Source organism: Arachis ipaensis, chromosome B1 (assembly GCF_059453495.1).
Source record: "Arachis ipaensis isolate K30076 ecotype BB chromosome B1, ASM5945349v1, whole genome shotgun sequence".
Taxonomy (NCBI): domain Eukaryota; kingdom Viridiplantae; phylum Streptophyta; class Magnoliopsida; order Fabales; family Fabaceae; genus Arachis; species Arachis ipaensis.
Genome location: NC_142436.1, coordinates 11,247,317 through 11,319,405, shown reverse-complemented (window position 1 = coordinate 11,319,405; position 72,089 = coordinate 11,247,317). Strand labels below are relative to the sequence as shown.

Sequence of the window (72,089 nt, the reverse complement as noted above, 5' to 3'; positions counted from 1 at the left end):
TCATGCACTGAGAGTATCTTGGTGTGTGGATCATAAAACACAGGCCTGTTTACAAAAAAAATAATATTAATAAAATTATAATTGATACGAAAAGATAGACTAAATGAAAAATTGTTAACAAAAGGCGATTATAATATGACATAAAAATTGTACAACATGTTAGGTCCATCATCTTCATAGTGGTCTCCACCATCGCATGGATCTCCACCATGAGCGGGTATTTCTCCAGATGGTTTATTACTAAGGTCGATGATTTCAATAACATCCAGTTGATTATGTTGTAAATTACAATCTTTGCAATCCATTTTTAAATCCTTCTCAATTGTAGTGCTGTCATGAATATTTTTTTGTAGAGTCATCATGAAAAATAAAAACTGATTTATAAAATCAACATACATAAAATCAAATGATGGATATTTTCGGTATTTACTAAATAGATTATTGTAAAAACAAATTTGTATATTATTAGAATGTTGTAAACGTGAATGGGGAAAAACAAATTTACCTCCATTTATTCTTTACTCCTGGATAAGCATCCATAGTCAAAACCATGTGCAAAACAGAGTACTGAAATTTAATTTGGATTTCATAATTAGTGAATAATTGGAATTAAGGACATCATAAAATAAATTGGAAATTCAAACCTTTAGTCACATGAGGATTCTTGGTAAAATAAAAAAATGACAATTATGGTATATAAATACATATTATGATCTGGGTTCGTAAAAAGAAATATATAACAACCACCAAACAACACTTTATTCAACCATGAAGTGAACGATTCGCCATTACTAAACCAAAAAGAAATAAATTCGAGGTAATAACGAGGGACACAATACTAAAAACATACTGAATTCTTTCAAATTCAGTATTCAGGGTAATGGGCAAGGATATATGAAATAAGGCAACAAAAGTTTGTATAATTAGGTGAAAAATCAATTAATACAGATACAATCGTACACTACTATGAATACTGATATATAGAAAACAGATTTGACTAATTACAGGGGGAAACCCTAGATGCAAATGGAGGACATAAATAAACCGAAAAAGGAATATGGTTTATATAAAATTTATGAAAGATTCAAAGATGAGAAAAATTAAAGATTAAAAGTTTGAGCAAGTAGAGCTTACCTGCATTGTTTAAGTTAGAAAATCTATGACTGTGTGGAAGAAAACATAATGCGGTTGTTCAAGTTATTTAAAAAATGAAGGTAACATAGTTTTATATTGTGAGGACAACTATAAAAGAAGGCAAATATGGGTTGGGCCTTGTTTGATAGATATGTATATTAACAGTCAAAATAAACATCTAATTTTGTAAAAAAAATGAAAATCTAATTTATTTTTTATAAACATTAATTGGGCAAGATTTGGTGAAATATATAACAATGGTATATACGTCAAATACACAGAGAGAATAAAAATATTTCACATTTAACAAAAGGAAAGGATGAAAATCTATAAATAATAAATTGTAAGAGAACTTATATTTTTACCACAAATAGTTTGAGTGTATTATGCTATAATCATTATTATTTAAAATACTGAATTAATACTACAAGAAAAGCGCTAAGTACTATCGGATTTAGCATCGACCTGTACCAATAGATTTAGCGTTGGATTTTCCAACGGAAAAGAGGAGAAATTCGTTGCCAGAAAAGATTATTGTCGGAACAGCTTTTCCGTTGCTAAAGTCGACGGTAATTATTGGCGTGAAAACATAACTCACCTATGCAAATTTTATCATCGAATTTTCTGTTGATATATTCTGCCGGTATCATAGTTTAGTTAAATGCATCGTTTTGGTAATTTATCGGTGGATTAATCCGCCGGTAAATCCTACGGTAAAATTCAAAGGCGAAACCCTTCTACCTTACTTTTGCGAACACTGTGTCTCTCTTCTCGTCTTCTCTCTCCCTCGCCATCAAAGCTGTCACTATTGCGACTGTCGGGAGCACGTCGCCTCGCCATCGCGTAGAGCATCCGTCGTCGCCGCCGCTACACGTCGTCGTCGATTCTGCTACTCCTGCTGTCCCCACTACATCCTTTGCCGCGGTTGCTATTCACGTCACCGTCACTGCCACCTCTGTCACAACCATGCTAAAGAGATCCTGCAACGACTATCATCAGATTTATTGTTGGTATGGTTGTTTTATTTTTCCAGATTATTTTGTGAGTTTGGCATTTTGTTAGGGTTTTTGTTAAATCAGTGGTTAAATTTGCTTAATGAAGTGTCTGATTAGGAGTTGTTGTGTTAATTTAATATTAGTAAAAAATAAATAATGTGATGGTAGGTTAAGTACGGTGAGATCAAAAGTGCTTGACTTGTTGGAAGATTTTAGTTGAGTTTAATGAATGAGTTTCTTTCAATTGCATTAAACTTATGTCGCTTATTTTTGTGATGCTTGTTGTTAGTTTTGTGTAATTATGATTAGGTTTTAATTAATCAAAATAATAAGTTTTACTTATTCTTTCAAATTATTTTTGAATTAGTTTCATCTTGTGAATTTAATAAGTTGTCATTTTTATTAGGACGGTGCTATTTTCTCTGAGATCAGTTGGAGTTTGCTTTTTTTTTGTCTGTGCAGTAATATTCCATGTTAGTTTTCTATCTCTGAATATAATGAATTGTTTAAATTGTATGTTGGACTTACTTTTCTTAGGATAGAGTTTTAGGACAGAAGTGGGAGAAGGTCGTGTAGTGGCACTTTCTCGAAACCCTTGTTTGCTAAAAAATTGTGGAGTTATAAGGGGTCGCGCACTAGAACGGTTAGAATTTGATGTTTTATTGAATGCATGTATATTATAATTTATGCCTGCAACTGTTTTCTCTATGAAAACTGTTATATTTATTTGATGGATGTCTCTGAATTAAGGAGAAGTTCTGCCGAATTATTATTTAAATTGTTTAAAACATGTTTGCTTTGTCAAAAAATAATAATTGTATTTGGCGGGAGATTCTAATTATAGGGTACACTCTGTCGAATTTTCTAAAGTTTTAATAAGTTTGTTGGTTGAATTATAGGATGTGTATTGTAATATGATTCCAAATCATCGTCTATGGATGTATGATGGGGATAACGGTGGACGGGGCTTTAAAACCTGAATTCTTTGAGGGGGTTGACGCGTTTGTCTTTAGCATGGAAACGTTTATGTCTAAAGTTGTATCTAGGTGTCCGTGTCATAAATGTCGGCTGACTAAGTGGTTAGGACCTTCAGATATAACGTTTCACCTCTACCATAATGGGTTCAAGGATGAGTATTGGATGTGAGCAGAATACGGAGAAGTGGGCGAGCAGGGAACTAACCAGTCTGCCTCGAATTTGAATAGGTCCGATGGTTGATCAACAAGGGTTCGGGTGGTGAGAGAACTAAACATGGAAGAAATGAATTGGGAAGGTAACCAAGAGAGATACAACGATATGCATGGTGTTTGATGTAATAGGTGTTACAGAGTTGGAAGAGGCTGAACAAGAGCCTAACCCGGAGGCAAAGAGATTTTATCATCTGTTAGAATTTGTCGCGAAACCTTTGTTCGAGGGGTGTGTTCATTCGAAGTTGTCTGCATGTGTTAGAATGATAAGTATTAAGTCGGAGTCAAACTATACCCAAGAGTCTTTTGATAAGTGGGTCACCCTTTGCAACGAACTGGTACTTGTCGGGACCACTAGCATCCCCCGGAGCCACTGCGAAGCAAAGAAGTTAGTTTCGAAATTGGGTCTAAATTTGGTAAAAATTGATTTTTGTTTAAATGGTTGTATGCTATATTACAAGAGTGATGCAGACGTAACTGAATGTAGATTTTGTGGATCACAGAGGTTTCAAGTTGAGAGAAAACAGATTGGTAAACGGTGGTTAAAGAGAGTTCTAATGAAAGGGATGCACTACTTGCCCTTAATCCCTAGGCTGAAATGATTGTATGCATCACGTGACCTGGCATAATAACAACAAGAGAGATGATGGAATCATGACGCGTTCGTCACACGGAGAAGCTTGGAAGCATTTTGATCGGGTTCATCCTACATTTGTGAGCGAGCCTAGAAACGTTAGACTAGCTTTATGCTCTGACGGGTTCACACCGAATTCTAATTTCGGTAACATGTACTATTGTTGGCCTGTAGTGATGACACCTTATAACCTGAGTCCGAAAATGTGCATGACGGACTCATACATGTTCCTAACTTACATTATACTTGGTCCCAGCAATCCAAAGGCCAAAATAGATGTCTTCTTGCAACCCTTGGTGGATGAGTTAAAGGATTGTGGATCTATGGTGTAGAAATGTATAATATTTCGACGAAGACAGACTTCTAACTGTATGCTGCATTTATGTGGACCGTTAACGACTTTTCTGCATACGAGATGTTGTCAGGTTGGTCCACTCAGGACAGAATGACATGTCCCATTTGTATCAAGGATACAAAGGCATTCTGATTGATGAATGGCAGTAAGATTTTGTGGTTTGATTTCCATCGAAGATTCTTTGACATGGATCATCCTTTTCGGCACAACAATGACTCGTTCAAAAAGAATAAAATTGAACAACAAGAGGCACCTATGAGGTTGGGTGGTAGGCAATTTTGGTTTCGTGTTAGTAAAATCCCAAGGATCGTCAATAACAGGGCAGGTTTGAGACCTCTAGGATATGGCAGGAAGTATAATTGGACTAAACAAAGTATATTTTGGGAGTTGCCTTATTAGAAAGACAACTTGGTTTGTAATTGTCTTGATATGATGCACATTGAAAAAATGTGTTTGATAATATCATGCACATAGTAATAGACGATGAGCGAACAAAGGATAATGATAGGCTAGGTTAGACTTGATGGACATTTGCAGGCGGCCAGATCTGAACTTAAAAAGACTTGAGAATGGGCAGTGGGCTAAACCAAAGGTGGTGTTCGCTCTAACGAAGGACCAGATACAAAATATTTGTAAGTGGATTAGAGGATTGAGGTTTTCTGATGGTTACACCTCTAACTTGAGCAGGTGTGCAAATGTCTCACAGGGTAGGCTTGCTGGGTTGAAGAGTCATGATTGTTATATCTTCATGGAATCTTTACTTTCTGTCGCGTTCAGAGAACTTCTAACCAACATCTAGAAACCCCTAACAAAAATAAGTGAGTTATTTAGGCAGTTATGTGCTACAAAACTTAGCATTAATGATCTCATAGTCATGGACAAGAATATTTTCATCATACTTTGTAAGCTAGAGAGGATATTCCCTACATCCTTTTTTGACGTTATGAAATACTTAGCAATCAACCTACCGTACGAAGCAATACTATGTGGGCCATTCCAATTTAGGTGGATGTACCCATTTGAGAGGATGATTGGTTCATTCAAGTACAACGTGAAGAACATAATTTAGATTGAAGGTAGCATCTGCAAAGCATTCCTAGCTAAGGGAACATCCGCATTTTGCTCATTCTATTTTCAGCCTCATATTGAGTAATGTAGAACAAGTGTTGGAAAGAATGATGAGAGGGGAGAATCCTCGTCAAGTGAAACAACATATCCAATCTTTGCTTGAGAAGGAGCTGCAATGGGTGCGGGTAATGACTACTGGTTAGAGTAGAAGGAAATTGAAGCCACACATCTGCATGTGTTGCTTAACTGTGACCAGATTTTACCCTACCTCATGTGAATTTTTTAAGTTTTTGTAAATATTGTAATTAGTAAGATACTAACTTCTTACTCTAATTAAAATTTTTTTATCCTATTCTATCATATTAGTTATTCCAAGAGACAAATTCTGATATCTCATTGAATAACTTTTCACATTGGTTTAGAGAATACATCAGTGTGCATCTAACTAACATAACAGATTGGGAACTAGTTACACTTAGTTAGGACCCAATGAATAAGGGCACAAGCTACCAAATATACAACATTAATGGATATCGATTCCATTCTTTACAATGGTCAATTGGAAAGAAAACAGATTACACTAGAGTTTGAGTTCGCGGGGATTCAAGCGATGGTCATTCTAATTGGTTTGATGTGTTGTACAATATAATTTAATTAGAGTATTTTTGTCGTACTATGTACAAGGTGTGCATGTTTAAATGTGATGGTATGATCCAAGTTTGCGACAAGAAATATGTAAGCATAAGGACTATGATATCACTGAAGTTAATGTAACCAGAAAATACAGAGACTACGATCTTTTTATTCTACCTCAAAATGCACGACAAGTATGATATTTGCCTTATCTGGGTTTATGCAAGTCTAGTTGGTTGGTTGTGGTTAAGACTAAGCCAAGAGGCCGCATTAAGTCTGATGGGACAGAAGGTCAAGAACCTTACCTAATTAATGACCAAACTCCTTCGAAAATAGTGGTTAATACCGGTGATATGATCACCCTTAGGTTAGCTGTTATAGATGATGACATCATTGACCTTCGAATAGATGACGATGCACTACCATCAGAGGACGATGATCTTTAAGAAAAAAATGGGGTCGATGGCAACGAAGAAGAGGAAGACGAGTTCGATGATTAGAAAACTACCACGGAAGAAGCGGATGGTGAACCAAAGGAAGAATATGATGAATTTGAATAGAGTTAATGTAAATATAGTTTTATCTTATGTATTTCTTAGAAAAAAATATTTTCGTCGAATTTTACCATCGGATTAATTCGCCGATAAGGTGGCGTGAAGCCGTATGCTTTGGCGCCAATGTTACCGTAAAAAATTTTCCGACGTTAAGTTACAACAGATTTGGTTTTCTTGCTATCCATATTCCGCCACTAAATCCGACGCAAATTATCGTTGAACACATAAATTACTGGCGAGGTTTATTCTGTCGAATAAATTCCGACACAAAATCGATGGTAAACATTGTACCATCGAATTTTATTCATTTTTCCGACAATAAATTTGATGGTGCCCAACGTTTTTCCTATATTATAATTTACATATATCGTAATAATTAACTATACCAAACTGAACACAGTATACTTATACTGGTATTCAGAAGAATGAAGTATAGTAGAGTGAATGTTAGTTATCAATTTTGTTATTAGTTGCTATACTATCTGTTGTGCATTGTTGATTATAAATTTTGTAATGAACTTATATATATTAATCCTATTTAAAACAATTAACATAGGAATAATTTTGTGTCATAATAAATATTATATCAATTTGTAGGACACAAACACAATAATGTAAAAAAACATTAAACTTGTGATAGAACTTTAAATAAAATTATAATAAATAAAATGTTTTAGACCTTAACATTATAAAGATGAGTATGTCATAGATATAATAACTTTTAAAACAACCATTACAACTCAGCAGTATAAGAATGGTACCATTAAAAACAACTCGACCCCGCCATCCACTGTTATATCAACCTTTATCTCAAATGGATATGTTGATATAACCTTGAATGTACAAACATCTCCATGTCACAAGTTGAAAGTAGTAACAAAAGGCCTCCATCCAAAACCAAACTTGAACTCCATTTTCCTACTAGAATTATTATAAAACTTAAAGTAGAATCTATTATTGATTGAAGATTCAGGACCAATTATAGTCCATATAATACCAACACCAAATGGTTTTAGCTCTTGGAAAAAGCAGTTAGAATGTACTACATAATCAAATTAAATTTTACCGTTAGAATTATTTGTATATAACTATAAATATAAAAACTAATATGAGAACATAATCGATAAGAAATGTTATTATAATCACCAATCTATTAGAGCTTAAATGACTACTTCTTATAGTAATATTATCCTCATCATGTACGCTGTCCCTAAAAAATGTAGATAATAAAAACACATTTAGTTGGTACATTTAATGATAAATATGAATCTATACATGTTGGATGATTTTGTGGTGAACAAAAACTAATATGTTAGTTGCTTACCATTGTATGTATTTTGTAGCATGAAAAGTTTTGTTGTCATCACTTGATTCAGTTAAATAACTCCTATGCTTGTTTTCATGGCTGTCATCGTCGGTTGAATTAGATAAAACAATGCTATGTTGTTGGTTATGCTTAAGGTCAAAACGGAGATTAGATCTTGTTTCTATTTCATAAGTATACCTATTGTCTAACACATCTTTTATGTATACATTAAGTTGCAAGGCTCTAGATCAGATTTGATCATATTCTTTAATTTGATAAAAAATAAGATAGAACAAATCTATTTAATCTCAATTTTAATACCCCTGCATAATGGGTAAATTTCCTAATCTTATCAAAGGATTCTTTTGGGAAACACTTATCTCTAGACCTTCCATTAAGACTTATAACTAAATAGTTGTCGACTATGTCTATAAAGTAAATCACAATATTGAACATGTGATTGTATTTATCGAGGAAACCATGAGAAAAAGGTCTTTCACTCTATAAGAAAAAACAAAACCATAATTTAACAAATATGCAATGCAAAATTGTACTTAAAATATATGTAAGAAAAATCATGTATGAAGCAGAACCTGTCCACTATACAGCAAAAAAGAGAATATCCTATCCTCGTCTGTTGGCCACATGTGTATGATGGAAACAAAATGCCTACAAATAATAGCACCCTAATTGGGAATTTACAGTTGGTTAAATAAAAGTTTTTAAATATGAACTGAATTGTTAATACTAGACAATAATAGTGGCTACATACCTATTAGCAATCTCTTAGCAAGAACAGGCTGATGATTCATCTTTGTTAGTGTAATTGAATATAAAGTATAAAATTGTATCGTCGAAATGTATATTTTTTTTGGAATTATTCTGAATAAGGTATTACGAATTTTAGATATGTAAATTCAAAAATCATATCAAAAGTAGTTTCCAAAATATTAACAACAACAACTATATATATAACATCTGAATGCATAATAATGAAATAATTAAAGAAAAGAAGTTAAATGTTTAATTTCTTAAACAATATTAATTAAATGATTAATAAGGGTATTATAACAACTTTACAATCAAAGTAATAAAACATAGTACAATCCATGACTTCCTTTACATATATGCCAATTATATAATGTTTAAAACAAATAAAGCAACAATAATATCCGTAATTGGTGTACTTTGGGAATGTAAATTTAAAAAAATAAAACCATAAATAAGAAAGTATCAAAATCAAGATCCTTACTAGAGATAAATGGGATTATGTGTTTGAGTGGTTGTTCATATCTGAGGATACTATGCAAGGATAGTTAATGCTACTATTAATGCACTACCGTGATTGGAGATGTTCATGAATGGGTGAGGGAGATGTAAAAGAATGCATTACTATAATAGAAGATAATGGGTTTCACAATGGGTGACGATAGGATTGACAAATGGTGTTTTGGAAGATGTTTTTTATTTTTAATTTCTAAACTCAATATGAATATTATGTATCTTTGAAAATTAATGAAAAATTAATGGATATTACAAAGGAAGGTACAGAAGATGTGTGACATCTATCCTTTTCAAATGATTTGATTTTGTTTCAATTATTCTATCTGTCTCTAGCATAGACTCATCTACATCAACAACAACTAAAAGCAACTTTTGATATTGTTGGTAAGTTATATCTCTTACCATCTTTATCTTTGTGCTTAATCAATCTTAAAGTAATATCAATTGAATTAAATACCATGAATCTATCCTTTGCAAAGTTGAATGACTTGGCCAGGTGATTGTTGTTATCTAACATCTCTTTCAATATGTTTACAATTTCAACTTCTATAGCGGATATTGATTGTATAGATCTAAGAAAAATATGTTAATAGTTAGTTCATCATATAAAAGATGATGAAACAACCAACTCATATTTAAAGTATTAATAAAATAGTATTTGATCTACTATAATAAAAAAATTTACCTGACAACACAATCCTGTTATACACTTCATTATATATATATATATATATATATAACAGAGCAAATTTTGGTTTTCTATGTTGATAAGGAATTAAACTACAAAGAGTGATAATTCTAGCCACTTAATATAAGTGCTGGTGGAACAGTGCCATTGTTGATCTGATGAATAATCTTACCAGCCATAGATGTGAAAGAAAACATTGCATTAAAATTCTTATGTGTTTTCGAAAGTACCTTCCTCTTTTGTCATTGCTGAAATTAGGGGGTGGCAAGTGAGCATGTCCGCCCCCACCCCCGCTCCCCCCGCCCCGCCAAAAGCCAACAATTTGGCAGGCTAGTCCACCCGTCTCACCTATTGAGGGGTCCCAAATTTCTACCTTGTCCCGCCTAATGGTGGATTGGCGGGCTAAACCCATCAATTCTCTTTTTTTTTTTTTGAAACAATTATTAAACCATTAAATATTAAAAAAATATGTAATTTAACAAATATTTTAATAAACTTATAATTTCTAAAGACATAAAAAAATATAATTTTTAAATTCATAAACACTAAAGTCTTTATAATTCAAAATATTTAATAAACATAATTATCAACCAAGTTTTTTAAAACAAAAAAATGAAACCAACATTTTCCAAAGCAAAACAAAAATTGTCCAAAATATATAATTAAACATTGTCCAAGTCTCTAATCAATCAAACATAATCCAAATTATAACTTAAAGTAAAACGAACAAACATTCCAAATACAAGTTCAAAAGTAACGTTCTAAATTTAATTATCATCTTAAAGCCAAAAGTCCGCTGGGCAAGCCCACCCCGTCCCATCGAAACCCACCAAAACTCGTGGATTAGACGGACTTTTATTATAACGGTCTCAAATTTCTAGCCCAACCCGCATTTTATGGTGAGTTACGCGAGCCGACTTGACGAGTTTTGGTCTTTTTGCCATCCCTAGCTAGAATGCAAATTATTCTGTGTTTGGAGTGGAGAATTGAGGAGAGGCAGTTGAACTTTACCATCGTTACAACATAAACCAAAGTGCGGAGTGATATTATTGTTAGATTTAGAAATTCTTTCATGATCCCACATTTGAGCGCCACAATATATACAGGAAAATGATGGACTACCTAAATCTAATATGTCTATAAACAAAAGGTTTAATTACTCTGTTGGTCCCTATAGTTTCGCAAAATTTTCAATTAGGTCCCTATACTTTTTTTCCTTATAATTGGGTCCCTATACATTAATTTTTTTTTCAATTAAGTCCCTACCGTGAGTATAACGTTTAAGATAACAGAATATTCTATTTAAAAAACGAATATTCTTATGAATTAGTTAGAATAGCTAATTGACCATACATCTAATTTTTTAAAATACCAAAAGAACCCTTCATATTTTATCCCAAAGAAAAAAAGGCCTATCCAGCCCTAACTTGCTCTCTGAAGGTCGTGTGTACTGCACTTCTTCTCCATCGGTCCGTAGTCTTCATCCATAGTCGTCGTCGTCCGTGGCGGAGGCTTGGTGGTCGTCCGTCTATCGCATCCTTCTCCCTGTGCTGCTCTGTTCTGCGTTGCTCTGTTCTGTGGTCTTCTGCATTGTTTGCCCGTCGAAGCCCTCACCTCGCCTCGCGTCACCTCGCTGCGCCCACTACAGGAAATATGGAAGATAGCGATGGCAAATTACTTGCAATTTCTCCGTTTGCTGCAATTTGTCAAGATAACTGCAATTGACATCCGATCTCTTCAATGTGACACAGAATCAACTTTGATTAGCATCAATTCCATGAAGCCCCGCTGCTAACCCTAACCTAATATAGTGATTTCACCCAAAATCAGTTCAGATTACCCAAAATCTAAAAGAGAGGAACCCGTGAAAGGAGAATGGAAGTGGCAAACCCCTAATCCCTCATTCACAGGGTGCATACCCCACCCCTATTCTCTGCTCCTCGTGCTGGTTACTTCACAACAGGTATGATATTAGTTTTCACTTTTAAGCATCATGATTGTAAAGAAATTTGAGTCTATCTTCAATTGCATATGTTTTACTTCATGATTACTTGAATACTTGTTTATTGTTTGTTTCTATCTAGGGTTTGATGATCAATATTCAGTAACATAATTCATAACTTGATTGTACTACTGATTTGTTTTCAATGCTTGATTCTCTTTCAGGATGACCTTATTGCTTGACCCTCTAGGAAGTGGCAAAACAACAATATTGTTGGCTCTGACAGGAAGACTTGACCATTCTCTCAAGGTTCTGAATCTCTAGCCTTTTTTCTTGTAATTTTTTCTTGACTAATTTTCTCTATAATAATTGGTGTTTGAAAGTGGCATCTGCATGCCATGCCGTATTGAATCTTTCAAGCATTGCTGCATTAATTTGTCATAGCATTTTTTTGTCTGCTAATATATAGTACCACAAAGGAATTAATTATGAATGAGGTGGAATGAAACTCAATAGTTGATAGTTTCTATTTAATTTATTTGACATTTCAAAATGTGATAACTTGTTTAAATTAAAATGGATCTTTTGCATGCTTGTTCCATTTACACATGCATTCTATATCTTTTTTAATAGGTAAAACTGAAAATTTTTTACAATAGACACACACTAGAAGAATTCATTCCTCAAAAATCCTCGGCTTATGTAAGCCAATATGATCTTCATATTCCAGAGATGACAGTTAGGGAAACACTTGATTTAGTTAAACTGGCTTGAGTGATGTTTTGTTCTTCTTGTATGAAAGAGCTTTTGAAGGAAGTAAATAGAAGAGAGAAAGAAGCAAGAATAATGCCAGACCGTGATTTAGATGCATATATGAAGGTACAATACCTCGCATCTTTAAGCTTGCATTTATAGTGACATATTCATATAATGTAAATTTAATTTTTATTTTTCTTGTTATATGCAGCCATCTTCGCTAACTACTCTCCAAGATTGTGTATATGGCATTGATATTCAAAACTTTGATATGATCATATATGGTTGCATATATTTACTTTATGCAATAAATTGTTGGGACACCTGATGAACTGAAGTCTGCTCTCTCAGAATCCTTCTCAGCTCAAAATCGTCCGTTATCAATGTTATTATTGATCTCTATGCTAGTTTAGGGAGTGGGAGGCTGCAACAAAAGAACTGATTTTCAGATTTTAAATTTCAATAACACAAATTACATAGTCTTGTGGTTTTTTATTGTGTACCATGATATAATAAAGACACAAATTATATTCTATGAATTCACACAAATGTAAAATATTACATTATCATAATGAATACGAAGGATGAAAACTGAATTTTATATATGCTTATTACTACTATTTCTATTTCATTTTTTCCATTCTTTTTTTTAGGTTCTTAAGATAAGGTATTTTGAAAGTTAAAAAAAAAAAGAGAAGGTATTTTTGGTACAATTTGTATATAAATAAGCAAAAGAATGATAGTGACAAAATAAAAGGGATTATAGGAATATTTTTCATGTCTTAGAATCATTGAATAGGGATTATAGGAATATCTTTCATTGAATATTTATAGTTTTACCGAATTTTCAATTAAGTCCTTATATTTTTTTTCTTTTCAATTAAGTCCCTAAGGGTATAAAAGTAATTTCACAATTCACTAACGTTTTTTTGACGTTTAACGTTAATAGGGACTAAATTGAAAAAAAAAATTAACGTATAGGGACCCAATTAAAAGAAAAAAAAAGTATAGGACTTAATTGAAAATTTCGCGAAACTATAGGGACCAACAGAGTAATTAAACCTAAACAAAATAACACACCAACAAATAATGTTATAAATTAAAAATTTTATAATGAACAAACAACAAAAATACATATAGTAAATAGAAATACCTTCCTCAAGATAAGCCTGTTGGTATTGATCATCAAAGATAATGTCATCATTTGAAATTAATCAATAAGGATTGTCTATGAATAAAGAGGGATTATTTTAATGGCAACAAAGAATTGTAATCACAAACTGATAATGTATAAAATGTACCATGTTCATATTCTACAAAAATATCTGGTGTGAAATCCATCTCAATATTAATGTAATCAAAAGCATCAACATTTAGTTACTCAAAAAAGTTAGAAAATTAATATTGAACTACCCAAGTTGTAGTATTTTTAAAATAAATTAATATAAAATAGAATTTACCTTCGAACTCATACAATATATTCTCATCCCCTGATTGGTTGCCATGGTCATATTGACTTGAATTATCACCATTAGTTGTTACTAAATTATTAAATAGTGAGAAACTACTCCTAGTCATAGCTAAAATTGTTTGATCTGTTTGCTGAACTAATGACTTGTGATTTTTAGTATTGTTCATGTATGTAACAGTATTTAGTAATTAGGTTGTTTATATAATGAATATGATTATATGACTATTGTCTAAATTATAGGTCGATAACAATAAAATATTGAGAACTAAAAAATAATTATCAACCTCCTCCTACAATGAGAAGCACATTTGGTAGGGTCTTCATCAGTAGTGATTATATTAGAAGTAATAATATTGGAACAAATACTTGATCTCCTGTTGTTGTATGACTTATTGATTAAGGTTGGTGAGGAATTACTTTGTTAAATTGGATGAAATATTGCTGATCTATCTGATAGATTGGGTGTTACCTAAAATTATTGCAAGGGTTCAGTAGTCAATAATAGATTAAATAAAAGTAAAATTGTGTACAATAAGATTATATATGTTTATACATATTTGTAAAAGATTAATCAATATTTACTAACCATTAGATATATTTGCAAGTGGAGTCCTTGTAACATTCTGTTGTGACTTATAATTAGTTAATGTTAATTCATTAGTTGGTGACGAATTATGATTTTTGAAAGTTGATTCAGGTTAGAAACTGTCCTTGTTGATCACTATCTTTCCCTTTAGAAGATAAGAGAATGTACTCTGCTCTCCATCAGTAATACTTTTTAGTTGAACTTTATTAGAATAGCTTAAATCACAGAGTTGATCATTGTGCACTGCATGAAAAATACATACAAGTGTAGTATATATGATGCAATAGTAAGCACTTAAAATATAATCATGTATAACAATTAAATAATAAGCTAAGATGATCGGGAAAAAATGTTATTGTTTATGAGTAATGTAATATTGTACTGACCATTGGCTGATATAGAGTGATATAAATTAGAATAATTTTGCAAACTACTTAATGAAATCTTCTTAGCATTTCTAAGAGATGATTTTAATGGATGAGAATGAGACCCAGTTGACAGTGAATTAATATGGCTGGATATATACTAACTTTGAAGTGGATGTAAAATTGTAAACTAGGGATACATATTTGATTCATTCTTCTTGTGTTGTAGCAAATTGACTGCATAATATAATGAGAAAATACTAAACTAGAATTATATTGCCAAAATGAAACTTCAAGGAACATAAATATAAGAACTAATATTAAATTAAATTTGATATATTGGCCATGGTAAAAGAGAATAATGGTGCGATATATGACCTCTTAACCTCTTTTATCTGATAAGATTAATCATTATTGTTCTTGCGAATTTTTTTTTAACATGATAGTCATCCATTACCATGGGTAATTATTATATAATAGAACATAAAGAAATCCTAACATGTAAGCTAATGTTAAGTATAATGTGCTAAAATAAATATAAAAATAGATATGAAAACATATTGGTTAATGATAGATAGTACCCATAATTGAAAATCACTAAGAAAAAGGAGGAACCTTTTTATGATCATTTTGAAAAAAATGGATTAAACAAATGGAAAAGGACAAAAATAATAACACTGCATAACTAATTACTAACTAATTCTGAACATGAAGACATTGATTGAGTTCAAAATGAAATAGGAAAACCAATGTGTCCTTTGTATTGAAATCATGATAAAGAAACATAAAAAATTATTATCTACAGTAAACCAATAAGACATATTAATATCGGAGAATTTAATATTATGTGGACATAGAATGTAAAAATCATAGTGTATTATGACTAAAATGAAGAAATAACTGAAACTCTTAATAAAAGAAAATATATGAAAAAAAAATCTGCTTATGTGGAGCGAATTTAATAAGTTTCCTAATAAGGAGGTACCAAATCAAATTACTCCTTTATAAGATGTACCATTATGATACAAATATTTCTTACCTATCTAATTGTTACTAATATGAATAATATTATATGAATCATAGTATATTGAATGAATTATTAAAGATGAGAATAATACACACACATATACATATGTGTGTACATCGGTTAGTTAATGATAGAAATTGTTAAAGTTGCACATAGATATGATTACATATCATTATATTATTTTATAATAGGTAGTATTTTAGTGTTAAAAATATTGATGTGATGTATTTTGATATCAGTATATTTGTTTCTTTCTTCTAAACTTATTTTAGAAAAATATCTCTTTTATAATTATATAAAATTAACATTTAATGAATAATTATGCTAATTATTAATCATTATAATTGTCAATCATTCTAATTATTATACTAATTATTAGTCATTATAATATCATTTTTAATCAAACATAATTAGACATAAATATGATCGAAATTGTTAATAGATTTGTTAATATTCACTCTAATACACATGTGTATCATATAATATCAAATTAATATTAATATCAATAATTAATTTTTATATGAATTTTATGCTACTAAAGGTTATATATATTGTTCCTTTCGTAGTTTATGAGTCTAAATTTAAGAGCCAAAATATTTTGTTTAATTTTTTAATTTGTTATTCTTTCTTGACTATTTCGTAGAATAAGAATGTATTTTTCGATTTTCGTCGAAGTTGATCCTTTTAAGGTACAAGTTACCATTTTTTATGATATTTTTTTATGTGGTCATTTTATTATTATTCTTTTGATAATTTGATGATAATTGTTCTTACTCAAACTTATTATTTTCATCTAACATTACAGCACGATTGTCTTTTGCCGCAATCATTTACAATGCGTTACATCCGTTAAATACCATCTCAAATTGTATTCACTGATCCAGATTCTAATTACATATATGTAAAAGTTCAACAAAATGGCAAAGAACTCAATTTTACTAAAAGATAGTTGAATCTACTTATATATTATGACCAACCTAATAAAATGTAGACAGAGGCGGAGGCACAAATCATTGAAGGTCCCCAAATTTTAATTTTGTTGAAAAAAATAAATTTTATGGAGATGCCCCATCCTTTTTATTACCAAGTCTCTCCTTTTACAAAAAAAAAAAAACCTCTTTTTTAAATTATAATATATAAATATAATTCATTAAAAATTTAGAGTAAACCCAAAAAAAAGTCCACATATTCTTGTATAGTGTTAATAAGTTATAGTAGTTCTAGACTTAATCCACTTTATTTAAAAATTAAAATATAAATTTCTATTTTTCTTCAAATATCCTTGTTCATTCAAAAAATCTCCCACTTTTATTTTGCAGTAGTAACAATTTTTTCTATTTTTTCTTTTTTTTTTTATCATTTTAATCTTTTTATCTTCTATTTTTTTTATTTTTTTTGTTAAATTATACAGTTGGTCTCTACATTTTCAGTGAAATTGTAAATTGGTCCTTACATTTAACAGTCTGTAATTGAATCCCTAAAGAGGATATACTGAGAAATAGAGGATATACTGAGAATATTCTGTTAAATCAAACATTTTCTGAACGACAGAGATTAAATTGTAAATTTTAATTATCTTTAGAGACCCAATTACAAATTTTTAAAATGTAAAAAACAATTTATAATTTCACTAAAAGTATAAAGAGCAACCGTATAATTTAACCTTTTTTTTTTGGTTGATTAAAAGAAAAGATTCTAGTTCAACAAATAACCCCCACTTTTCTTTTACAAAAAAAGGTTATATTTTTACTCACTTTTTTTTATTTCAAGAGAATTATTGAACTAATAATTAAGACACGTAGTCATATAAAAATATAGTATGTTTAATGTTCTCTTTTACTATTTTTCGTGGGCTACTGAGTGCAGCCGGTAGAATGTCAAAATGGAATAATGGATTGGATAATTAAGGATGTGTGCATATATAGTGCATTCAAAAAAAAAAAAAAAAAAGAAAATACGAGTTCAAAAATATGTTCACCCATCTTAATTTTTTTCTTTAACTATACAGTATACACCTCATTATCGCTGTTCAGAAATAAATATCTTATCCCTTTATGCGTTCTGCCACCTTATTTGCTTTGTATTTATCTAAAAAAAATCTTTACATATTTATTATTTTTAAAAATTATATGTAGTTAAATAATAGAAAAAGTAAATCATGTTTTATTTTTTTCCTTGGTTCAAATAAATTAATTTTATTTTTTTGTTAGTCTTGTTTAATTTTTTTAATATTTTATATATTTGATTATTTATTTAATTTATTATTATTTGTTAAGTTTGTATGTTATTATACATTGGTTTGTATATTTAGTTTTTTTCATTAATGAACTATTTAATTATAATTTTGTATTATTTATACTATAATGCTAATATTATTGTTCTGAATTTTGATATCTTATTTTGAATTAAAATATGATTTTTATATTTTATAAAGATTATAGATTGTAATTTATACTTTTTGCTAAATATATTTTTAATTATAAGAACTTATTTGACGATTTAAATTATGGGTAAGTTCAAAATCATTGATACATTTTTTAAAAGAAAAGATCAAGGGAATAAAAATACTTCTAATATTACTACTCCAACATTTGATAGGTCATCAAATTTTATTACTTCAAGTTCTCCATTGAATAGTTCAAAGCGTCCACGACTTCTTCCTAATCAATGGGATATTTTTCATTTGGAAAGAGATCTTAGAATGCAACCAATAATTTGGAAGTTTCCTCCAAATCAAAGAGATAAATTTTGTCGGGCTTATATTAAAGTTGGGTGAAATCAACCAATTCTTGATAACTATCCATTTTTTAGTGATAAAAATCATCGTCGCTTTCAAGTTTCATGGTTCAAATTGTTCCTATCTTAGTTAAAATATTCTATAGATGATGCCATATATTGTTTTCCATGCTTTTTTTTTTTTGGCTAAGAAACCTTGAATCAACATGGGTTAAAATGCTTTTATTGAGAATTGTTTCAGGAATTAGAAAAAAGTAAATAGTGAAAAAGAATGTACTCTTCTGAATTATATTGGCAAAGATCCCAACTCATTCCATCTATCATAAGGCGCTAAAATCGTGTGACGATTTGATGAAACAATCCCAACATATCGATAGAATTCTTCATAAGCAAACATCAGAAGAGATTGAAAATAATCGAATTCGACTAAGAGCATTTATATATTATTGTCTTACTTTATTCATGATATGCATTCTTATTTACTTATAAATTATTTTGTTATTTTCTAGGAAAAAATTTGTGTAATAATTGAATATTACATATACATGTCAACAAAGACAAAGTTAGTAGTATGTCTTTTATTTAATTGGATATTAAATACATATATGTATATTTTTGTATAAATATTTGGTTGAGATTATATATTTAGTTTTTTTAATTTTATCATTAGAAATAGTAATATAAAATATTTTTAGTAAATCATTAAACACAGTCCTCCTAAATAATTAGTCTAGTTCTGCCTCTGAATATGGGTAAAGTTAGTTTTCTTAGGAGGAGCTCGATTTTTTATTGAGCAATTGCATTCAAAGAGTTTTATAGGCTAAGTTCAAATTCCATCCCCTCCATACTTTCTATGTTGGCCAGAAAATTTTTGAGGTGGAGTATATAATGAGATTGAGTTTTCTCAATTTAAGTTCATTTTTGCTAGAATGTGTCGGGTTTGGAGATGTAATTTCAAAGATTGGTACTGCATTTAAATTTTAAGCCTTTTGTAATAAAAATAATTTGATAACATATTGTATTTTTTTTTCAGAAACTACTAGCATTCTGGTGCGTCAATGCAACGACACTAATAGGAATAAAGGTCAATTTAGTTTCTAGGTGGCTATTATATACCTTACTACATTATATGAATAGCAAATGATGAAACTTATTTAACAAGATGATGGTCTGAATTTGTACGGATTCTAAATGTTCAAACTGATGACATTATTTCAATTAGTTATTACGAGAATCACTCTAATTTATATGTATCTAAGGTCTAGAATAGTTTAATATTATTTAAATAATTTGGTTCTAATATTAGCATTTGATTAAATTAGTTTTAGAGAAATTTAAATTATTACCTCAATTTATATATTACGATAACTTTTTTATATATTATTTTTAATTTTTTAATACGAAATTTCTTTTGTTTTTTAGTTTATGGATTTATTTTTATTTTTATTTGCTCTCAGTATAACTAAGAAAAAAATTGTTGAGTTAAAAAATCTGATAGTCATTATCATTATTATATTATTTTACAACGGATAGTATTATGGTGTCAATAATGCTGGTGTGGAGCATTCTGGTGCCAGTATGCATACCTCTCTCTCCTCAACTTATTCTAGGAAAGTATCTTTATGATAATTAGTATTTAATGAACAATTATACTATTTGAATTTAGCTCCAAACTGGATTTGGAACTATTTCTTGATGAGTCTGTCAAGTTGATATTTCAGGAGACAATTTTATTTTGTCTCTTCAAGATAAGATTAGGAACAGAGCAACTCTTTACTTTTTGGATTGCTGTGACTTCTGTAGAAATGATAATTCAATAGACAATTTTATTTTGTGTAAAATCCGGTTAATTAATGACTAATTAGCCCATAAATGAGAATTTATTCTAGAAAGTCAAAAATGTGATTTTTATGACTTAATATGATAGAGGAGATTAAAACGAGAATTTCTATACCAATTTTAAAGGAATCGGCCTAAGATTGGATCGAACGGGCCAAATCGGGACAACCGGACCCATATTGGGCCCTTGACCCAACCAAACAAAACCTAAAACCCTAAAAACAACACTCTCTCTCCTCTCTAAACCTCACTCACGCTGAAAAAGGAAAATGGGAGGGGAAGAACACTCTTCCAAAGTTCTAACTCTCATTTGATTTTCAAACCACCATAACTTTTGATCTGGAGCTCTGATTGCCGCATCGTTTACGGCCACGCGTTCACCGCGAGAAGCTCTACAAAATTCACTACCTTGTTCTTGAGGTAAGCCACGATTTTAGTTCAGTTCCTCAGCCCTTAAATTCAAATTTAATAGAAAAAAAGTGTTGAGATTTTTGGCTCTTTGATGTTATAGGATCCAATTAGCTTGAAGAAGAAGAGTAATCTTGTCTCCTTGATCCTTGGGTGTGGTAAGATTCTCAACCCTAGTAAAATTTATGGGTTTATGATATTTGGGTATTGAATTGTTGTGTTTGGATGTGATAATTGTGGTTAAGAAGTGTTTATATGTGTGTTGGGGCTTGATTGAGGTTTTGAAAAGCTTGGAAAAGGGCTTTGGTGTGCTAAAAATCTGTTCTTGGAGGTGTTGAAGCTTTGAGAGCTTGTGGAAAGGTGATTTGGAAGTGCTCCTGGTTGAGCGGGGAAATTGGCTAAGGTATGGTCTCGGTTTCCTGTATCTAAAATATAATGTGGTGTAAAAACTTAGGCTAGAGGCCCGAAGATAGGAGTTGAATGGTTGATGTTGTTGAATGGTTGAAATAAATTATGTGGTCATATATGTGATTATGAATATTGATGTTTTGATGGTGTGATGCATGAGAGATATGCATGTTTTGATATATGGTTAATGATTGGTTGAGGTTGAATTGTGGGTGAAACCATGTTGAGAGTGAGAATGGTAATGATTGTATGTATTGATGTTGATTGGAAATGGCGTTGTTGGAAATTGGAATGAGGAAAATACATATGACATGATATTGTGTTTGAAATTGGATTATTTGATTGAGATTGGTTAACATGGTGGGTTGATGGTTTGCAAATTTGATAAAAATGTTAACGTATGAGCTGAGGAAGCTTGAGGTCGATTTTTGATATGTTTTGATTGATTTTTAAAAGGGTTGGAATTGGTTTGTTTTGAAAATGGCACTTGTGGTTTTATATGAAAATGTGGTTTTTGGGTATACTTTGACGGAGCATAACTTGGACTCCAGATCCCCGATTTGTGCCAAACCTGTTTAGAAATGAAATTGGATCCGGGATATTTATGCCGTTCGAAGAACGGGTGAAAAATAATTTGAAACAGAGAAGTTATGCCCGTCGGAAGATTGGGGTGTGAAATTGTGAATTCTGCAGCTTTTTTTAACTTAGTAAAATTTTTGGCAGAACACAATCCCACGCGTATGCGTGGCCGAGGCGCACGCATCGTTTTCAAATGTTCACTATCCACGCGTGCGCCTGGCCAACGCATACGCGTCAATGAGCTAAATCAATTGCCTAACCAAAATTCCCGAGAGTTGTGCAGGAGTTGTGCTGGTTTTGTGCGTGGGCACAAAACGCACCCACGCGTACGCGTGGCTAACGCACAAGCGTCACTTGGCTTTTCTCCCATCCACGCGTGCGCGTCCCCACTGTATCTTGCTGCCTTCCACGCGTGCGCGTGGGCGACGCGCACGCGTGACCCTGTTTTCATCCCAAAGTTGATTTTTTAGTTTTCAAAGCCAAATTTCAGACTTCTAAGCCTCCGATCTCACCCCTTATGTCTTAAATCCTTGTGATATGCCTAGCAATGTGGATGTGCTAGGGAATGTGGTAACTTGTCGATGAAGTAAGGGGAGATTTAATGATGGATGATGATCAAAGATCATTGTATGAGATATGGAGGATGGTTGTGGAAGTGATTTGTATGCCATGAGCCAAAGGGCTGTAATTGTTAATGAATTGGCTGGTTATGGATTGAATTATAAGCAGGATGGCTGAGTTGTTGCCAAATTATGGCTGAGCCATTATTGAATTATGGCTGAGTATGATTGCATATATGCGTATTGAATGAAATGTCAATGTTGCACTTCCACTATCTGAGATACGAGTTTCCCTAGAGAAAGCAGTGGCTAGCCACCATGTGCTCCAAGTTGAGACTTGATACTCTGCTGACCCTATGTCGTAAGTGTGACCGGACACTATGAAAGTTCCGGATGAGCTAGCCCCCGTGAATATACACCAGTGAGGGTGTTGGATATGAATTATGATTTATGATTGAGTATAACTCGAGTTGGGGATGCACGACAGAGGGACAGTCCAATGGTTAGCTACCAGGACTTGTCAGGTTACCTTTATAACCGACAGATGAGACTCATCAGTCATTAGGACAGGCATACATCATATGCATATTATGTGAATTGTTTGGAATTGCCTTATTGACTGCATATTACTTGCTAATTGTCTAAATGTCGTATCTGTTTCCTATTTGTATATCTCCTTATTTGATATAATTGTGCTTGCCATATTATATTACTGATGGTGGTTGGGAGGTCTGCAGGATTTGGAAAGGGGACTGTTAGTTAGACTGAAGATCCTTAGTCAGTTGCCATTTATGGTTTAGTCTATTTATAAGCTTTGATTTATTTGTTGGGAGTTCTAGGATTTCCTTCGGCTTTCCCAGGATATTACATGTTAGATATGTGGGTACTGTTACCATGCTGAGAACCTCTGGTTCTCACCCATGCGAATTTTGTGGTTTTCATATGCAGGTCGTGAGGGTACTCGCTGAGGTATGCTGGAGACTTCTGAATTAGCGAAGATCCTTGGTTCTCGGGGCCTTATTTTGTTTTTTTTTTTTGTAGATATTACTATCTCCACTAAATAATTATATACTATTGACACCTCTTAGAGGTTGTTTAGGAGAACAGGTTTTGGTAGTTTGTCCTTGGGGTTTTCCTTGGGTTTCTTACTCTATGTTTATATGTATATGTATACTTTTATACTCGGACCGGTTATCTTCGCAAACCGGGTCTTGAGTTTTGATATTCGAATCTTTGGCACTCTTTTGTTTATGGTTTTGCGTTAGTCTATCCCTTACCTGTTTCATTACGTTATCAATCGGAGTGTTGCGCTTTTTAATTTAACGTTTTTGTTTTACCCCTTTTCTTCCAAGGCTCCTAGTTATAAACATTTTTCACACTACTATATGTACTAAATTTTATTTCTAGAGGTCGTAATACCTCGCCACCTCTGTCTTATGACTTAAGCATAAGGCTCTGTGTGGTAGGGTGTTACATTTTGTCTCATATCGAAGAAAAATAGAAGAAGAGTAGAGAAGAGAGAATCACACAGCCATGTATCCTGGTTCAACCACTGTAACATTCTACCACACAGAACTTTACGCTTAAGTTTGTAAATCAGAGGTGGTAGAGTATTATGACCTCTAAAGGAAGAATGTATACATAGGCATATATGAAAAGAAGTTTTCACTAGGATCCTTGAAGAAAAAGTTGAACAAAACAAATAGAAAATGTGTCGCACTTGAAACGGTTAAGCACAAAAAGGATAGATAACAGCGTATAGTAAAGATAATGTACATATATATACATGGAGTTCCAAAAAGATACATGTAGAAAGTTCTTAACTCGACATGCAAAGTAAAAGCCAGCCAGAGTATAATTATATATACATATAACCCTAAATATTTCCAAAAGACGAAATAAAATCCTTTCTCCAGATCAATCTCTAGAAGGGACAAAATACAGATATACATAAGGTGGAGAACCTATATACATATATACATATACAAGGTACAAAACACAAAACCCCAAAGTAGATCTTCGCTTCAGTAGAGCCTCCAGAATGCTCAGCGAGGTACCTCACGTCCTGCATATGAAAAACAACAATATATGTACGGAATGAGAACCAAGGGTTCTCAGTATGAAAAAGGCCCCCGCATAGATAATAAACAATGTTCTAAAAACCGAACCAAATTGTTCGGTTCAACCAGGTCAACCGAAAATCGGTCACCTAGCCGGTCCGGTCCACCTACAAAACCGCACTGTAAAAAACCGGCAAAAAATAGGCTAAACCAATGGTTAACCAGCGAACCGGATGAACCGGCCCAGTTTCAGAAAGTACCGTTTCTTCCCCCAGCTAGCGAAACAGCGACGTTTGGCTTTATAAAAAAAAAAGCGAAGGCTGAAGAGTGAAGAACGCGTGTTGCAACCTTACCCTAATTCCCTAATAAGCTAATCTCTTCGAAGAAGTGAAGAACACCCCCACTCCCAACCCTAAGACCTTCCAGGCTCGAGCTTCTGCCTACGAAGGACAACCGCCACCGTGATTCGTAGCAGACGCCGGAGCAAGCGCCACTGTCGCGGGTCGTCGCCTCAGCGTCGCGGGTCGTCGCCTCAGCGTCGCGGGTCGTTCTGTTCTCTACTTCAAGGCTCGAGCTTCTGGCTCTTCTGTTCTTGTGTTTTCATTTTTTTTTCTGTCTCTTCTCATTGCGGGTCATTCTGTTCTCTTCTTCTGTTCTTTCTATTTTTATTTTTTGTTCTGGGCTTCTGTTCTTCTGTTCTTGTGTTTTTTATTTTTTTTATTTTGTTTATTATATGATTAATCAAATGTTGAATAAATTTGATGTATGTTGAATTTGAGAATAAATTTGATGTATGTTGAATTTGAGAATTCTGCTTATGTATGTTGAATTTGAGAATTCTGCTTTGCTCTGTTCTTCAATTCTTTTATGAAATTCAATTCTGCTTTGTTCAATTTTTTGATTTTTTCAATTCTGCTCTATTGAATGCCATATGAATTGTATGAAATATGAACTATGAATTGATATATTGGTCTGAATTCTGGATTGCTGGCATTCTAAGTTGGGGTTGATAGTTGATTTTAATGGTGATTGTTAATTTTGTTAATTATGTGTTCTGAGTTGGGGGTTGTTGGTGATGTGATTCTGAATTTACTTTGATGTTGAGTATGGATTCTTTGTTTTGAGTATGGATTCTTTTAGTTTTTCTGTTTTTGGATTTTTTGACTTTGGAGGCCGAGTTTTCTATTTTTGAATGCTGAGTTTTTATTGCTGAATACTTGATTAGAAGTTTTTGTTGAAATTTTTTATGATTCTAAATTTTTTGTTGCTAGTGATTTGAATTTTTATGTAAGTTTGTTATTCTAAACTCTTTTTTGTGATTATTGAATTTGATCTGCTTGGTTCTAGCCTCCAAAAGTAAGAAGTGTATGTTGTTGCCAAGAAGGTAAAGGAATTGTTCTGAGATGAAGAACTTGAATAGGAGAATTATGCAGCACCAACACTAGTTTATTGTTGTGCAAGAGCCAAGAAGTCATAGAGTGAAAGAGAATCTGAAAATACAAGAGAAAATTGATTTAATTATGATATGCATGACTCTTTTACACTGAAATGTACAAATAATAATACTAGTTACTGCTTTAGTTTCTATAATATCTATTTGTATATTAAATTTTAATAATTTTAATGTATATTGAATTAAAACGGTTCAATCCCAGTTGAACCATTGAACCATTGAACCAGTCACTTGACCGGTTCGGTTCTCGCAACCTTGATAATAAATAATGTCCCAAAAAGTCAGAGGCATTCCAGAACTACGACAACCCATAACCGTATCCTAAAGTTTTCACTAAACTAGAATTAAGGTGACTATGTCTAAGGAATCTAATATAATCTAACTCTTCATTTTCTTTCTCCACAATCCTCCAAACTCTAGGTGGGACAACCCTCAGCGCCTCCTCCACCCACTAGAAAAATCTCTCAAAAACAGACACAGACAAAACAGACAAAAAAAGCACAGGTATAGATAGCAGTTACATCTAATAGATCAGATAGCAGTTAATTACAGTTAAGCAACTAGGCAAGCCAAAACAAATACAAACTCAAACAAAGCATACAAATGCATATGATGCATGCCTGTACTATGAACGATGAGTCTCATCTGTTGGTTATCCAGCTAAACCCGACATGTCCGGTAGCGAACTCTGGACAGTCCCTGCGTGTGCGCATCCTCATTGGGGGAATCTGGAGAGTTAAAGTGCCCGGTCACATCTTACGACGGAGGGTCAATAAAGTATCGAGTCTCAACCTGGAGTAAGTGTTGGCAAGCCACGCATCTACCTAGAAAAACTCATATCTCAGATAATTTTAAATGTATAAGCCAGATGGATCTTTTATATAATCAATATCAATCATCAATAACATCATCACAATTCATCAACATCATCATCACCCTTATCCATAACTCATACAATCACAATTCATCATTTTCATGCATTATTAGTTCCATTATTCACTTTACAACTCTTCCTCAATGTCAATCTAACTCCGTCAATAGGTTCTCTCTCCTTACTAAGCCTAACTCTAGCTATCAGACCTTAAACAGGGGTTACAAAAGTTTACAAACTTGCCAGGAAGGCCAAACAGTTAAAAACGGAATTTTAGTGCAAAAGCAGGGTATCATGTGTACGCATCATACTGTGCATATGCACGCACCAAAACGACTTTTCCAACGTGTGCGTACGCATCATAGTATGCATACGCACAACTTGTAAAGTTTTTAGGGTGTGCGTGCGCATACCCCTCGTGCGTATGCACGAGTCTCAATACACTCTGGTCTGTGCATGCGCACAATAGTGTACGTGGGCACACATACCAAAATGTCTGGTTTTCAGCAACTTCTGCAAAATCCTATTTTTAAACCTAAACTTCAAATGTGTGTAACTTTTTTGTTAAAAATCATTTTTAATCCATTATTCGAATGTTATAAGCTTTACAGATCCAACTTTTATTCAAAATAAATTTCACAAGATTTGGGGGTCTGGAAGCCAAGTTATGACCCACCGAAGTTAGTCAAAAATTCAGTTTTTACAAAAGGTTCAAAACCTCTACTTTTCCAAATTCTTAATTCAAAAGCCAATCAAACCACATCTATTTCAGTACCTATCACTCCTAACCACTATCACATATATCCCAATCATTCCACAAACATATCAACATCCAAAACCTTCAATCTATTTAACAATTCCATTCATAATTTCAACAATTCTCAGAATTTGTCATCAACTATCATTAAACATCCATTATTCACACAATCTAACTTATCTTACGGACAACTAGCCTAAGTTTTTACACAACATTATAGATTAACTACAGAAAACCAAAATCATACCTTGGGCGATTTTCTCCCCAAGCCTGAAGCACATCAAAATCTCTCCTTTTATCCACAAGCTTCCAAGGATTCCAAATCAACTCAACAAGCTTTAATCACCACAACTTTGTTCTAATTTCACCAATTTGACACCAACTTCACATATATTCAACCTAATTTTGTATAATTTCATACACATTCACAAATTCAATACCTAACTTCATAGAATTGAAGAATTCACAAGGGATAGGAGTTTTTACCGTTATCCAGCAATTACCTCAAGCTGGTTCAACCCTAAACCATCAAAATACTAAAATTCTCAATATCCTTAAGTCACAAATTACAAAATTAAAGAGACTAGGGTTGGGTGAGAAATCTCAAATTTTTTATCATTTTGTTCAGATAGATTTGAAGAGCTCAACGAGACGGTCGTGTGGCTGCAAGTGGTGCAGCGATTGAAGCTTTGAATTGAAAAATATGAAAGATTGAAGTTGGATTGAAAATGGAGATTAGGGTTTGTATTTGGCTTCTTCTTTTTAGCGTGGTTCTTTATGAAACAAAGGGAGAAGGTGGCTGAGCTTATATAAATGTATTGGGCCTTGGACCTAATACGGGTCCGTTTAATTGGTTCGGTTTATTGGCTCAATTTTGGGTCAAAATTTTTAAAATTAGTGTTTTAATGTGTGCCTTAAATATTTTTACCTCTTCAAATTATAAAATTTAATTTTTGAATTTCTCTTGCTCGTAATTAATTTATTAATTAATTATTTATTAATTTCAGGATTTTACAACCACCATGTGTAATGTGACCTACATCCAGTCTCCACCACAAAAGTGATGAAATTTTCACTATCTTTCACAAAGATTACTGATAAACCCCATTTTTAGGGGTTATCTTGTATTGAATTTGGTAGATTTTATCAACTTTTCTCACATTTATTCAATGAAATAGCATGGTTTTGTAAATTTTTCCTAATTTGTGCTTAAGAGTGAAAACATGCTTTTTAAGCCCTAAAATTGATAAATTTAATTCACTTTAATTCCATTCGATGTCTTGATGTATTTGTTAAGTGATTTCAGGTTTAGAAGGCAAAGATTGGGTTGAAGGAATGAAGAAAAAACATGCAAAAATGGAGAATTCATGAAGAAATGAAGTTTTGGAAATCTACTATGTGAGGCGTACGCGTGACCTGAAAAATTGCAATATGACGCGTACACGTGACCCACGCATACGTGTGACAAGTAGCACGTGACTAACTTAATGAAGCACGCTGGGGGCAATTTCTGGACTTGCTGGAGCCCAATCCAACTCATTTCTGAAGCTATTTGATGCAGAATTCAAGAGGGAACAAAGGGAGAGCAATTAGGAATAGATAGAAACCTGCTTTAGATTATATTCTAGAGAGAGAAGCTTTCTCTTCTCTCTAGAATTAGGATAGATTAGGTTAGATCCCTCTTAGATTTAGGTTTAATTCTTGTCTTGCTTTACTTTTCCTTTTAATTTCTTGTTGCTACATCTTTGCTCTTTTTATTCTTCTTGATAATTTCTTATTTTAGTCACTTTTATGTTTATGAACTTTTGTTGATTTAATTTTCATTAATGCAATTTGATATTTTTTTTGTTTATTGTTGCTTAATTTAGTTGTTATTATTGTTTTCTTGCAATTGATAGTTGTAAAATTTATATTTCTTGTCAATTTACTATGATTTTCTTTTATGCCTTCCAAGTATTTGATAAAATATTTGGTTGGATTTTAGAGTACATTTTTGTATTCTTGGCTTGGGTTGGTAACTTGGATAACCTTGAGTTACTGATATCCAAGTGATTGATAATTTGTTTCCATTAACTCTAGTTGTCACTAAATTAATTAGTGAGTGGCTAGGACTTATGGACTGGGATCAATTAAGCTCACTTGACTTTTTTCTAATTTTGGGGATGACTAAATGGGATTGATCCTTGCAATTATCATATTGTGGTTGGTAACAAGGATAGTAAACCTTAACTATCAACCCTTGCCAACACCTTTTTACCATTTGAGTTTCTTTTACTTTCTTGCAGTTTAATTTCTTGTTTATCAAACCCAAAACCCCAAAAATATACACCCATAACCAATAATATGCACACTTTCCTGCAATTTCTTGAGAGACGACCCGAGGTTTAAATACTCTCGGTTTTTATTGGGTTTGCACTTGTGACAAACAAACTAAACTTTGATTGAGGATTGTTTGTTCGATTAGGATCTATACTATCAACGGAATTATTTTGTGAAAATTCCTAACTGATGATTTCCCTCACATCAATTACAATCACCAATTTTTCTAGGATTCAACCTAATCCTATCTGAGACAAACCCAGTTTCTACCCAAACTAGATTTGGCTAGGTTCACTCCCTAGACTTTCAACCACTAAGTGCTCACCCAACTTAGTAAGAAAATTCTCTCAGGATCATATGTACAAAACAGAAATATAAAGAAAAGAGTTTGACATAATTTTCTAGCTTTTTTTAGATAACTCTCTTTGTCTTTTCTCTCAATGACTTTTGCTGATACCTCATTTAGTGCCTTTTTTCATTGAAAAGAAACAAAGAAAGATGAACACTGAAGAGTAGAAAATGTAATGTAAACCAATGAAGGAGAAGAAGGGATAGCTTGTAAGCTATGAGGACCCAAACTGTGTGCTCACTCCTTACTTCAACTTTTGGCCATTTACCCCTTTTAAAGAGGAGTAAAGTTTCCAAAACTTGAACTTGGTTTGAACACCTTTGACTTGTTCTTCTTTCCCAAACAACACAACAACAACACAGAGAAGAGATGAGACAGCAGCAGTGATTAAAATTAACATGCATTCTTACCTAACTGCTTCTCTTTCTTTATTTTTCAATTTTCTTCAAGGATCTGAGCTATTCATTAATTCTTTTGCTTCAAATTTTGTTCTTGACCTTTGATTTGTAGTAGAGTTTCATAACCTCCATTTTTTTTAACTTTTTTAAATAGTGCATGCAGGAGGAAGGCAACTTCAATAAGTTACAATTGAAGCAGAAATATGGAAATAATTTTCTGATTCACCCTTTGATTTGATATTTGTTTTTGTGCCCTAACCTTTAACTTTTCTTCTTCTTTCTCTTTTGTTATTTGATTTTGGTAATCATCTTTTTCTTCTTTGATTTGAACTCTAATCTGAGTTTCTTTTTCTTATTTGTTCTTGGAGCTAATCGCATGGGTTGGAGAGAGAAGAGCGAGAATGAATTCGGTCACTTTGATTTTAGTTCAAAGAAAAAAGTGTTACATCTTTCTATCTTAGTTAATCATCAACAACAAATGTTATGGACCTCCAAAAAATAAAATATTTGTTGTTGGGCTTTGCTTATTGTTATTTCATTTAATTTTGTCCTACACACTAGTCAAATAATTTATTCACATGATTTGAACTTTTGGTCCAATATTATAATCTTTAATCATTATTTTTATTTCCTTAAACTCAACAAGAACAAATAGAAGAATCCATTTGAAATGATAACTTATGAGGTCGGATAAACCATAACATATTACTCATGTTGTGATCAAACATTTGATCAATCCAAAACTTATCGCTACCCAAGTATTTGATTTTGAGCCAACCATCCTGTTTAAGACCATACCTAGTTGCTAACTTACTATATGCATCAAAGACGATTGCAGTATGATAATCCTTCTCAATATGAGTTTTAAAAGAATTTCTATTTGGAACAATGATTCGATAACTCATCCTTTACGTTTCTAAAGAACAGTGCAAGTATCTCAACTATGTTTTGAAACAAAATGGAGTTAATAAAAATATACATTGAAAATTTTAGTACAATATAAAATATGATTGGAAAACAAAGAAATCTGAAAAATAATAGATATAAGCATAAAATTTTAGTACAATATAAAATATGATTGGAAAACAAAGAAATCTGAAAAATAATAGATATAAGCATAAAATTTTAGTACAATATAAAATATGATTGGAAAACAAAGAAATCTGAAAAATAATAGATAGAAGCATAAATCATACTAGGGTTAAAGACACATAGAAATTCTACTATTGAAACCCTCTTTTAATGAATAAGAATTAGATTGAATTTTTTGGTTAAATTTTATGAATATGGAAGTTGTTATAAAAAAATCATGAGAGACATACATTTTGCAATTAAAAAAAAAATTGTAAGTGACAATTTCATTTAACTAAATGTTCTAAACTTATTTTATAAGCAAATCGTTGTGCATGATTACATATACTAAAATTTAGTAAATTTAAGAAAACAGTAATCGTTGGTAATGATTAGATAAATTAAAATTTTGTAAATTTAAAAAAATTGAAATTGCCATTGACTGTTTTTTGTTATCTATTTTTGAATTTTAAAAATTTAGAATTTGATCGTAGTAATTTGTTTAAATAAACATTATAAAAGAGATATGTTCCCTTCTCTGTTTATCATTTCTAATAAACATTATAAAAATTTAGAATTTGATAGCTAGTAGTAATTTGTTTAAATAATTTGATAGCTAGTAGTAATTTGTTTAAATAATTTGATAGCAGAAGCTATGGAACCTAGAGAATCTGATACCATAAAGGTATTAGTCCTTAAGTGAAAATCAGAAAAAAAAATAAGGGGAGAGAGAATTTTATTGTTGATAAAATTATTTGAAAGTTAATTATATAAATGGAAACGTAGCTATTTATAAAAAAAAAAAAATCCTAATTAAATGCATTTGGGGGATATTTTTAGAAAAGAAAAGTATATGAAACCAAAAGGTTACCAGCCAAAAACTAAACAAAATCACATTAATTTATATTAATAATTAATTAATTTTAAATTTTTTAAATTCAAAATTTAAAAAATTTTAAAATTAAGTAAACCTAATTAAAACCTATAAAAACGTTCCTCTTCTCTCTCACATTAACTTACCCACCTCCAACAATCACACACACAGACCTCTCTCTCTCACCGTCAGGCCCTCTTCGCCTCCCCACCGCAACCCACTCCTCTTCTATCAGCGAGTCGCCGGAACCAACTCGGTTCCCGCCAGCCTCAACACTCTCCATCACTGCCGCCACAACCTGCTTGTAACCGAAGAAGGATCTCTTCATCGCCACCTCTATTCCCTGCATCGCTTGCAACACCTCCACCACACTCTCCTTTTCCGCATAAACCCTCATCGCGGCCTCCACTATTCCCGGCCCTCCCTTCGGATCAACCTCCACCTCCAATATCTCCGGCACCATCCTCTTCATCTCCTTACACATCTTCGTCACCTCCACTAGCTCCTTCGACCGGAAGCAATTACAGAGATTGCATATGGCTTCACCTGTTCAAGGCCAAGGTACCCCTCCTATCCAACAGCAGCCGATTTATAATCCCAATCAACAACCTGGCCCAATTAATCACCGTCCTACCCTGCAACCAGTTTAACAAAGTTTGGCTCAATAATCTTTCGCACACATGCCCATGTCTTCTATCACCGACATCTGCGTTTTGGGATATTAGATGCCGTTTTGATGATTAAAGAGACTGCAAACTACATACTTGATCTTTGTCAAAAGGAGTCCTTGAACAATTACAAAAATATTAAAAAACACTCATTTAGTATGAAAAAAAATATCCTAATACTTAACAAAAGAAATATCTAGTTATATTTTAGCAAAAATAATTAGAGTAAAGTACCATTTGCACCCATGAAAGTTGAAAACGCTGACAAATGTACCCACGAAAGAAGAAAACTACCAAATGTAACCATCAATCGTGACATCCGTGGGACAAAACTAACCAAGCCTTATTCCGGCGTTGACTCCATTAGTAACTCATCCTCCGTGGCACTTCCCGGCGTGACATGGCTTGGGGGGCCTCTTACGTGGATTGCTGAGCTGTGTGACCGTTATAATGTGTCTTCAACCCCAAAATTTCCCAAATTCAAACCTTGTTCCATCCCCAATAAGAACCCTAACCCTAGATTCACAAAAATCTTTGAAATTATAGTAATGTCGAGGCGAAGACTGTTTACTCCAGCTTCGACTGGCAGTGGTAGTGTGTCTGGAAGCTCAATTTCAGAAAGGGTGCATGATAGGAAGTTCAATGGGAGATGTTTCTGTGGGTTGGGGGTGACGCTGTTACAGTCAGGGACGGCAATGAATCCTGGGCGGTGGTTCGTTCGTTGTCCCAATTGGAAGGTAACCTGTTTTACACCCTGTTCTGTGTGACTTGAATCTGTATCTGATTTTAGTTTTTCTGCCATGTATAGAACTCGGACTGCAACTTCTTTGCATGGGTAGATGAAATCGAAGGGCAATGGGAGGGTTTGAGGAGAGCACTGTCAGAAAAAAAGATGCAGGAAGACGCTAATGATGCTAATGCTGAACTGAAGATGCTCATGATGTTAGGGAGGTGTGAAGATGAAGTTAGTAAAGTTAGGTTTTGGCTTGTGATTATGTCAATGGTAGTCGTATGTAATGTTGTCTGCACTTTGTATCTGATTCTCAGGGGGTTTTGATCTGAAGTAGTTTGTAGTGTTTGGATTTGACAAAAATACCCATGATCGATTCTGTATATGTCATTTATAGACATATGAGATCCAGAAAATGTCAAAAAGAGTCTTATAAGACTTGTCAATTTGCAGAACTTATCCATTACTAATACTAATTTCAAGTCTTATTTACTTTATGCTCCATAATAACATGAAAGAAAGGCAAAATAAGCTCATAGGTACGCAGAAATTGAGCAACAGAAGTGTTCAAGTTATACTAGCTATAGGTATGAGTTTTCAACAAATGCACAAACACCGAAAACCAAAACATAAGCAATTGTAGGTATTGTATGTGGCATATCCAACAATTGTAACATAAACTGCCATGGCACAGTACCAAAAAAAAACTTAATAAAAAGACTCTTGCTTCAAGGAATTGGAGTGGAGTTGCTGCTACCGCTTGATCCTTCCTTCAAGTGTGCAATTGTTGACCTCTTTTTTGGTGGTGGACGGAAGGCAGGCTGAGGCCACCGAGTTGAGCTTGATCCTCTTACTGTGGGAGTAGGCATGAATTCCATGAATCTGGAAGTAGTCCCCTGGGAGGCAGCTTGCATGGTTTGAGGTGTGACAGTGGGTGGCACATCAGAGGCCGTGGGTGATGGAGTAGTAGTAGCTGGTGTTGCTGGAGCAGACTGTGGTTGGTGAGTTGTTGGTGGTGGTCTTCGCAGATTCTTCTTCTTCCTTGGTGGCTTTTTTGTAGTTGTTGGCCTAGTTGAAGGAGACCTCACTGGATTAGGAATCGGTTGAGGAGCTGAGGTGGTCTCCTACAACATTAGACACATATGATTGATTTGATTAAGAACTTTTAGAATGAAGTTGTAAAATATATCATTAAACTTACATGTGGTGGCTGAGATGCTGCTGCCTCAGCTGCTTCAACAGCTTCCAGAGTCTCTTCCCAGAACATCTCCTCCAGTCTTGCAGCCTCATCCCCATCATCCTCAACAGATGGGTGTGGATTTGAACTTTGTCCCCCAGCACTCCCAGCCATGGCTTCCTTCTTCTTGGAACAGCTACGACTGTTGTGTCCAGTCTGCAATATATGTAACATGAACTTTTATATTGTGGACATTGAAAGCACAAGTAACGGGAGCATATTAATTATGGTTTACCTTTAGGCAGTACTTGCAGGTGATGGGGCCATACTTTCTGGGGGCCCTATGAGGATCTGGTGGGAGTTCCTTTGGAGCGTCATTCTTTTTGTCTCTTTTCAATTTTGGCCTCCCAATCTGCTTCTTGTATACTGGGGGCAATATAGGAGGTAGATCAACATGTTGCCAGTATTCTTGGCTAGGGACAGGCTGGATAACGTACTGATATGTGCTATTATATGCCCCCATAGAAAGCCAGTTATGTGCATGATCCTCTGGCTTCCTATTCTGGTATGCCAGTGCAGCACATGCATGCCTGCACGGCAAGTCGGTCAGCTGCCAAAACCTACAGGAACAAGTCCTCTTTCCTATATCCACCATAACCTTATGAGGCAGGCATTGTACTTCATAGACATTTCCAGGATCATCTCCGGTGGGAAACGGCCGCCACTTGTTACTCTCCCTTTTCTCTTTTTCAAGCCTACTCTGTTGCACAGGAGTGATTACTCCGTTATAACCCACCAAAGCCTTCTTATTTCTTGCAATTATACTCATCATATAACACCGCACTTCTTCCAGCATAGTTATGATAGGCTTCCCTCTCATTTTCTTGATCCTAGAATTGAATGATTCGCAGTTGTTGTTGGTATAGTTGTCAGATTTTGGGTACTCACTAAAACCACTCCTACTCTATTGACTTGGAGGGATCCTGTTCAGATACTCCTAAGCATGGACATTAACCCTTTTGATTCTATCCAGTACAACATTGAACTCTTGAGGGGTTGTTGCCTTGGCACATCTCCACATTGCCATTTTCAATTCTGTGTCACCCCACTGCTTTCTAAAGTTCTACCATATGTGCATAGCACAAAACCTGTGATGTGCTCCTGGATTCACTTCACGCATAGCTGGGATCAGGCCCTGGTTGAAATAAGTAAAGCAACATAGCCATTATACTCTATGACAATAACTACCACAGCAGTTGGCAAGCAGAATACATTGTAACAATCTAAAATAACAATGAAGACATACACAGGGGATAGGAATTCAGATATTACCTTCTGCATGTCTGACATGAAGTTGACACCATTGATTGCTGCGTCACCTATGTCTTCTTGGAGGAGTTCCAAAAATCATTTCCAGCTATCCTTGCATTCGCACTCCACAACAGCGTATGATATTGGATAGATGTGGTTATTGGCATCATGGCCAATTGCAGTCAACAACTGCCCAGGGTAGTATCCCTTTAAAAAAGTTCCATCTAACCCTATAAAGGGCCTGCAGCCAACCGAAAAACCCTTTTTACACCCTTCCAAGCATATATATATCCTTTTGAATTTGTGCCCAGTCTCTTCAACATAATCAGTACTAATCCTCACAGTGGAGCCAGGGTTGGTCCTCATAATCTCATTAGCATAGTCTCTAAGAACAGCATACTGAGCAATTTCACTCCCTTCTATTAGTTGTTTTGCCTTCACCATAGCTCTGTATATCTTCCTCTCGTTCACAATCACGTCATACTCCTTCTTGAAAAAATCTTGTGCCTGCCTTTGAGTCAACTCTGGATGATCACGGATTTTGTCCTCAAGCTCCTCTACAACCCATTTACCATCTGCAGATCTATTCTTGTTAACTCTGCTGCACGTATGTTCATTCACAAACGTTTTCACCTGAAAGCTTAATGGAAACGACCGTTTTGCACAGTATATCTACCACAGACAACTCTCATCATAACATATGGCCTTGCACCTAGTTGAATCCACCCTTGGAAAGAATATGCTTCTCCCTAAGTTGATGTTGAACTTCCTAACTGCCTTCTTGAAATGGTCCAGATTTTCAAACTCCATGCCAAGCTCCAACCTTACTTCTCTCACTGGAGCATCTGGATTCGCTTGAGGAAAAGCTACCTGCTCACTGTCTTCATCATCACTTGCAACAGAATCAAGTTCCTCCGACTCGTAACAATGCATCCCTGCACTTGCCTCTGACATATTTTCACCATCCACAGGTATATAGAATGAAGGATGCTTGTTTGGATCCTGGTTGGGTATGAATGTTTGCCCTGAAGGTGGAGGCCTGACTGTTGATCGTCTCTTGGACTTCTGTTGACTACCACCACCCTCATCTGGATTTATATCTGGTTCGGGCTGTGAACTACTGGGTTGACTACCAGTACCGGGTTCTTGACAAGGCTGTGGGATGTACTGTGTGAAAACCTCGACAGATTCGGCAGGCCCTTTATCCACAGTGGGAGCCACTGACTCCGCAGAAACTGGAATTTGGTTTCCAGTTTCTTCACTTGCAGCTGACACATCTGGTTGTTCAGGGTGTGTATGAGTATTCTCCGGAGGTTGATATGGCGGTAAGTTTGGTTCAGTGGGTGGATCTGATAGCTGAATGATCCTTGGTGCCTCATCGAAGGTAACCTTTGGTGAATGGGTGGGTATATTTGGTTGATCATTGCTGAATTCTGGTTGTTGTGTGTTTCTTGGGGTATGATGGACTTCTGTCTCTCCCGCAACATCCTCTGTTTGAGCAGTCTCACTCAATTTCACCACTCTCTTTCTCTTCTTCTTTGGGGTTGGGGGTCTCCTAACACACAACTTGGTTCTGTGCTTCACTGGGGTCCTATTAACAGTTAATATCTCAAGCTCTGATTCCGGTTCGTTGTTCTCTTCTGCGAACTCAGGAAGGTCAACTGGATTCTCGGTGAACACTTCAACTCTCCTTCCATTAGCAATCGCTGCTTCATACATACTCACCACATCCATGTCTAGTCTAAGCAACCTCAACCCACCATCCAACTCCTTCCCAGGTTCAAGCCAGTAAAGCTCGCTCACATCATTGTACCCTATGTCCTTTACTAGGTCATTCATGAAGAACCTATTTAGCGTGTCCACATTCACTCGTTCAATCTCTGTTTTCTCACCCCCAACATACGCCAGTTTTCCATCATCACCCTTTTCAAATTTTTCTCTGTGACTAATGACTAGCGTAATGTGGATAGTTACCATCTGCAAACACACATGTATACAGAACAGAAAACGAATTCACAACCCACAACCATGCAACAAAAAAACAGAAAACCAACACAAAAAAATCGAAGGATAGTGCTTACCTGTGGATGAGACCACACAACTCCAACAGCTGACACGATCCACACCAACAAGCACCCTCTCTTGAACACGGAGATTATCGTCGGCACCGGAGATTTTCTGTGAGTGGAGAAGATGAACAGTCTACTGTTAGGGCTCTACCCTCTGTTCTGTGAAACGCGCGAAGAGTTGTACCTTTGATAACTGTTCAATTCTAATTTCCTTTTTTTTTTAATTATAATTTTGAAATCCAATTGTATATATTTGTAATTTCCACGTAAGAAACCCCCCAAGCCATGTCACGCCGGGAAGTGCCATGGAGGATGAGTTACTAACGGAGTCAACGCCGGAATAAGGCTTGGTTAGTTTCGTCCCACGGATGTCACGATTGATGGTTACATTTGGTAGTTTTCTTCTTTCGTGGGTACATTTGTCAGCGTTTTCAACTTTCATGGGTACAAATGGTACTTTACTCAAATAATTAAATATCTATAAAATTTTTAAAAAAAATTATGAAATTCTTAAAGAAATAGAGACATTCACATTTTTAATACAAAAAAATTCGAAAAATATATAAAAGAACATTCATTTAGTATGAAAAAGAAACATTCTGATACTTAGTAGAAGAAACATCCATGTATATTAACTCATAGAGATTTTGGATTCATCCAGAGGTATTTAGCTGGTTTTTGGCTAATACCCTTTTGGTTCCCTAGCATTGCTCTTTTTGAAATTTTAACTTAAACTGAAACTGAGCTAACTCTTTTTTTTTTTTTTCAAAGATATATTTTTTATTGCATAAAAGAACTTTATATCTGGAGTACATTATGTTCTCTTGGTGTACATTATGTCAAGACAAAGAAATTTTCCAATCGAGATGTTAAATAAAATTATCTAATGGGTAAAAGAGAGAAAGAAAACAATTAAGAAAGAAAGAAAGAAGTTCCAAAGCGCTAGTTACTACTGTTCATAGAGAAGGTGGTTTGAGAAAATGATGTCGCCAGTATTCCTCCTCCAACAATATCGCCTGAGACATAATTTTTCTAGGTTCCTGGCATTGGTCCTCGAAGACTAAAGCGTTCCGCGCCAACCAAATCTGCCATAGAAGGTAAGCCACCTGAGCACTTCTGATTCTGAAATTGGGTTTGGATTTCTCAACTTCCATGAATTGACTCCACCAATCCCAAGCTTTTAGGTTAGGGTCGTGGAGAATAGTGCTAGCTACTGGGGAGTTGTTCCAAATTTGAAGAACTTCTGGGCAGAAGACAATGGCATGCATCGGTGTCTCCAGCGCCGATTGATAGCGGGGACAAAGGCTGCTAACTTGTGGTAATTTCTCGTTCAATTTTGCTTTAACTGCAATGCCTTCATGGGCTAATCTCCAAGCAAATAATTTGACCTTTGGTGTTACTCTCATTTTTCATAAGGTCTTCCACATTTCTCAGTCTGCATATCGGGGATGGAGTGAATTCACTGGAGGGTGAAAGAATTGGTATGCTATACTATACCCAGATTTTACCGAGTACTCCCTGAGTTGTTATTGCACCATATAATCGAGTCTTCCTCTTCTGTGATAGGAATTTATTGAATTTGCTGAGCTGTGTCTAGTGGGAAGGCTTCCATAAGGAGTTGTTGATTCCATTCTCCCTCGGCTGTGATTAGCTGTCTAACCCAGGTAAGCGATTCATCTCTGCATTCATTAACTACAATGCGAAATGGTGGTTGGTCCCCAAACCATGGGTCTTCTCTGATTCTGACAGATCCCTGAATTGAAACTTTGCACTTAACTCCTTTCTCTAAAATTTTCCTTCCTTCCAAAAGACTCTGCCAAGGCCAGGATGGTCGATTTCCTGGTTTGGCTTCTAGATAGGAACTGTATCTAAAGTACTTATTCTTGAAGATTTTGTAGAAAAGAGAATGCGGTTTAGTCATCAGCCTCCATCCTTGTTTAGCTAACATGGCTAGATTGAATGCCTTTAGGTCCTTAAACTCCATACCCCCAAAATTCTTTTCTCTGGTCATAGTGTCCCAACTGATCCATTGCATCTTCTTTTCATTCTGTTTTTGTCCCCACCAAAATTGCATCATCATTCGGTGCAGTTCATCTAAGAGGGTATCTGGAAGTTTGAAACAGCCCAGAGTATAAATTGGTATAGCTGAACCCACTGCTTTGATCAACACCTCCCTTCTACTAGCAGATAGAAATGGTTTCTTCCAATGTGAGAGCTTCTTTGCCACCTTCTCTTTTATAAAAGTAAATGTTTCTTTTTTGGATCTGTATACTATGGAGGGTAACCCCAAATATTTATCCTGCGTCCCAATATTTGGGACTTCCAAAGATGCCGCTAGTTCAGTTTTGATGGGTAAAGGGGTGTTTTTGCTGAAAAACACAGCAGACTTGGAGAAATTAATTTGTTGTCCACTTAGTCTGCCATATAGTTAGAGAATTTGGGAAAGATTAGAGCAGTTGTATTGGGTAGCTTTACAAAATAAGAGTGAATCGTCGGCAAAAAAATTGAGCTAACTCTTTTCAGAGCTATTAGACTTTTTTTAACAGATTTTTTTTATAAAAAATAAGAAGATTCAAAATCATAACTTCTTAAATGAGTATGAAAAGATGATGTCATTTAAATTCATTGGCGACTTTTTCAACAGATTACATACTTACATTTATTTCACTTTCATAATTATTTGTCAACAAGATTTTCGCTCTACTATCATATACAACTCTCCATTTATATTCACTTTATCACCTTTCTCTTACCTTAGAGAATCTTAATCCTATTTTATTGGTAGACCAAAACAATCAGATATATATGGCGAAGGTTGCACTCTTTGTTAAATCAATAATTTATTGCTTCTTTATCTCACAAAAAGCACAAGGACATTCTCCAAGTAAAGGAGCTGCACATAAAAAAAAAAAAAAAAAAAAAGAATTAGTAATAAATAGGATAAATTAGCAATAATAATTTTATTTCATAATAGTACCTTTTAATTATGAAATAAGTTAGTTCTATTAAGTAGCACTAGAAAGCAATTAACCATCGCTCCCTATTCGATTTTTTAATTAAAATGATATCTTAAATATTAGACTTTAAATCTTTTAAATTTTATTGTATAAACATATAATAATTAAGACTAAAAAACTTTCTCATATTATTTTATTGTATAAAATTATCATTTACCTTAAAGATAAACATATAAAAGGATTGGAAATCTTCTTTGCTCTTTAAATCTACAGAATTAGCACGAAACCACAAAATCCAAGCATTGATGGCATGTGCCATAACCTAACAAATTGAAAAATAGTAATCAATCAATATTAATATATTATCATGGAACGGAGATGCACATCCTTAATATAGGTAGACCTGTACATAAAATTATTTTATCGGAAATATTTAGTAAAAAAAAGTATTAGTAAAAAACGATTAAAATTTATTATTTTTAGTTTATTTAATATATTTTATAATAAATAAATATTAAATAAAATAAATTTAAATTAATTATTTTTTTTGTCTCTCTAACATTATTCTTATTTTATTTACCTGTAATTTTGTTAAACATGCATTGATGAAGGTGTATGCTCCCCAAACCATTATATAAATTGACATAATATACTACTATATTTTGATGAACAAAAAAATGATAACTAGTTGAAAATATTATTGTTTATCAATATACTATGGGGTAGATTAACATATTCTACTGATATTTATTGACATTTAAGAATAATAAAATTTATTAGAATAATATTATATAATTAATAAAATTTTTTACTTTTTATTAATATTTGACTAACAAAAATATTTTTATATGTAATATCTAAAGCATAATATTGGCTAAATCCTTAATTTTAGTTAAATTTTAAAAATTAAATCATAAATTTTAAAATTTAAAATATTGACTAATACTAATAAAAAATACTTGATTTTTTAGCATTTTTCATATATTAAGTATAAGAAGATGTCAAGAGGGGTTTGAAGTTGTAAAGTGTTTAAATTGGTAAGTGGTACAAAACCTTTACAATTATATGTCACGCAAAGGAAAATTAAAATTTAGACAAATAGTCATAATATTATATTATATATACTATACAATTGTAATATCTAAAGTAATATTCATTACCGTGAAGATTTTGCTCCATAGGAATGGAGATGTTAATCCCAATATAATGCCAATTCCATAAGTCATCTCAAGAAGTGAAATACACAACCAAAATACCTGACAAAGGATTAATAAAAAAATGTGGGTACATGATACTAGAATAACTACTATCAAAAATACGTTTATTATAATTAAAATTTTAGTCGAATTTAAAAGGTTTAATTACTCTGTTGGTCCTTATAGTTTTGCAAAATTTTCAATTAGGTCCTTATATCCTTTTATTTTTTAATTGGATTTTTGCATCAATATTTTTTTTTATTAAGTCGCTCTTAGCAGTAATTGGCTTAATTTTATATGGATCCAACTAAAAAAAATTAGTGCAAAGATCCAAATAAAAAGAAAAAAAAAGTGTAAGGACCCAATTAAAAAAAATTTTGGTGCAAAGACTCAATTAAAAGGAAAAAAAATAAAGGAACTTAATTAAAAATTTTGCGAAATTATAGGAACTAACAGAGTAATTAAACCAATTTAAAATTAGATACCATCGAATTTAGCATGGGAAATTTTGACCATACTGACTGAAATTCAAAATTTTAAAAACATTACCTTCGGATAAAAAAATTCAATGATAAAGACGACGTAAATTTTTTGTACATAAATAATTAAAAATGGCAGAATAATTATTGTCAGAAAATCCGACAATAATTTTATTTATCAAATCGTCGTGTTTGGTATGACATGGCAGTTATCGTCAAATTTTTATAGAGATTCCGATGATAATTCCAACAATAATCAAACATTATTTTTTTGGTAGTAAACCTAATCATGAAATATATTGATTTTAGAGAGGAGAAATTACTCGTTTAGGACCCAAGCGTATAGACAAAGTTTGAAGACCTTCTTTTTTATCTCCTTCAATGTCGGGTATGTCCTACATGTGATTCCAGCCAATATAGTATTACATTAATTAGTTAAACACATTGAACAAAAATGATTAGTGATGAAAAAGATTCATTGTAAAAAACTAAAAAGTTATTGTTACCTTGAACAATGATATAACTACATAGAAGAAGGTCATGACCACAGTGGTAAAAGCTAGTGATCTTGTAAATATGAATGGCTTCTTCAGCACAAAGGTCTATAAATCGTGACATGCAATTATTGAACCCAAATATATATTAGACTTTGCTTGAAAATTAAATTATTCATCAACACTATATTATCACTACTATTGAATTTGCATGCAAATGTTTGTGCTTTCTTTTTATTTTTTTTTCTTTCCTTTTAATTTTCTTGAAAATGCTAGTTTTAGATATACCTGATTTTGATTAAGACAACCCAAAAATTATTGTGGGTAAAAAAAAATGATTACTGATAGAGTAATGTTAGAGAGTTAAGTTTTTTTAACCAATATCAATTAATTTTTTTAAAATTTAATTTATTTATTTTAAATTTTAAATTTTAAATATAAATCCTAAATCTTAGATCTTTCAGAATGTTTAATGTTTAAAATTAAAAAATAACTAATGTTGATTAATTAAAAATTGATTGGGTCTATTTTTTTATTTTTTATATTTTTTTACTGTTCATGGTATTTCCTAATTCAACAAATCAAGGACTAATCCGTTAAAAATCTTAACTTCATTTAAAAGTGTGCTGACAGGTAAACTTATGACCACTCGACTAATTCAAATTGAACTTCATTTAAAACAATACTAGCTTTGTAGGGCAATACGTACCTTCATGTGAAGATATGGTGCCAAATTATATGCAGTCAGAATAGTTGGTACGCCAGACAGTAATGTAAGAGTTGTAGATTTCTTCCATCTTAAAAAGGGTAACTGAAAGTATTTAAAAATAATATATAATTATAAAAAATAAATAAAGAAATTAACTACTAATTAATTAACATCAAATAAATATAACATATACGAAAACATTGATAAATAAATAACAAATTAAAGGTGTACTTAAGTCTCTACATCATACGTAATAATTGATTAAGAAATTCTTTACTTAAAATTTTGCATGACATCATACCCGTTTTCAACAAATTGCTATCTAGATTTTAATTAAACCATTCCTAATAGGTTTTTCTATTTGTGTCACAAATGACAAAAATGAAACAATTTTTAAAATGTTAGAGATAGAAAGACCAAAAAGAAAAAAAAGTTAAAGACAAAATCAAATCAATCCAAAATTAAGGACAAAATAAAGTTATGCTTTAATTTCATAATTGAATTTAGTTAAAATATGTTCTAAAATATATATTAAAAATATAATGATATAAATTTTTTAAAATTTTTTATATTTTTAATACATTGATGAAAATGTAAAAATATTATTTTTTGAAAATGTTATATCTTTGGTAAAATACTTATATAATAGTTTTAAAATGTAATAGTTTGATAATATTTTTAAAATGTATATATGCTGAAGACAGATGTATATTAATAAACTCATTTATTCTTTTAGAAAAGGGAATAAATATCATTGAAAACTTGAAAGTTATATAAATAAAAGTACAAAACAATCAAAACCTTGAACATCTTAAAGCTTTTTAAAGATCTGAGAGTGAAGGTTGCGGAATATGATATATATAAGGAAGGATATAATAAGAAAAAATATAATCAATTTGAATAAAAGGATATAAAACTAATTAGGTTCTAAATTTTTGGTACAAAATTAATATAAATTAAATGTTAAGTAGAGTAATTTAAAACTTTTGACAGCCATCAATTAGTTAAGGGCAAGAAATAATTTACCATTAATATTAATTAAACAAATTTATTTGCAAGCGAATGTATTGTATAAATAATCTTTTAGTTATATTCATGTTGAAATTTAATTTTAAAGTAGTCCTGAATTTATAATTAAGTTTTAAATTTGGAGTAATTTTAAATTTAGAGATAAATTCAAAATTTGATTATAAATTCATGGACCACTTTAAGATTTAACTTATTCATATTGAATATTAATAATAAGTCTTTCAAAATGAAGTTAAAAAGATGCAAGTTTATAATTAAAAAAAAATTATTTAACATAATTTAAAATGATTTCGAATCAAAAGTTACGTTCACTGAATAAGCAGTCATCAGTATAAAAATTAATATGAGACCCCAAAGCAAAGGCTTTGATCCTATCATCAGCGCAAGTCCAAAGCTCTGCAAAGAGATGAAAGAGATAAAGGATTAAAAATGAGTTAATACTTAAATTCATCTAAATAAAATTATTTATTTTTTAAATTAATTTTTTAAAAATCAAATTAGTCACATTAATTTTTAAAAAATACAATCATAAATTAAATTAGTTATTTTATAAATTAGATAATGATGTGCTACATTATGTGCATGTGGCATAATGATGTGGCAAGATAATGTCATATATTATAAAAATAATTAGTTGATATATCATATCATTATTTAATATGTAATAAATTTATTTAGAATCAAATTAATTTTTATATATATGTGTATGTAGGTCATCTTATCTCTAAAATTTTAAAAATGGATCAAATTAGCTTTTAGTATTTTTTTTCTTAAATTTTTAATATTTCTTCATTCAAAGTCATTTTCTCATTTATATTTTTAAATTTTACATTTTTAAATTTTAAATTTTTTGTAGTAATTTTTTAATTAAATGAGTTTATTAATGATTATTGTTAATTATATACTGAAAAATTTTAATATTTTGTATCTCACGAAAAAATTATAATAATTATTTTAAAATTTCAATCTCATGGATTTTGTTTTGAATTTGTTGAATACTAACCCATTAGAAGATCCTTATTAACGTCTCTTGAAACAATTAAATGATTGAAGAGTAATATTATATGATCAATAAAATTTATTTGACTAATAAAAAATTAATTTTAAATTTTAAATCTTAAATTTTAAATACTATCAGTAAAAATAGAGACTTATTTTTATAAAATTTTAGGATTTCAATGTAATAAATTTTTTTAAGAGATGAAATTGTCTAATATAAAATTTTTTAAGAACCTATTTAGATATATATTCATAAAAATAAAGTATTAGTCTAAAGTGTTAGTAAATATTAATAAAAAAAATATATACTAATGAGTTATAACTCAAATGGCATAGTCTCCCCATACTTAATTAAGAGGTTGCGAGTTCGAGTCTCCTATCTTTGGTTAAAAAAAATATTAATAAAAAATATTAGCCATAAAAAAAATACTTAAAAAAAATTTAACAAGAATGAAATAATTAAAGCTGCGCCTATATCTTTATTATATGATAGCATTTGGCATGCCAAATTTCTTTTAATTTATACTTAATATTTAATTTATTTTTATACAATTATTATTGATTAGAAAGTGAGACGTTGAAATCTGGATATTCAAATTGAATAACTAAAACTTAAAATTGAAATCCAAATTAAAATTTAGAGAAAAGGATAAATAGGTCCTGAACCTTTTGTCCCGCGGACATTTTCGTTCCTGACCATTGAAAAATACTTTTAAGTCCCTGACATTCACACAATTTGGACAGATCAGTCCCTCCGTCCAAATGCCTCCGTCAAGGACTGATCCGTCCAAATGCTTTTGTCAGGGACTGATCCGTCTAAATTTTGTGAAGGTTAGGGACTTAAAAATTTTTTTCAATGGTCAGGAACGAAAATGTCCGCAGGACAAAAGATCAGTCCTTTTCTCTAAAATTTATTTAGGAGATACAAATTGAAATCCAATTAGGAGATAATATATGGTGCCAAAAACAATAATTAAGTTCATATATAAATATATAGTCGTACCATAAATAAAGATGCTGCAACAATAGCGAGTCCACCTCCAAAAGAAATCTTCGATGATGCCAAAGGACGGTATGGCTTATTAATCTGAAAAAAGGACCAACCATATATAACCAAAGTAACTAGTAATCTGAAACCATGATTCTTAAAATCAAATTCAATTGGTCGGTTTAATTTAGTTAATTAAAAATGGATTACCAAATTTATTCGGTTTAATATAAAAATCGTATAGTAAATTAGTTAAAATTAAAAAAAATGGTAAAAAATAAATAACCAATCGAAGCGATGAGTTTTAGTTGTTAACTTGTTTACAATAATAAATCATAAAAAATTATTCTTTTAAAAAATTATATTTTTATACATAAATATATTATATTATTTTATTATATACAGTTAAATTTTGGTTAAATTTTTAACTCTTTAACTATACTGGTTTGATGATCAGTTTCGATTTTTAGAACTTTTTGTACGAAAAAGTTATATATTTTCTAGTTTGCTTTCTCACTCTAAATAATTTGTATATTAAACACAAAAATTTGATTACCAAAGTTAGATATAGATTACTCAAAATTTGTATGTAAAAGCATTAAGCAACTTATGTTGTTCAATAATTCAAAATAGATATTAAATATCCTAGCTACTTTTGTGAATTCACAGCTGAACAAAACATTTTTTTTTTGTAATCATATTTATGAATTTACAAAATCCAACATTATTCCAAACATGCAAAAGAAAACAATTTATTTTTTTCACCCAAATTGTTTATTTTTATTTAATAAGTTCATACCTTGTCTATTTCAATATCGGCCAATTGATTCACGCCAGTAGTATACAGTTGCATAAAGCTGTAAGCTGCCATAAACTGAAAAAAAAAAAAAAAAAAGCGAGAAAATTAAATCCTCTACATTAATATAGTGGTCCAAGCTATTATTATAACCATCATATTATTAGTTGTATACTAAAACTAATTATTAATATAAAATATATATTAAAATAAATTAAATAATATATATTTGTATTAAAAACATAGTGAATAATTTTGGTAGTTAATTATAACGTATAAGTAATATTTTTATTATTACCATATATTTAAAAGAAAGGATACCTTTTATGGGAACATCTACAAGGAAACAAAGAAAGGAGTAGAAAATTTTCCCATATAGTACCATTTCTTTTAGATTTTTCAACCATTTCATAATCAAAACTCATGCAACCATTGATATGAAATTTGTTAAGTAGGATTTTTTTTCTCTTTTCTTTATATCAATGTGCCTTTAGATATAAATATATAATACATTTACTATATATTTATAAGAAATTCTTAGAGATTGAGAGAGAAATCAATATATAATGTAAAATAAATTAGTAATTCAAAGTCCCTCACCTGTAACATGGAAATAAAAAATGTTGGAGATAAATCTGATAATTTTTCCACTGCAAGGAGTGATGAAAAAAGTATGCCCGATAACTGTCAACACATAAATAAAGTTAGTTTATGAAAAAGATTTAAAATTAGTTGGATCAAATAAATCTTAATATCATAATAATTAGTATCAATGAGTTTAATTCATACTAAAAAGTTAGTTCAAAAACATATTTTTGAGTAAAGCTGTACATGGTTTGGTTAATCCAAAATCTAAACCTATTTTTTAGTTAATCAAAAATTTAATTTTGATTAATTACTAAATTGATTTTATATGATAAAATTGGTTATTAATAGTATAAAATTTAAAAATCGGTTTTTAACCAATTATAAAAATAAAAATCAGTTTGAAAAAATAACTGGATTTTCAATAAAAAAAATTGGTTTTTAAAAAAATAAAACCAATTTTTGAATAAAACCATTTTTTGGGCCAAAAACCGGTTTTAGAAAAAACCAGTTTTATTTTTTTTAAAATTGAATTTTTAATCTAAAAAATTAAATTTAAAAGTTTTAAAATTTGATTTTGGTTTTAGTTAACCGATTAAAAATCGATTTTTTTTTTAAATTTGGCTTTGGTTAATTAATTTTAAAAAATATGAATATAATTTTAAAATTATTTTGTTAAATTGGTTAACTAAAATGTAGTTATAGTTTTTTAACCGGTTAACCATATTTTAGATTTTTTTAATATACATCCCTATTCTTGAGAGTAGAGTGGCAAATTAAATAAGATCGGATAGATTTTAGTATTATATTAAAATTGAATGAATCTAATTCATTCCACAAATATATATTTTTGAGAGCTTTATAAAATATTTTAGAAATATTATTTTTGAAAAAATATGATACTCATGATAACAAAGTTTGCAATATTACAATTATCAAACATCTAGCATTAACACAAGATGGAGAAGGATTTAAATGATTGTTTAAAAGAATATTGAACTAACCAGGCCAATTAACGCATAGAATACGCTAAACTTTTGGATAGTATGCATAACATCTTTGATAGAATTCCAAATGGGTTTTGCAGAATCAGCTTGCGATTCAGGTTCATTCTTCGATTGTGCATGAGTTGCATTCACAAAGTGTTTTCTCTTGGTTTGATCACATGTATAATGATGCTTCTGATTATGCTGCAATAATAATGGCGTCTCAATGCAAGTTTTTTCTTTTGGATATTTCCCATTATTATGCCATAAAGCTCTCACTGCATGTGAACCTGCAAAATAATTATTTTGTATATAAATACATATGTAATTTAATTTATTTTTAATATGTATTTTTATTTTAACATATATTTTATATTAGTAGTTAATTTTAGTGATTAATTTTAGTATACATATAACATCTTGATCACAATACTTAATTTATTGCATAAATATAATATATCTTTTTTTTCTTTTTTATTATATCCATAAAGTTCTATATTCTAATCGATTAGATATATCTTATCTATTAGATATATATTAGAGTCTAAAAATGTAGAGTATATAAATAAATGGATATGAAATAGTTAAATCGGAGTATTTCAATAAAGAGAAATAGAAAAAATTCAATTAAAAATTTAATAATTTTTCTAAAAAATTAGAAAGAATATTGACAAATATCAACTAGAATATATTTATTTATATAATAAAAAAATTACTAAAAATATAATCAAATTCGATTTATATTAATATTTTATTTTTTTTCGAATTTGAATTCATTTGTTTTTCGCGATTCTATATTTTTAACACTAAACTAATATTGACAACAGTAATAACTGAGGTGATTAATATTTAGTTAACGAATAGAAAGTGGCAAACGACTAATAACAAGAAATTAAATACGTTCCTCAAGAAACTTTGCTTAACCAAAAGAAGCCAAAACAATCGATGTCCAGAAGTTATCTCTCTGTTCTGAATTGTGTTTTTATTTTTAGTATTTTTTATTTTAAAATTTTATGGGAAAAAATAGATAATATAAAAATAATAAAATTATGTTTTATTAATATAAAAAATATTAATAATGAAAATGCAAACTAAATATACCGTAAATGGTTGGACAGAGTTGTTCGTTTGACTAATGACCATCAACTGATGTCGGTAGGGGATCGGCCCTCCGTTGGTTAGTTGGTGGTGCTAATTAGAAGGCAGTCAAAGTCAATCAACTAGGTCTGTTTGGTGGGAAATCAGTTGCAAGTCGATTACGATAGACTGACGGGTAGTTGGTAGCTACCTGAGGTTGGTCAGTTGGCTCGGTCGTGCGAGGTGGGCTTATCAATTAGATAACCAACGTCCATCATAGGACAGTCCGTTTGTTGATCCGAGTAAGCCAGTGGTCGGCGTAGTCAATCTGTTTGCATGAGATCAGTTTGTTAGCTGGCATTCTGCCACAGGGTAGTTGATGGTAGGTCAATTGGATCTATTAGTCGTATTCAATTTGTGAGCAACCTGTCTATTGGTGGGTTAATTGGTGTTAATCATGAGGGTGGTTTGTTGATGGGTTAGGTTATGTCAACAGTTGGTAGGCTAGTAAGAGTAAGTCAATAGGAAGTCAGCCTAGGTCATTCTACGATTGGAAGTAGGTTGTTGGATGGTCGGTTGGAGATGGTCAATTGGACAAGGTCAGTTGATTGGTCAAGGATTGTCAGTTGGCTGTTAACCAATACCACAACAGGTTGTTAGCATGTCATTGGTTGGGCAACGTCAATCATAGGGAGGTTTGTTGGCAAGTTTGTATCAGTCAATTGTGATCAATCGGAGTCCGCTTGCGGTCAATGTTGATCCGTTGTCTGGACAACCAGGCATCGATTAGCAATCAGCTAGCAAACTCTTACTAATTTATCGGCTAGTTGATAGGCGTCAACCTTGGGAAGTTGGGTGGTAGGTTGGCAGTGGCCAATCAACATTATGTTGCTATTAGGCAACTCCTCCCTTCGGCTGGTGATGGTTTGTTGCTTGGTCGGTAGGGTGTCGAACAACGTTCTTTGAACGGTTTGGTAGTCAATCCATCAAAAGGAGGTCAACAAACATTATTGATGTGTTATACAAAATTCTTCTTTTGGAATTGATCTTTTTCATTTGGTAATATTACACAGAGAGAGACACTACAAGAAAACGCTGAGTACCGTCGGATTTGGTTTTCTGACGGTAAATTCGCCAGCAATAATTGGAGGGAAAAAAAGAAAAAACTGGCACAAACATTACCGGCGGATAATCCGAATTAGTGAAACGCTGCATTTTGGTCATTCGCAAAGCATTATCGTCGAATTTATCCGTCGGTAAATCCGACAATAATCTTGCCCTAAATTCAAACCGTGAACTTTTTCCACCCTCATTTTCGAACTACTCTCTCTAACCTTCGACTCTCTCTCTCTCTCTCTCTCTCTCTCTCTCTCTCTCTCTCTCTCTCTCTCTCTCTCTCTCTCTCTCTCTCTCTCTCTCTCTCTCTCTCTCTCTCTCCCTCCCTCCTATAAACCACCTCCGGCAGTCCTTCCACCAGCGTCGGCCACTACCAACAATGTTTAAAGACTACGTGGACTCCCGCCACTATTGCCGCTACCACTGCTGCACCGCTGTCGCAGCTACACTCTGTGTCGCCGAAGCTGCCTCCTACCTCCCTCTAGGTATGTTGTCTTCCTCCTTCTTCCTATTATTTTTTTTAATTTATTTAAAAAATCCTAATAATGCAATCCTGCCGGTTGGTCACCGCCACCACCACTTTGCTGTCTATGTTGTCCCCACTTTGGCAGAGCTGCCTCCTTCCAAGTATGTTGTACTCCTCTTTTTTTCTATTATTTTTTTTTCCAGATTTAATTCATGTATTAGTTTAGTTTTGATTTAGAAAATTTTTAATTCTGTTTTGATGATTCTGTGTATGAAATTTTGTTTATAATTCTGATTTTGAATTTTTCTTTGATGATTTTGTGTTTATTATTATTATTTCTATTTATTGTTCTGTCATGAAGAATAAAAGTGATTGTTTCTGTATTGTTAAGGGTTTATTACTTGAGTTTGCATTAAAAACGCTGGTAATGTATTAAATGTTTGAAAAGTACAAGTCAGTTTTATGTAATTCTAAAACGTACTTAGCATGAGACTTGCAAGAATCACAGAACAAAACGAGTGAGATTGTTCTGGTCATAGTCTCGCCCTTTACCTTTTGTTAAAATGCGTTAATTGAGCTGAGTACTTAGAAACTTATAATGCTTTCTTCATCTTCTTCTTTGTTAGGTTGTTATGTGCAATCAAGGCCTGTTTGCTATCGTGTTATTAATATACCTTTTACTTATTTGCTATGGAGTATGTGTATGTGATGAGATTCCTATGTTATTTGAAATTAACATGAAACTATGTTATCTGAACTTAATAAATTCAATAATTTTGAACTTTAGGCCGCTATGAAAATTGGGAGTGGTGATTGTGATGAAAACATGTCTTGATCCGCCAGAATTTATGTCCTTGGTTATTGTTCCCGAAATGTAATTTTGGCCTTCATTATTTATATTTTTTGTTTTTTATTATGTTGTAGTTGCTGCACATCGAAATTTGGCTTAGAAATTGTGTAGATTGGGTTAGAACGATGAAGCAAGTCGTAGGAATGGTGGTTTCTAATAAGATGCAGAAGTCAATGGTGGCGGTAGTGGACAGGCTACTCCACCACAAAGTGTACAACTGTTACATCAAACGAACTTCAAAATTTATGGCACACGATGAGCACAATCAATATAACATTGGTGATCGAATTGGTAACAACTTTCAATTTACCCATTAAATTGGCAATCTTTGTTTATTTCTTAAAATATTGAACTTAGTTATTAGTATTGTCTTTGTAGTTTGAGATTTTAGTATTTTAACTTTAGAGATGGTTTGATAATAGGATATTATGATGGCATTTGATCTATATATAGCTGATCTCTTTTAGTGGAATAAGGCTTAGTAGTTGTATTATTCTTATCACTTGATGGTTAAATGTTAATATACCCCCTAGATTTTTATGAGTTAATTAGTTGATTGTTGTTAATTATCTGATTTATTATTGAGACCATTAAACATTTTATTAACTTATTGTTTATTGTTGTTAATTTTCTAAGTTTATTATTATCTAAGTTAATTAGTATTATATTTTCTGATTTATTAGTTTAGAAATTATTGAATTTAAAATTTTAAAATTAGATATTAATTTTTAAACAATTTTTTAAAAAAATTTAAAATTTAAGTTTACCGTCGATTAAATCCTCCTGTAGTTATTAATTTATTTATTAATTAATATTATCGTCGAATTTACCGGGAGAAAAATCCAACCGTAAAAATTATCAGCGGAAATATTCCAATGGTAATTAGTGGCAGACGAAAAATCCGTCAATAAACAATTACCAGGGAGGTTTATATCGCCAGATTTATTACGACGATAAACATATTACCGGCAGTTTTTTTTTGGTAAATCTGCTGGTAAATTCGATGGTACTCAATATTTTTTTTGTAGTGAGATATTCTTATTTTTTAGTAAAAAAATTATGTCAATTGTAACTAAAAATTATTATGTACCATATTTTGATTGTCAAATAAATAATATATAATTGACAATTAATGATAATTGATATAAATTATAATATAATAGAGAAGAATAATAGATGATTGATAAATGATAATAGAGTGAAAGCATAGTAATCAAAATCAGACTAAACCGGTTAATTCGACTAAAAACTCGGTGAATTAGATTTTCAATCAGTCCTATCCAATTCCAGAACCGCTTCACTTTGAGAATTAGCAAGAATTGGTCAAATTTAGCAAAAATTGGTCCAACCAAACTATTTGGGTGAAAATTTTAAAGTTTATGAAGATGTAGTTCAAACCCAAATCTTCTACGTTATTATATGTTCTTTTTCCTCTACTAAACTATATTATTTCTTATTATTATGTATGCTAATCATTAAGTATATAATAAAAATGTACAATAATTTTGTTAGACATTATTTTAATTTTATACTCACTTATATTTAATTAAAAAATATCAAATATTTTTATTAGTGATAATATAATTATTTTTTTATAATTATATAATATTTTTAATATTATTTTTTAATAAATACATATAATATATAATAATATAATGAATATAAAGTAATTAGTTAATTATTAATATTAAAAATAATTACTCTAATATAAAATAAAAAAAATTATTATGAAAAAATTTGAAAAGATGTATCCCTATTCAAGGCAATGAACTGATGGGTAGAGCACTAATTAAGGGAATGAAAAGGATGACACAGTCGAGTTTGAGTTTCTCGAAACAGAAGAAGGTGAAACTAAGGCATCTGAGCGAGATAAAGTCGATCACTAATGAGTTTTAATGTTTCGGTTGATCACTAATCATACTTTGAATTGTGACAGGTGTCGCTATTAGCTTTGTTGGTGAAAGCTTGACCACTAATAAGTAATAACTTCCTTTAGTGTAGCCATCCAAGTCGTGACACACACACATATACTAGAAAAGAAAAAGTGTTGTTCATAGCGACTTTTTAATTTAGACATGGTAGGAAGAATGATGTAGGACGTAGTTATAGAGTATATAGGTATTTTATGTAATTGTAGTGTTAAGAGTAAAAATCGAATCGTCAGATTTTTTGGTACATAAATTGGACTCTTCGATTTATGTTTAAAAAATTAAAAAGGTTTGTGGTACACAAATTGGACCATTTAATTTATGTACCCCAAATTTTTTAATTTTTTAAATACAAATCGTAGGGTCTGATTACTTTTACCAAAATTTAAATTTTCTCTCCCACATTAATAAGATTCTCTGATTAGTTGGCTTAATTTTTTTTATAAAGAAGTTAGATGGTTCAATTTCTTCATTTTTTTATTTTAGAAACGGTTTCGTTACGTTACCAACAACATATCTGCCAACTTCTGCCAACTCTTATTTATAATTGTGTTTCATGGAAGTGTGTTCGTGGATGTGTCTAATAAAAATGTCTTTTTTATAGCTATGTTTAATAGAAATGTCTTTATAGATATATTTTCTGAATGTGTCTCTTTATATATGTATTTAAAATATATTAATTATTAGACACATCCACGAACACACTTCCATGAAACACAATTATAAATAAGAGTTGGCAGAAGTTGGCAGATAATATGTTGGTACCGTATACTTTTCCTTTTAGAAAAAGCTATTCCATATTTATGTTTAGCACCTACATTTTCCACAACAATGCACAACACACATGTTTTTCATATAAAAAAAAATTGAGCTTGTTCATAACTAAATTTTTAAGAAAGTTTCAAAAAGTTACTATTCTTTTTACAAAAATTGAGAAAATGAACACACAAATTTCTTTAAAATAACATAGAATCATTTAAAGAATATGTACAATAATAAATTAGTACAAACAATACAAAAATAACAGAAAGTCATGTCAAAATAAAAAGAAAGAAAGGATGAAAAGAAGGAAAAAAAAAACTGCACATAGATAAGAAGAGAAGAGGAAGTGGGAGGAAGAAAAAAAAAAGGAAGTAGGGATGTGTAGCGAAGACCCCAGGGACAAAGGACGAAGAAAGAAGAAAGAAAATTCTTAATAATGGAGCATAAATAACAATGTCTCTAGAGAAAAATACTGTCAGTTTTTTATAAAATTATACAGATCAACTGAATAATTAAACACAAAAAATAATACAAAGTAATTAAACGGTTGGGATCTCCGCTCACGAAATTGATTTCGACAAAACAAAATTAAAATGGAAGAAACAAAAACAATAAGGAAGGTATATACGTACCAGAATTGGTTTTGGAAATGGATTTAGTGGGAGGAGGCAATGAACCATGAAGCAGCAGCCTGGAAGTGGAAGCCATCCTATTAAAGATTGGTTAGTTGGTAAGACACACAAATTTAAAAGTTCTCTGAATATCGAAGACAAGACCCGATGGTGATGCTATTTAAGAAGGGGATTCCAGTATCCAGTATTGACAACTATTTCTCAAATCAATTGCGTGTCATCCCGCCGTTCGGAAAAAGTATACCTGACTAACATTTTTTTTTAACTTACTATTATGTAGTCAATAATTTCAACATCCTTCCTTCACGAAAAGGGGGGAAAAAAATGAGTATATCTTATTAGTTACTGTTAAAATTGAAATTGAATAGATCTATCTATCTATTTCAACTTAAAATTTGGCTTTTGGAGTGAGGAATGTTTCAAATAGGAGTTTTCACGGGTGGTTTAAGTTTGAAAAGAAACACAATCAAATCGATTAAATTTTAACTAGTTTGAATCGGTTTGGATTTAAAATTTTTTTGTAAATGGATCTAAAACAATCTAAATTGGATAATTAGATACCCGATTAAAAATAAAATTAAAAAATAAAAGAAATTTATGTAAATAATATGTAATAATAAAAAATAAAATAAAATTTAATACAATATTAAAATTATATTTAAATAAATATCATAATTAGTGTTAGAAGAGCATAAAGTTATATATATTCACATTTTATTTTTTTAAATTAATATAATATAATCAGATAATCGAATTGATTCCGATTTTGCAACTAGTCGACTACAAAATCAATAGCCGAATACTACCTGATGTTGTATTCGATTATTCATCGGATATAGAACTAATATATTGGATCAAATCAATTTTGGTCATTTAATTAGATTATCTATATTAATAAATATATTTTTAGTTTTTCTTAAATTTATAAACTATATAAAGACCTGATAGATGTAAGACTTGTAATAATAGCCGTTTGTTTTGCCTTGCCGTCTATAAAACTCTTATTCATAAAGACTTAAATTTGATTGTTTTACCATAATTTTATTTTTTAGTGACGACTTGGTTCTTAAACAAAATTAATTATAGTTTAGTATCTAAATATGATAATAGAATGGGACGACCAAGTTAGACTTCATTTTATTTTAGTTAAAACCAAGTTGTCATCCAAATATTCGAAACCGAATTAAGTATTTATTGAGTAAACAAATGAGTAGAAAAGTCGTCGCTTGAAAATCAAACTAACTGAAACTTCCTGTGGCAAGACTAGTCTTTCGTATACACGTTTTGATACAAGAAGGTTTTTGATAACGTGTATGTAAGAAAATTCGAGATAGAGATATAATAAAAAAAAGTTTATTTTTGATGTACTCAAAATATAAAATATTTTATTTAATTATTTAATTATATTTTGCTTTTTAAATAATTATTTATGCAATAAATATAAAAAATATTTATTTTTATTAATATAGTTTTATATTTTATATAAAAAATGTATTAAAATGAAATTCATCAGAAAAGTTACTTACAAGTCTAATTATGTATTGTTTTGCAAAACGCAAAAGTCTTAATAATGCGTTTAATTAAATAAAAGGTGAAAACATAGACAAACTTAATAAATGTGTTCATGTAGAGATAAAATTTGCAAACTTAATTTATTTTAAATTTTAAATTAAGTTAGTTTAATATTGTAATTATTTCAAACATCATATCAATTTAATCATTTATTTCTTAAAATAAAAATGAAAACTGAATGTTCAGAAACCCTGTTACTTTTAAAAGGTTTATATATATAGAGTAAATGACATTTTCGATCCCTAACCATTTACTGGATGGACTTCCCATCTCCTAAGAAATCTAAACACCCAAATCGGTCCCTATCTACTTTGATATATGTACATTCTAGTTCCTGGTTAGGGATCGGAAATGGCATTTACTCAAAATAGATAGGGATTGAAACGTACATATATCAAAGTAGATAGGGACCGATTTGGATATTTAGATTTTTTAAGAGTGGGAAGTCCATCGGGGCAAATAGTTAGGGATCGAAAAGGGTATTTACTCTATATAATAAATATTTGCGGGTACATTAACCACAATATAATTTAGACTTAGAATTTCTTACATATTAAGAAAAACCTCTTATTCCACTTAGTGGCTTAATTAAAAAATTTAATTTATTTTAAGAATTCAAATATGGTGAAAGATGTATGCTACAATTTTTTATTTTATTTTATTTTTGATAATTAAGCCATTTGTTATTTTGTATATACAAGCTAAGTCAGAGAAGACGGCACAAAAAAATATTACTCCGGGTCCGGTATATACGGTTCAAGTTAGTTACTCATTTTATTTGATTAGTTATTTGCACAAGTTAATTAAAAAAAATTCAAAAATAGATTTCAAATCTATTTATTTAAATTTTCTTATTCAGTAATTGATTTACAGTGCAACATAATATATATTCAAAATATTCAAAAACATTAATAGGAATAAAATATATATTAAAATGATAAGTTATTTTTTTTTTCCTAAACAACTTTGGTTGTTTGAGTAGTTAGTTCATTTGTCCACTTAAGTAAGTGTCGAAAGTTCGAATCCTGTTATCCTGCATACAACAACCTATTAACCACCAATAAAGCCTTAATAGAACTTGGATCTTCCATAGATTAGTCATTAATTTATTGAAAAATAACGTGGAAAATTTTTTTTCCCTGTGACAGTATTGTGAACCGGGTCTCTGTGGTTGTTGAGGGTATGATTTACGATTGGACTTATTCAAATATCAAATTTCAGGGCAAAGGTCGTTTTGAATGATTTATAAGTTTTCAAGGGTCTATGTTGTTCAGTGTTACATTAAATTTTTTTCAACAACCATGGAAGCGACCAAGAAAGTGTGTGGGTGTGTAAAATTTTATTTAATTTTTTCGGTCAGAGACAATGAAAGAATTTATTGCTTCAAAATAATATGACTTTGTGCTACTCTAATACTGTAATCATTTAATAGTGTGTTGATTTTGTATGTTAACTTGTTGAGATTTCGATTCTTTATTTAAATTCTATGTAATTTAAGATCTACTAGACCTCCTAAAAACTTGATCGGTTTCCTAATATCCTCATGAAGGCGATAATAACAAATTTAATTTAAAAATTCTGCGACTCTTGGAGTAATAATCAAGCTTTTGGAGCTCTAATAAATTTTAATCACATAGAATCTGAATAAAAGATTCAAATCACAACAAATTAATGTACCAAATTAACACGTCATTACTGGAGATTAGCTTAAGAATTATTATGAATTACGATTATAAATTTTAAAATCCAATTTAAATTTTAACAGTCAAATTAAATCCGATCCTAATTGAGTATTAACTTATAATATGATGCGATTTTCATTCTTTAAGCAGTTTCCAAGAAATAAAGATTTAGAAAGATTTGACTTTTTCTATTTTGCTCAAAATACATTGGGTCCTAGCCGTGTGTTTTGTTTGCGGTAATATTGCATGGTTTCAATAACACAGAAACATACGCAAATAACGCATGAAGGTGGGACATATACAGAGGTGGTGTGGTGACAATGACAGGTACGTAGATACCAAAAGCTAAAGTATTTGTTATGGTGCTTAAAAATTATTATTTAATTATTAAAAAATAAAATTATTAATTTTAAATTTAAAATATAAAAATTAAAATTTTTTAAAATATTTAAAAATTATTAAAAAAATAAGTTACACAAAAATTAAATATCAAATAAAAGATATTATCAAATTGATAAAAAAATAATCGTTAAATTAATTATTCGTATAAAATATATATTAAAATATAATATAAATATTAAAAATAAATTAAATATAATATACATTTATATATAAATACATAATATCTAATTTAATAATTAAATTTTTATATACATATAAAATTTTTTAAACAAAAATATTGGAGAGAGAGAGAGAGAGGGGTGGTGGTTTGGGGTTGAGGGAGGGAGGGGGACATTTGGGAGCTCAGATGGTTTCATAGTCTTATCACAACATGGTTATGCAAAGTTGTGATGAGCTAGAGAAAATTTAAGCAAAAGAGGGTTACCAACACTTGCTAGGGGGAGAAGTGTAAACAAATCTAGTTAGCAAAAGTAACAATCACGGAAAACATGAAGGGCATTCTCATCATTTCCATTACATCGAGGGCAATTACCAGAGGTAGAAAACATAAGCAGCAATTTACTGGAGGCAACTGTTTGGTATAAAGAAGCAGAAATTTTTTTAGCTTTCAATAAAGATTTCCCTGCTCATGTAACAAGTTTATATCTGTTGTATAATAATAACAATCATAACCAGTACAATACCACGCTTTTCACAAGCAACGAGGGATATAAATCTAAAAGATTCTCAAGGCCAATAATGTTGATAAGTTAAGATAAAACCAAAAATGGCCACCCAGTGTATCAGTGCTAGCCACAATAGTTTCAATAAAACATCTTACAAGATACATGGGACTGTGGTCATAATTTGCAGCGCGGCACACTCAACGTATGCAGTTTCAGAGAAGTGGATTTTGACGTTGATGAGTATTTATATAGCACGTCATTTTAAAGCTCGGTATCAATTGCTCTCCAGAACCACTGTCGATATCCTAAAAACAATGACGAGTCTCTCGCAAGGAAGATTAAATCCCCTCTGGTCTATGAATCTTTAATCCGGAGTAGCTTCAAAGATTCAGGACCAACAAGGAATACACGCCTACCGCTTGTGGACGGATATCTGAAAACGACTACTCCTTTGTAGGCTGTCCTGGGCACACCATCCTGGAAGTAAGAGTAAAACTTGTGTCAATTTCACAATGCTTTCCCTTTTCCCAGTTAAGGGGGAAAAAAATCAGTTGAATTACCTTCCACTCTTGAAATATACCAAATTGACCAGCGATGTATTCGAAGTCTGATTGATCTCTATACTTGATACGTACATCGCCATCTATATTATTCGTCTCTTGAAGCACGTTAACTCCAGAGACAGGTTTGGCTTTGGCAACAATGTTAGCAAAGTGTTGGGCATATTTATCCTGTAAAGAGAGAACAAGTTCATAAAGCAACACGGTATTCCTTCTAAATATGCGTTCATGAACAAAGAGCAGTATCTCACCTCCTGCAAATAGCTCAAGTCCTTTGACTTCCAATCAACCTACCAACAATACAAAGGTAGAAAAAAGGTCATAAATGTAACATCATACTCTGGGAAACGTGTTCTTAGGACTATTTTCTATAAAAACATATGAATACCTGGACGTCGTTCAGCTTGATTGGCTCAAGATATTGCCTAAAAAACTGTCCCAAACTAGAACCCTATGAAAATTACAGGAGTTAGAAAGTGTGTCAACACATAAGGTGCAAGTATATGAGACGTTTTGCACTGCCTTCACACTAATACAAGGGTAGTAGTAACGTGGAAAAATACCAACAGAAAAATGATAACGAAAACTAGAGATAAGATATTCTTAATTTTCTTTTGTCAACAAGTGATTCATAATTACTTCTAAAAAGTTTCTTTTAGCTAAGGGATTAAATACGCTATTTACTAAGATGGGCCCTAAGATTGTTGTTATAACATACATGTCAACATGAATATCCTGAAAATCCTGAATTCATAGCATAGAAGTCCGAACTTTTTACAAGCTTCAGCCTAAGACCACTTAATAGAAAAGGTAATCCTCAGTAAAATTAGCAAACTTACAAGCTCACCGAAGTTATATGTTCTGCATACTTCCGGTCGGATAAACTGTCGTCCTCTGTGATTCTCTTTTAGCCTCAACCAGTCATCCCAGTAAGTAAAATTTTGTCAAAGAAAATTCCAAATACATAGATGATATTACTGTAACTAAAGGACCAATGACAAGCAGTTTCCTGATAAAAAAGATTATACTTGATCTAGATTCTGGATATACATTATACAGATATATGGCATGAAATAAGAATGGTTATTGACCAAGATTTCCTTCTCTGTAATGCTCCAAATCCGAAGAAAACATTAATATGGCACAAACAGTAACAACCACTCAAATATTAAGGATATGCCTTTGGCCATTTTGGTGACAGTTCATCCCATGTAGATCTAGCAAGCATCCATCCTAGCCCAGGAAAGAAGTCTGACCGATATAGTTCATCTGAAGATTAGATCAAGCAAGAATTCATCAGAATAGAAATAGCAATTATCAAAATATCTCAAACAGTGTTTTAAATTGAACATCACCAATGCAGTGCAGGCACAACATCCTAGTTGTGGCACCATTGATTACATTCTGTATCAGCCAACTAACTACGTCACCCTTTGACAACCGCAACACAACACAGCCATAGTCATAGGACATTACCAAAACATGAAGAGTATTTTAGGATTTCCTATTATATCTACAGAATAAGAATATATTTATAAAATCTTAGTATCTCTTTATAATATATTGTGAATTAATTTAGTCATCTGACTGAGAAAACAATCTTATCAGTTATCTTTAATTCATTATATTTATCCTTATTTAATGAGGATCAGTAGTCATACTCATACATTATCAATGGACATGGGCTTGCACTAGCTATTCTACAATAATACCTTTACTACTTTGCTATCTGTATGTCCTACCATTATAAACAATAAGGTAAAGTTTTGAAATCCTGTTTTCCATGGATCATATGGGTATTATAAATGAAGTATAGAGACATAAAATGTAACAAACTTACATGGGTCATGTACAAACTGCTTCTGTCCATTGTCATTCCATGAGGAAACAGCCATAATTGACCTAGAATACATAATGCTATCTATAAACAGCTTCTGCCGTCTTAAAAACCATTTATCGTGAATCAGAAAAAAATAAATTCATCATTTGATTCTTCTTAGATTCATACTTATCCTTGTCAAGGAGAGCTGCTGTAGCTTCAAAATAATCAAAGAAATCAGGAGCTATTTCCATGTCATCTGATATTAAACAAAGATACCCAATCAGGTTTCATATATTTTTACCAATTATGAAAAAAGAAAGAAAGAAAAAGGTTGTGATAAAGATAGCCCTTTTCACCTTCAAGAATGATTACTCGGCTAAAGTTATGATGGTAAAACAGCTGATCTAGAGCCCACTTGTAATGACCTGATAAAGGCACAATGTAAAAAATGAGATGTAGAATTCTTGTGGAATAATCTCCGCAAGTAGAGAATATAAAACAGAAGAGATGAAGAGCACGGAAATTTTTCTTACGTGCAATCTTGTAGTAAGCAATTAACTCCCCTGGTCTTTCAGTTTGAACTGGTTTCAAATCTAAGTGCTGAATCAAATTAGTGTTAGTAACCAAAGCTTGGTTCCTTATCATCAAAGCTTTATGTAGCTCAGTAATCACAAATAAAATAGATTCAAGTAATTTCATCCTTGTCAAGTTTTTATAGCAACCTTTCTTTTTCTCACAATAAAAAACCCTTAGAGAAACATAATTCCAGTGTTTTCTAAAAATATCCTTTCAAGGCATATCAAAAGCTTCACAGCAAACCAAATCAAGTATCTAAATTTTTCATAATTCTTTCCTAGTACCATCAGTCATAAAAAAAAAAGAAATACTTTGCTATCACGTCATGCAAAGGAAATCTCTCCAAAAGGAATCGAGTTATTTGATAACAGCATTCAATTAAACACTCCCTGCATATGACAGCCCTTTGGGCTTGAAATGCGAACAATGGATTATGGATAGGTCCACCCTACTTTTCTTTGAAATTCAAATTTTTATTAGAAGATTTATACCATATAAATGATTGTCAGGTCTGACCTCTAGTGTGCAAGTTAAATTCTATCTTAATAGTAAACGTAGAATTTGAATGAACTGTATATATCTTCCTTGTTCTGAACAAGGATGTATTAGTTTGATTTCTAGTGAGTGCCTAAAAGATCATAGTGAAAGTGTGTGCCACAAGACCAACTGACGTCCTCTCCAATACAATTTCAGAAAAGGAAATGTGATTTTATCCCAAATAATTTCATAAGAACGAGATTGGTTTTACATCTCTGGCACACCACTATTCATCTATTACACCAAATTTGGTTAAGGGTAGGGCTCCAGCACCGAAATATGGTTAAATGAGTAACTCCAAATTCAAAATCTTCAGTATTTCATTTTCCAATCAATCAATCAAAACAAATTAGTAGCTTATAGCTTACTTTTTTTCTAAGGCTTTTTTTTTTGTTGTTTTGTTACAGTAGTTTTGGAATTTTTAGTTTGGAAAAAAAAAAGGATTTAACAAATGAGTACAAGCGCATTGACTACGAGAGTAGAAAAAGAAAAATTTGGTTTTTCAAATGCATTGAATGCAATGAAAACTTAAAAAACTTAGCATTTACTTTACATTTTATACCAAAACTTTCCATTTAAAGTATCCATAGCAAGTACGCTTAGCAAGAGCCAAAAATTGGAGATGCATTGAGTTCTCAGTAAGGAATATGTTGAAAATTTGTATATTTAGGCAATGTAACGTCAAATTGGAAGCGAGTCCCATATTTCAGAGAATTGTTTATCGTAGCCTGTACACTAATATCTTAATTTATACTATAATTACACTCAGTAATGAACTAATCTGTTAGGGACAGAATCATATTGTATCAAACATGATCTCTTAGGAGTGCATTGATATTTATCATTGTCTCCTTATTAGTATTAGGGTTTTACTATTGTTATAAATAGATGCTAGTTTTCCTCTCATGTAAGATATATCACATAAGAATAATATATTCTTTCTCTCATCTGCTGAGTTACTATTTACTCTATTATTTGCTTGGTTAATCATGGATTTTAACATAATCAGCAATAATAACTAGATCACAAACATCAGAATGCAGTTGACTTTCTAAAAAAGTGCTAAATAAGCACAAAATACAAGTAATTTCCCATTTAAAGTAAGAATATACAAACAAACTGAGGATTCTCGTAGTGCAGCTGATTTCTGTAAATGTATATATACCTGCATATAGGACAACTGGTCATAGCTCAATGCCTTACTTCTAACATCAGCATTTGATCCATCCTGAACAAAAATAAAGGACTATGATCAACAGTATGTTCTGTTTGCAAAATAATGAAATGATTAACCATTTCAGTTTAATTACAACAAAACTCCTGAGAAGTGCAGAAAGCCAAGAAGTGTACAATACCTGAGATACAAATAGAGGATATCTTGAAGAAATGGGTTTTTGGTATCTGTAGAAAACATAGATTATGACTCAGCCAGTCAAATAAATACCAGTATAATCAACTATAAAAGATGAGTAAATCTGTTGAAATATGATGCACACTTCAATACAGAATTGATAGTCCTCTCTAGGTAATCAGCGCGATTACATGCCATGATCACAACAGCTGCCACTGGAACCTAAACAAATCAGAAAGAAAATCACACAATAAACTCAATAAAATGAGATAGAAAACTCAAGCAGACACTTCCACTCAACCTGAACTTTGTTGATCAGCCTCTGCACATCTTTTCCTGGAATTTATATTTACAGAAAGTTAAATTCCAAGATATGCCACAGAACAAAAAATTCTTCACTGAAATATTCACAAGTCATAACACTTTCAACATGGAACCGCTGGATATGTTTACATTTACACTTTATATTTATTCACCTACAAATAACGTGGAATGCTCATTGTGTAACAAAGAATTTTATGTTCCCCATGCATAATATTGCTTAAATTAAAAAATTCAACATGATGTTATCAATTACACAATTGTAATTTCACATGAGCTTAACACCTATCAACTTTGTTGGAGTGGTGAATGGCAACAGAGGGAAATTTCCAGTGGGAGGGCAATGGGATAATTAATTGATGTCCCTTCATGATGGCAAGCATACTACAAAAAATGCAAATGATGTTCAGGTAGCTATGGTTTGTGGTGAAACTGCTATTGAGGCTGACTTGGTTCTAAAGTCCAACTGATAAGGGATAATTGACTCCTTGCACCTAATTTATGAACTCTTTTTCATTGAATTGTAGGAAGGCAAGAACGTAGCCTTTTCCTGTTACGTGACCTGATTAGCAACAAAGGATTGGCATTGTGGCTCCTAATGAAAATAATGCACTTTAGTAAAAGAATTGGCGTTTTCATGGTAGCTATACGAGTGCGGTTTCTTAGTGCTTTGGGACACAGGCCCTTCAAATAAAATATTCTCAAAATCCATTGTTGTTTTATCCATGCTAAAGTCCTAGGAGTGGGATGATTCTTCTTGTCGCTTCATCAACACATTCCCAAAATGGCAAGTAGAAATAAGCTTTGGAAGAAATTATGTACAATAGCAGATCATTCACAAGAACCATGGCTTGTTATGTTATGGGAAATTTCATAGTATATTTATCTTCTTTTGAGAAACAACGAAAGGAAAGCCCTAACTGATATCCTTGATCGTTGTCACTTTCACTAGGACTCAAGACGGGGTGCAAGAAAACTTGAACAATGGAGTGTGTAATCTGAACTAGTAGATGAAGCTTTTACAGGTTTTGATATTACACTTGCTAGCAAGCTGGTTTGCTGATAAGTCCTTTATAATGTGGTGAAATAATCATCAGATGGGAGATGGGAGGCATCCCAAGAATTTAATGAGAAGACTCTGTCACCGTTTTGAAAGCATCTTTTGTAGAAAAAGATCAAAACCTCCTTGCAAGGCAATAACTAAAAGATAGAAATTGTTTGGTGGGGTGGAAACAAAACATGAAGTTCAGATTCAAGTTGCAAACTCTTTAAATTGTAGGAGTAAAGCAAAATGAATTAGTGTGTAGACATCTAACCTATGGTGAATGTGTACAACATCAACAATTAAGTCTTATCCAGCTAGTTGGTATTATCTATAGTATCCTGTCATTGGTTTGTTAACTACTCACATTTTTTCCCGAATAGTTGCTGATTCTCAGGGCCTTTTTCCTCCCCAATGTGCCCAAAAAGAAAACTACTGGTCCTACTGTCCACATCCCCACACATAATTTGAGAATAAAATCAAATCTTCAGGAAAGTTAGATTGCTGAAATTTTATTTTTCTCCAATCTACCAAAAAACATTGAAAAAATTTGCCATCAAAACAAGAGGGTAGCACTGAGAATAGTGAGTACTACAGAATTTTTAATTCACTTGGCTTCCATAATAGCATTTATGTTCCTTTATAAAGGCCACATTCTATGTGAGTGGAAAGAAAGGGGGAAACGTCTTGCCTTCTTGTAAAAGAAATTTGCTTGAAATAACCATCATCTGATAACATATGCAAAGAAAATGGGACCAAAATACTCTATACTTGTTAAACCAACAACAGCACTACGATGCTATTGACTAAATTTTGAACCGAAAATGCAATTAAGCCAGAGGAGAGGGAAGGAACTTATTTATCATAACATACTTTCAAGATCTTGAACAAGAGACTTCATCTGTCCACATTCTTGATCTCGGCGATTCCTCTCTTCTGGAAAAACCCAAGAACAAAAAACGGAACATGACAAAAAATAAATAAATATATGTTATGTGCACAGTATGACTAAATAAATAATAAAAGCAACTGTTAATGAGCATAAGCTCACCTTTATATAATTTTATATTTTAAATGTGATACTATTTGTTCCATTTGACCATTTCAATATTAGTATGATTGGTATTTGACAAATCTTGTAAAAACCTTGTGACAACTGCATTAGGCAGTTTATTTGGCCGTTTCCTTTGATGAAAAGGAAACTATGTAATCACAATTGGTTCTCTAATTCGGAGAACAAGAAACACTGATTCTTCTAAGTTGATTGCATATGAATTATAAGAGCCCAATCATTTAACTTCAGATATTCACTATGGCTAGAGGCATGTGGTTGTGACTTGTGTCTATTAACATTTTCTTTAGTTAGATTGAGAAATTTTAATACACCTCTTCAAATACTTAACCTCATTAACAGAGGTGAACACTGAACGTAGCTAACATATTTATGCAACAGCAGATAACCTTAAGAAAATATACTCCAAGATTACTACTTTATCACATGTATAAAAGTATATGGAACCTTCTAGGGCCACAATTCGTCCTTGTTGCAAGCTAATCTGGTCGATCAGTGATCGCATTTGACTCGTACAAGTATTTTCAGCTTCAATCTATGCAACAAGGACAAACACTGATGTCAATGATCCACCAAATACTAATTAGGATACTGTACAAAACATAGGTTAACATGAAATATGGTAGTGGAGTGCAATTACAGCGGCGGCAAGGCGATCAGCGTATTCTGATTGTGTTGCGAAAAGCCTCATCTGAACAAATGGAAACTACATGTTACATTGCCATGGGAAACACACAGGTTTAGTTAGGGTTAGAGAGGAAGAGGAAAAACCTGAATGTAGATGAAAACACCAGCTGCAACCAAGAGAAGGATCCGAAAATCGCAGAAATTTTTCGCCATCTGCTTTCACCCGAAATTTGGAATTATCACACCAGATGAGGCTACAGCACAAGCATTCTTCTGAGATTAATCCCAAAGGCAACTTCTCGTCCACAGTCTCATCAACTACGGTCAATCCTAGAGTCAACTCAAGCTCAATTGTCAACAGCCAGGAAAATATAAATAACAGTTTTTTTTATTTAATATAATACGAATATTTCTAAAGAAAACAAAAATTTTAAAATACAGGGAGAAACCTTGTTCCGTTTGGTTCCGACGAAAGGGGATTGACGCCGGCGAATTGGAGAGAGGAAGAGAGAGTAAGGCAGAGAGAACCGCCGTCCCAACGATCGTGAAGCTACCAGAGCCACGTGAAGCCGTCTCCTTTCCGTCGCGATTTGTCTTCTTCGTTCCCGTGCAGTCGCGATTAACGGCTTAACTGCCGTTCGTGGATCCGTCACGAACTCCGCGACGCCGCCAGCGAGGGCAACGGTGACTACTACTATTGTTGCAGCTGCAAGGTACCGTCTCCCTCTGAGAGATCTTTGTGCTTTCTATGAGAGAGAGAGAGAGAGAGAGAGAGAGAGAGAGAGAGAGACGTTTTGTATTAGCTACTGCCGCTGAATATCAGAGTGAAAGTGTGACTTTTGTTGGCGACGGAACTCAGGCTATCTTTGGAAGACAAAGATCGAGAGAGCGACATTAGCAGAAATGCAATAAGTTTTGCCAAAGTTTTTGAAGAGTTATTTATGTGTTTTTCAAAATTACAATAATTTTTTTTATTTTTAAAGAAAAATCACAATAATTTTGTTTTATGTTTATGAAATAAAAATGATAATGTGTTTGTAATTTTTAAAAGTTAAAAATATTTTTAATATGAATTTGAATTAGTTATTGATTATTAGTTTTTGGATGTGTCTTTTTTTAGTTGTGAATTTTTTTTTCTCAAATTTTATGTATTTATTTTGCACATATTTTAGATGTTTTTTTTTATTGTATAATATATGTTTTTACTTTAAATGTAGATATTTATTGGTTGTTAGATTACGAATATTTCTTTTAGGTCAAGTTCGGATGTTCTTTTTTAACGTTTTGATTATTGTTGTCTTTATTTTTTTTAGTAGTCTCATTTATTTGGTTTTGTATGGTTTGTTAATGAGGTTTCCTATATTTATGTAGCAGGCATTTTGGATTTTTTTTTTTTTGCTATATAGTGGTTGTTTTTGGTATAATTTTGGATGTTTTATTGATTAATTTATTTTAGCTTTTTTTATTCTATTTTCGGATGTTTTTTTCAACATTTTAACTTTTTTTATCTTATTTAATGGTTTTCATTTCGATTGGGCTTAGATAATTTTTTATTTTAGTTTTTCTATGTTTATTTAGCAAGCATTTTGGATGTTTCTTTTTGTATATACCGGATGTTTTAGTATGAATTTGAATGTTTATTGATTGTTAGATTTTGGATGTTTCTGTTACGTCATGTTTGGAGTTTCTTTTTCAATGTTTTGGTTGTGCTCTCATGATTTTTTTCTACATATTTTCGTATGTATATTGTGTCTGTGAATTATCTTTCTCTTGAAGAGAATTTTGAGATTGTTAATCTTCTTCCTCCTCAAAAGGTTCAGGATGTGTGTTACAATTATTTTAAAAGTGAATTTTTTTATATTTTGGATGTTTATTTTATTTGGATTCGGATGTTTTTTTTGTTATGTTTCATATGTTCCTTTTTCAATAATTTTGGATGTTTCTTTTTGCGAAGTTTTGGATATTTTTAAAATAATTTTGAGTATTTTTTGTTAGTTAGGTTTTGGATGTTCTTTTGTTACGTTTGGAACTTTTTTTATGTTTTTGGATGCTTTTTTTTATTAGGTTTCGCATGTTTCTTTAGATTAAAGTTTTTTTGTGATATTTTGGATGTTTCTTTTATTAGGTATTAGATTTTTAGATGTTCTTTTGTATATATACTTTTCGATCTTTAACCATCTCTTCCTCTTCTCATTTTCTCCTTTTTTACTATCTGTCATCTTTCTTTTTTTTTTTTTACAGCAATAGTTTCACTTTTCTTCTTCACCTGTCAAATCTCCACCACCACCACTCTCTCGCTGTCCACACTTTTGCTGCCGCCCCTCCCTTCCCTTCTCCCATGCGTCCCCTTTCCCTAATTGTGATTTCTATTCCTCTTTCTTGCTATTTTTTCTTTTAGAGATCTAGATTTCAATAACCCCTTTGTGGTTGTTCTTTCTCTTTTGTGGTGTGTTACTTTCCTTTTATGGTGTTTTGGCAAATGGTATAATAGGTATGGGATGAAGATACAACGAGAAGAATTTATCGTCCATGAAAATATTTTCAGATTCAGAAAGCTTCTATATCTATTAGGAAAAGAAAGAGATGATATTTTTCTGTGTTGCATCACTTCCTGTGTAACACCCCCCTCCACACAGAGCTTTACGTTTAAGCCATAAAATAGAGATGGTATGACATTACAACCTTTAAAATAAAATATACATACATAAGATATTTAAAATAATATAATATTCGAGGAGTCTTGAAGGTTGGTTAAGCAAAAACGTGAAAAATAAAAGCGCAACGCTCAAGATAACGATTACTTGTATACGAAGAAAAGTAAATATACATATAGATAATAAGAGCAGAGTGTCAAGGATACAAAATAATCAAGCTCCGGGCTCAACCTGCAAAGCTAAGGCTGGTCGGAGGATAGATATATACATACATATATAATCCCAAGATTTCCAAAATACTCAAAATAGACCCTATGTCTCCATCATGCCTCTAAGAGGCACAAACGTAAAACATAGATATACAAGGAGACATATATATATATATATATATATATATATATATATATATATATATATATCAGCAAAATACAACATCCATAAGTCCCACTTTGCTGCAGAGAAACTTCAGACGTCTAGCAAGGTGCCTCTCGACCTGCATCTGAAAACAACATTTGTCGGTTCTCAGCATGGTAAT

The 72,089-nt window shown here is 31.9% G+C and overlaps 4 protein-coding genes across 5 annotated transcripts; all 4 read right to left on the bottom strand.

The window, feature by feature from the left end:
- Window positions 1-33,780: 33,780 nt before the first annotated feature.
- LOC148575709 (uncharacterized) lies at window positions 33,781-36,122 on the bottom strand. The gene is made up of 5 exons (XM_088502511.1): window positions 35,538-36,122; window positions 35,267-35,458; window positions 34,920-35,189; window positions 34,680-34,745; window positions 33,781-34,212 (listed from the first exon to the last, which is right to left on the bottom strand). The coding sequence occupies exons 1-5, from the start codon at window positions 36,120-36,122 to the stop codon at window positions 33,781-33,783; spliced, it is 1,545 nt and encodes a 514-aa protein (XP_088358637.1).
- Window positions 36,123-37,225: 1,103 nt separating this feature from the next.
- LOC148575708 (uncharacterized) lies at window positions 37,226-38,530 on the bottom strand. The gene has a single exon (XM_088501542.1). The coding sequence runs from the start codon at window positions 38,528-38,530 to the stop codon at window positions 37,226-37,228; it is 1,305 nt and encodes a 434-aa protein (XP_088357668.1).
- A 2,685-nt stretch (window positions 38,531-41,215) lies between these two features.
- On the bottom strand, window positions 41,216-57,087 carry LOC107646191 (naringenin 8-dimethylallyltransferase 2, chloroplastic). Of its 2 annotated transcripts, none has more exons than XM_088502387.1 (12): window positions 56,672-57,087; window positions 49,859-50,130; window positions 48,870-48,953; window positions 48,273-48,347; window positions 47,489-47,572; window positions 45,793-45,882; window positions 44,458-44,559; window positions 43,761-43,856; window positions 43,578-43,649; window positions 42,740-42,835; window positions 41,797-41,901; window positions 41,216-41,515 (listed from the first exon to the last, which is right to left on the bottom strand). In XM_088502387.1, the coding sequence occupies exons 1-12, from the start codon at window positions 56,745-56,747 to the stop codon at window positions 41,474-41,476; spliced, it is 1,194 nt and encodes a 397-aa protein (XP_088358513.1). In that variant the 5' UTR covers window positions 56,748-57,087; the 3' UTR covers window positions 41,216-41,473. The 2 variants fall into 2 exon arrangements, with proteins under 2 accessions (XP_088358513.1, XP_088358514.1); XM_088502388.1 differs by having other exon boundaries at window positions 45,799-45,882; window positions 56,672-56,890.
- A 3,814-nt stretch (window positions 57,088-60,901) lies between these two features.
- CGL1 (alpha-1,3-mannosyl-glycoprotein beta-1,2-N-acetylglucosaminyltransferase) lies at window positions 60,902-69,817 on the bottom strand. The gene is made up of 19 exons (XM_088501006.1): window positions 69,350-69,817; window positions 69,045-69,230; window positions 68,914-68,964; window positions 68,721-68,808; window positions 68,075-68,137; window positions 66,140-66,174; window positions 65,984-66,060; window positions 65,843-65,888; window positions 65,653-65,715; window positions 63,908-63,974; window positions 63,731-63,799; window positions 63,561-63,630; window positions 63,393-63,454; window positions 62,732-62,821; window positions 62,392-62,486; window positions 61,941-62,003; window positions 61,804-61,842; window positions 61,553-61,723; window positions 60,902-61,469 (listed from the first exon to the last, which is right to left on the bottom strand). The coding sequence occupies exons 2-19, from the start codon at window positions 69,111-69,113 to the stop codon at window positions 61,347-61,349; spliced, it is 1,341 nt and encodes a 446-aa protein (XP_088357132.1). The 5' UTR covers window positions 69,114-69,230; window positions 69,350-69,817; the 3' UTR covers window positions 60,902-61,346.
- Between the last annotated feature and the right edge of the window lie 2,272 nt (window positions 69,818-72,089).

Bases quoted from the DNA above. Each gene is read 5' to 3' on its own strand.
- LOC148575709 (XM_088502511.1), bottom strand. From the start codon at position 36,122: ATGAGAGGGAAGCCTATCATAACTATGCTGGAAGAAGTGCGGTGTTAT. The intron at 35,190-35,266 runs GTAAGTTTAATG...CTAATGTTGTAG, and splicing joins CAGCATCTCAGCCACCACAT to GAGACCACCTCAGCTCCTCA. The intron at 34,746-34,919 runs GTAAGAGGATCA...GTGCCATGGCAG, and splicing joins AATTCATGCCTACTCCCACA to TTTATGTTACAATTGTTGGA.
- LOC148575708 (XM_088501542.1), bottom strand. From the start codon at position 38,530: ATGGTAACTATCCACATTACGCTAGTCATTAGTCACAGAGAAAAATTT.
- LOC107646191 (XM_088502387.1), bottom strand. From the start codon at position 56,747: ATGGCTTCCACTTCCAGGCTGCTGCTTCATGGTTCATTGCCTCCTCCC. The intron at 43,857-44,457 runs GTACGTATTGCC...CACGATTTATAG, and splicing joins CACCATATCTTCACATGAAG to ACCTTTGTGCTGAAGAAGCC. The intron at 43,650-43,760 runs GTAACAATAACT...AATCACATGTAG, and splicing joins TAGTTATATCATTGTTCAAG to GACATACCCGACATTGAAGG.
- CGL1 (XM_088501006.1), bottom strand. From the start codon at position 69,113: ATGGCGAAAAATTTCTGCGATTTTCGGATCCTTCTCTTGGTTGCAGCT. The intron at 68,809-68,913 runs GTAATTGCACTC...CTTGTTGCATAG, and splicing joins CTGATCGCCTTGCCGCCGCT to ATTGAAGCTGAAAATACTTG. The intron at 65,716-65,842 runs GTATTGTACACT...ATTTTTGTTCAG, and splicing joins ATCCTCTATTTGTATCTCAG to GATGGATCAAATGCTGATGT.